General features: G+C 41.7%; 4 protein-coding genes across 4 annotated transcripts; 3 read left to right on the plus strand and 1 right to left on the minus strand.

The window, feature by feature from the left end:
• Positions 1 to 8,911: 8,911 nt before the first annotated feature.
• LOC130744281 (uncharacterized) lies at positions 8,912 to 20,174 on the plus strand. Its single transcript, XM_057596470.1, has 2 exons — positions 8,912 to 9,173; positions 19,981 to 20,174. The coding sequence occupies exons 1-2, from the start codon at positions 8,912 to 8,914 to the stop codon at positions 20,172 to 20,174; spliced, it is 456 nt and encodes a 151-aa protein (XP_057452453.1).
• An 11,782-nt stretch (positions 20,175 to 31,956) lies between these two features.
• On the plus strand, positions 31,957 to 34,751 carry LOC130743248 (uncharacterized). The gene is made up of 2 exons (XM_057595414.1): positions 31,957 to 32,299; positions 34,212 to 34,751. The coding sequence occupies exons 1-2, from the start codon at positions 32,062 to 32,064 to the stop codon at positions 34,523 to 34,525; spliced, it is 552 nt and encodes a 183-aa protein (XP_057451397.1). The 5' UTR covers positions 31,957 to 32,061; the 3' UTR covers positions 34,526 to 34,751.
• Positions 34,752 to 41,529: 6,778 nt separating this feature from the next.
• On the minus strand, positions 41,530 to 42,540 carry LOC130744283 (uncharacterized). The gene has a single exon (XM_057596471.1). The coding sequence runs from the start codon at positions 42,538 to 42,540 to the stop codon at positions 41,530 to 41,532; it is 1,011 nt and encodes a 336-aa protein (XP_057452454.1).
• A 7,757-nt stretch (positions 42,541 to 50,297) lies between these two features.
• LOC130743250 (uncharacterized) lies at positions 50,298 to 60,335 on the plus strand. Its single transcript, XM_057595415.1, has 8 exons — positions 50,298 to 50,946; positions 58,335 to 58,380; positions 58,776 to 58,825; positions 58,937 to 58,978; positions 59,183 to 59,296; positions 59,671 to 59,749; positions 59,847 to 59,918; positions 60,011 to 60,335. The coding sequence occupies exons 1-8, from the start codon at positions 50,372 to 50,374 to the stop codon at positions 60,056 to 60,058; spliced, it is 1,026 nt and encodes a 341-aa protein (XP_057451398.1). The 5' UTR covers positions 50,298 to 50,371; the 3' UTR covers positions 60,059 to 60,335.
• The last annotated feature ends 7,141 nt before the right edge of the window (positions 60,336 to 67,476 follow it).

Consider the following 67,476-nt stretch of genomic DNA (forward strand, 5'->3'; position numbering starts at 1 on the left):
GTAAGATATGAAGTTCAGGGTCTTATCAAAGGGAGGTTCAGAGAATCTGAACAGCATTGGCTGTCCAAGATGCTGGACAGTGATGCCTTCTTCGTCAGTGTTATAGGGAAAGAGCTTTTTTATGAAAGGCGTCCCTATAATGACCTTCTGACTAAGATTTCTGACTAGCAGGAATGGAGTTTCAATCTCAAGACTACCATTTTTTATAATAGCCGAGGGGATCTTATATTTGATTATTAATCTAGAACCTTCAGCAGCACTGAGTTTCTCAGTTGTTTTTTCAAAATATCTGGTGGGAATGAGTCCCTCAGAAATACAACTGGAATCAGCCCCAGTGTCAAAGAGAGCTGGAGTTTCCAAGATAAAATCTCCTATAAGGATTTTGATGTGGATATAGAATTTCTGGATGGTGACCTAGTTAATAATTTCCAAAAAGTCACCGCAATTGTCGTTGGGAGCAGGATTGGAATCAGGCGAAGAAGAAGAACTATCTCCTTCATAATTTCTAGTCAGTCTATCTAAGATGAACTGCTGACTATTTTGGATTTGTTTGAGGCCCTTAACCTCAGTTTTAAGGGTACTGATTTCAGATTGAAGGTCTTGAATAGTGACAGGCTTGACCGTTGATTTTTCAAGACGCTTGAAGGTTTCTCTAAGATTGAATTTATTGGTAGTAATGGGACTTTTGGGCAGAGTTTGGATAGCGAGTTTAGAGAGATAAACCTTAGAGAGAGAACCTCTTGTAAGTTCTCCTTCAGTTTTTCTTTCTTCAATCTTTCAATTCTGTAAAAGTTTTCCCTCAGTTTTAATCTATCTATGTAATATTTTGTTCAAGTTTTAATTTTCTGTTTATGGAAGGCTGAGCCTCCTGTTTTAATTCCTGTCTTTTAATTTCTGCTATTTATTTTCTGCAAGAAGCCCCTGCAAGGTGGCGTCCTACTTCTCTTAATCCTCATCTCATCCCCCTCCTTCTGCTTCCGAACCCCTCTTGGTATCAGGGGAAATAAATCTTGTTCAGATCTGACAAATTTTATCTATAATATGGCCAAAAAAGACAAACAGCCCAAAAACCGCGGGGCTTATAGTCAAATACCTTCGCTATAGATAAAAACAGTAAATCGGAACAAACTAATAAGAATCGCTTAAAAATAGTCAAAGTGTACTATGAGTACACTTTGGGACTTAAGTACTGTTTGTTGGACGAGTTCAAGAAATCTATAGAATCGCTTAAAATAGCTTGCCATCTAGCAAAAATTTGTTTTGAAGCTAAATTTTTAACATCCTTTTGTAATATATCCTTGGCAGATTTACAATCTACGCATACTAGAAACTTTTGATTCATCAAATCCGATTCGAATTTTGAGATGCATAAAACGATTGCTAAAACTTCTTTTTTGACAGTAGAATAATTCTGCTGAGCAGGATTCCAGTGTTTTGAAGTAAAAGTAATAATTTGTTCTTTGTCTAAACTTCTTTGTTTCAAGATGCCTCCAAAGCCAATATCAGAAGCATCAGCTTCAACAATTTTAAAAGCTTGGGGATTGGGTAAATAAAGACAAGGAAGACTTTTGACTTGAGCCTTTATTTGTTTGACAACATTGGTATGGATATCTGACCATGGAGGAGGATCCTTCTTGAGTCTATCATGAAGGGGCTTTATGAGGTTGCTAATCTGTGGACAGAAATCAGCAACGTAATTGAGGCAACCCAAAAACCTTTGTAATTGAGTTTTATCAATAATTTGATCAGGGAATTTTTCTGTAAATTCGATGGCACGATTGATAGGAATTATAGTTCCTTGGTGGATATTGTGTCCAAGGAATCTGATTCTGGTTTGGAAGAGACTAATTTTTGATCTGGAAACAACAAAACCATTTTTCTTAATAGTGGAAATGAAAATGCTGATATGCTTGAAATGTTGATCAATGGATTGGGAGAAGACCAGAACATCATCAATGTAGACAATTGTAAATTTTGAATAGGGATTAAAAATATCATTCATGATCTTCTGAAATTCAGAAGGGGCATTTTTTAATCCGAACGGCATAACAATCCACTCATATTGTCCAAACGGGACAGTAAAAGCGGTTTTATACCTATCTTCTTCTCTGATTTGAATTTGCCAAAATCCGGTTTTATACCTATCTTCTTCTCTAATTTGAATTTGCCAAAATCCGGATTTCATGTCAAATTTGCAAGAAGATCTTTTTTGTTAGGGATAGAGTACCTATTCCAACAGAGGGCTTGATTAAGAGGTTTGTAATTAATTACAAGTCTGGGAGTTCCTCTTTCTCTTTCAGCTTGCTTGTTAACATAAAAGGCTGAACAAGACCATGGACTCTTACTTTTACGGATTAATTTTTTGCTTAAAAGATCATTGATCTCCTTTTGACAAAATTGAAGAAGTTCTTCGTTCATTTGGATTGGCCTAGCCTTGGTGGGAATTTGTCTATCATTGAAATCTTTTTCATAAGGGAGATCAACCATATGGCGTTTTCTCTCCCAAAAAGCGCTTGGTAAATCCGAACAAATGGAAGATTGGATTTCTTTAAGAAGGTTTTCAATCCTAGCTTGGATCGAAGAATGTTGTAATTGGGCTTCAACGTTCTTGAACGAAATCTCATCTTTGAGAAAATTAATCTGTCTTTCTTTATATGAGATGACATTTAAATTCTTGATAATTGGAGGTTTGGAGAATTTGAAAGTAATAGGTTGTCCTAGATGTTGGACAGTAATGCCATCTTCGGCTGTCATATAAGGGAAGAGTTTTTTTATGAAGGGTGTTCCAATAATTACCCATCTACTCAGATTTTTGACAAGCAAGAAAGATGTTTCTATTTCAAGGTTTTCATTTTGAATGATAGCCGAAGAGATTTTATATTTGATAATAAGCTTAGAACCTTCAGCAGCACTGAGTTTTTCAGTAGTTTTTTCAAAATATTTAGTAGGAACAAGTCCCTCTAAAATGCAGTTGGAATCAGCCCCAATGTCAAAAAAAGCTGAAGTTTTAAAGCTAAAATCTCCTATGATGATTTTGACATCAATATAGAATTTTTGAATTGTAACAGTATTAATTATTTGCAGGAAATCTTCAATATTATTTTCAGGAGAATTGCTATCATCATCTTTAGGTAATGATGTTGAAGGTTTGAGGGTCAAAGAATCATCTTCATACGATTTTTCTTCAATCCAACTATCTAAGATGAGTTGTTGGCTAGCCTGTTGTTGCTTTAGGTTTCTGACTTCAAATTTTAAGTTGTTGACCTCAGATTGGAGATCTTGGATGGTAACAGGCTTAATACTGGATCTCTCAAGCCTCTTAAAAGTTTCTCTAAGATTAAGCTTGTTGGTGGTGAAAGGACCCTTAGGAGGTTTGCCTTCTAAGGTGGATTTGAGTTTCTTAAGATATTTCCCTTTTCTCTTCTTGGTCAGGAATGACATTAATTGCCTTAAAAAGCAAATCTTGATTATTGGTTAGGACATTAATAGAAGAGGAAGATTGAGACCAATCGTCATCCTGGATGTGATTAAGGTCCTCAGATTTGTCTGAATTAGGAGAATGTGATTCTTCCTCATCAGATGATTGGAAAAGGATATTGTTGAGCTTGTCTTCTAATTCAGGGTCAAGTTTGAGCTCAGAAATCTTTCCTTTGAGCCTACAATACTTACTATAATGGTCAGGCTTGCCACAGTTATAGCAGGTAATGGTTTTATTGCGAGAATTTTTATTATTCTCATAAGGCTTCTCAATAGGTTGAGTATTTTTAGGTTTAGGCTTCCTATTGTTGTAGGTTTGTCTAGGTCTTCTTCTATGCTGAGGCTTGGGAAGGTCATGCCTAGGTTTAGGTTTGGGTTTACTTTCACAACGAATTCCAAATTGTTCACAAAAGGTTCCTAAGTCCCTTATATTTTGGGCTTTTTCTTTTGAGAGTTGTTGTTGGATTTTGTCATCTTGGCAAATCTTAAGAGCAACCTTTTGGATTATAGCGATAAGTTGACCATAACTTAAGGTTTGGTAAGGGATTTCTTCGCCAGGATGTTGACTCCTAAGTTTTTCCCTAACCTTGTCGCCTAAGGATTTGGGAAGACCTATAAGGAACTTTTCTTTCCAGAAGGCATGCTGACTGTCTTCTCTAGTGTAAACCCTAGTTAGGAAGGTATCTTTATACCATCTAAAGTCTCCTAGAGATTTGCACTTAAGGTTGGATAATAAGTCGTCGGACCTATCTTTGATTAAGGAAGGGTCTCCTATGAAGTGTTGGGCTATAGTGAAGATGAGAGTATTGACAGCATCAGAGGTATATTCTCCACTTTCTCCTCTGATGGGGTTATTCTCATCATCATCTTTGAAGGCTGTCAGGACCTGGAGTCTTTCATTATCAGTGAGATAGTTATCCCACCATCCTTTGAGTTGACCGCAGGATCCTGCTACGAGGATTTCTACAATTAGGGTTTCTGGACAGTTGTTTGAAGTAGAATATGCTGTAGTGACCATTGTCATAATTTGGAGGATTTTGGTGATCCCATATTCATTTTCACCGTCTATGTTCCATTCATAGATATTGTTGGCACTAAATCTCTTGAAATTAGAAGAATCCTTTTCTTCTAATAATAAGTCAGGAGCAATGGCCCTATTGTAATAGAGTTTGGTTCCTTTTCTCCAATTGTTTCCTGGATTGTGTATGACTAGGCTGATTTTAGGTAAATCCTCAACAGATTCTGTTGAATTCACTTCTTCAATGTTGTTTACGGATGGTTCTGGTGGTGTATCTTGGACAACAATATTGAGAAGTTTGAGTTGTTCGACTACCTTACGAAGGAACTTGCTATCTGCATCTTTTTCGGCTTGGGTATTTTGGAGATTTAGTTTAGAACCTTTTGTTATTTGGTAAGGTTTAAACAAGGGTTTCTCTTTGCGGATTTCTTTTTGAATCACTGAAGTAGATGGAGTTTCCATCTTAACCTTTCCTTTGTTCACAAGTTGAAAATAGGCTTCATCACCTAATGCTTGTAGGTATTTGTTTGTGTAGTTAGCTTGTTCCATGATATCTTTGATATCCTTCCATGTGACTCCACTTTCCTCATTCTTTGTTTTGAAAGGGGATGCTAGGACAGAAACATTTTGGGCATTTTTAAGCTTAAAGGGTTCCTTGGGAGGTATATCTGATTGTATTGTGTTTTCATCGCTTAGTTGCCAGGTTATAACATCAACTTGATAAGGGTCAATCCCTTTTTTGATGGTATAAGCATGGAACCAGTTGAAGAAAGGGATATTTTGTTGGACGAGTTCAAGAAATCTATAGAATCGCTCTTGGATATCCTTTTTATTTTGACCTTGGTAATTTTTGAAGAACCATTCTCTTTGAGGAGTCCATTCCTCATAATAGAAATCTTTTCTAAGAGATTCTTTATCAATAGTGAACTCTATAGTGATTGCTCCGATGAAATTTGGGGTTTCAATGGAGGAGTAAGTTGGAGATAGAGTAGATCTCTGGTCATCATTATCCATTTGGTAGGTTGTTTTTACAGAAGTTGTAGTCTCAAAACCAATAAGGTGGATTGTAGATCCATCATGGGAGGGTTCAGGTTGAGCTCTATACTCGGGTTGATTCCTACTGATGGAATTGGTTCGAGAGGAACATCTTGAGCTTAAACTTATTGTGGTACAACAACACACTTTTTGTCATTAGAGGGGAATTTCTCCACTCAAAAGCTATATGTTGGCCTCATTCTCCTTTGGTTCAACTGTACTTATTTCGTTACAATTCTCCAATTGTACTAAGTTTTAGTTGAGCTCTACGAACTCATATCACATACAATGGATTAATAACATCAATTTTAAATTTATGTCCTCTCAAAAGCTATATGTTTGCCTCTTTATCCTTTTGTCCTACCATAAACCCTAAACCCTATATACCCACATTTAGTGGAGCTCTACGAACTTGCATCACATTCAATGGAGGAATATCATGAGCTTAAACTTTGTGTGGTACAACAAGACACTTTTTGTCATTAGAGAGGAATTTCTCCACTCAAAAGCAATATGTTGGCCTCATTCTCCTTTGGTTCTACTGTACTTATTTCGTTACAATTCTCCATTTGTAGTAAGTTTTAGTTGAGCTCTACGAACTCATATCACTTACAATGGATTAATAACATCGATTTTCAATTTATGTCCTCTCAAAAGCTTTACGTTGGCCTCTTTATCCTTTTGTCCTACACTAAAACCTAAAACCTAAACCCAAAACACCCACATTTAGTTGACCTCTACGAACTTGCATCACATTCGATGGAGGAATATCTTGAGCTTAAACTTATTATGGTACAACAAGACACTTTTTGTCATTAGAGAGGCGTTTCTCCACATAAAAGCTATATGTTGGCCTCATTCTCCTTTGGTTCTACTGTACTTATTGCGTTACAATTCTCCAATTGTAGTAAGTTTCAGTTGAGCTCTATGAACGCGAGGGAGATTTTGTGGATCATTGCGGCTCCACGTGATTTGGTTGACTGCGGCCACCTTGAGACTTGTGTTTGTGGATTATTGCGAATCCACGTGATTGTACATCTGCGAATGTATGTGACTGGCCAAGGTGTTTTGGTGGGTTGTGCGATGTGAGGTTTTGTTAGCCTAACCGACTAACTGATACTTAAATTCCTTAAAGGATAATAAATTCATAAAGAACTTCATTTCTTGCTTATGTGGTTTTATGCTGACCTGACCCTTGCAATGTTTGCTATGTGTTTGTTTGGGGGGGGGGGTAGATGGTGCTGACCAAGACCACGGTTCATGCCCACTCCTGGGTGATGAGACTGAATGATCAAGATAACGATCGAGTCTGGACGTCCGACGCGTCCGGAGTTCGCAAGATTTACGTCGGCAATGTGGCACTTATAGGACGAGACAAGCAAGGCAACATTGTGGAGGAGCAGTTGATACGCGGAGGGATAATTGAGTTACCCTATCCACCGGCAAGGTTCCACTGTCCGAAGGACGAAGAGTCTAGGGTTTCATCGGAGGAGACAAATCCTTCTGAGGAGACAACTGCTGAGTCTCGACCAGTGCTTGCAAGGCCTAATCTTCCAGAGAACATTCGAGCTGAAGCTCCAAGAGTTGGTGACAGAGCGGTGGGGACTTCACGAGTGCATGAGGTACCAGCCTGGTGGGGGCGCATTGGTGACTTTCCAGCCCCGCCACTAGAGTCACTTCCAGATCCTGATGCCGGCGCTCCGTCAAAGAAAAGACAATGTGGATGGCTCGAAGGCTCTGAAGGTGACCCGGTTGTGCCTAAGGAATGCTGAGCTTGTATTTTGGGGGACCCTGAGAGTAGTTACATCGGTTTTTGAATTATCTTAGTTTGTTGAATTATTAAACATGGTTTAGCTTCTATTTCAAAGTATTTGGATGATCAACAATTAAATATGGTTTTTCACACACGGGTATGGCCACAACGTTTTATTACAGTACATTTTGTTACCACGGTTACTTGTAAGTTTTGTTTCCGCAAGTTTTATTATGGTAATTGGTTTATTATGTCAGCTAAGAATTTCATAGTCAATGACGGTTTGTCACTAAGTAAAGAATAATAAATGAATCGACATAAATTCTTTACGAAAACTACGTTATTAGGTTACTGTGTGACACTCAAGAAATCGAGGCGTTACAGGCACTACTTCCAGACACTTTCTGTCACTTTTCCCGTCACTGGAGGTTACTCGTGACGTGGCTTGCTACTTACAGCGGGGGCTGTAAATATAACTGTACATTAGTTATGTTTATCTTTTATGGGTTGAGTCTTTATTTCGACAAGTCTTTTATTTAAAAACAAAACGAAAAAAAAAATATTCACGTTTTTCCGCTTTATTTGATTTTTGGTTACTAAAGTGACACCACCGAAATCGTTTATGTTTATCGTTTAGCTTGTCGAGTCTTTCGGGAGTCTTCGAGGAATAGGTCTTCTGTGCAAGGTTGTGCGACTCTACAAAGAGTAAAAATTGATTGTCTACCGAGAGATTTTTTGCTTGAATTGATTGAAGTTACTGCTTAATCATATTGTATAGCTAGATGATATCGTATGATGTGTACTAACTGTTTGTTTGACTTAACAAAACATGGTGAACTCTAACCAACTAGCTGAGATGATGGTCACTATGGCCCAAGCTGTGACTGCACAGGCTAATGACAATGTTATGAGGCGTGCTGCTGATGAAGCACGTGATCAATACCAGCGTCAAAGGGAAGTAACTCTGGACCAAAACAAGGGATTGAATGACTTTAGGAGACAAGATCCTCCTAAGTTCACTGGTGGAACTGGCCCTGATAAAGCGGATCTTTGGATCCAAGAGATTGAGAAGATTTTCGGTGTGCTGCAGACTGCTTAAGGTTCCAAGGTGGGCATGGCTACTTGGTGATGCTGAGTACTGGTGGAGAGGCACCAGGGGAATTATGGAAGCCAATAATGAGCAGATTAACTGGAACTCCTTTCGAACTGCATTTCTTGAAAAGAATTTTCCAACTAGTGCTCGGGATGAGCGGGAGGCAAAGTTTCTGACACTCCGTCAGGGGAGCATGTCTATACCTGACTATGCTTCTAAGCTGGAGTCTCTGGCCAAACACTTCCAATTCTTCAACAACCTTGTTGATGAGCGCTACATGTGTAAGCGTTTTGTCAATGGACTAAGGGCTGATATTGAGGATTCCGTGAGGCCACTAGGAATCATGCGTTTTCAATCGCTGGTTGAGAAGGCCACGGAAGTTAAGCTGATGAAGAACAAGAGGTTGAATCGTGCTGGAACTGGAGGACCAGTGAGATCAGGTTCTCAGAACTACCAAGGTAGAGGTAAATTTCAGAACAAGAAGTCGTATCAACGTCCTATGGGGAAGGGGTTTACCCTAGGATCTTACAGATCTATGACTGGTACTGTTGGGGGTTCTGGAAATCAGACTTTGAACAGGGATGTGACTTGCTTCAAATGTGGAAAATCGGAGCACTATGCTAATGTTTGCATAGACCCGAGGCCCAAGTGCTTCAACTGCAACAGGGTGGGACACACTACCAGTCAGTGTAAGATACCCAAGACTGAACCGTCTGTTAACACTGCTCGAGGAAAGCGCCCTGCTGCTAAAGCAAGAGTTTACCCCATGGATGGTGAGGAAGCTGAAGGATTTGATGGTCTGATCAGGGGAGATTGCGAGATTGACGGTAACCTCCTAACTGTACTTTTCGATTATGGTGCAACACATTCGTTTATCTCTAAGGATTGCGTGACCAGACTGAAACTACTTCTTACTGCTTTGAACTTTGATCTTATTGTTACCACCCCTGCTAAAACCCTTCTTGCTAATGCTGCATGCATGTACTGTCCGGTGACATATAGAGATAGAGCCTTTCATGCTAACCTAGTATGTATAACTCTCAAGAACTTAGATGTTATCCTATGAATGGATTAGCTATACCATTATCATTGTCTTTTGGACTGTAACCGAAATAGAGTGGTATTTCCTGACTCGGATCTTTTCGAGTACCTATCCGCCAATCACATTAGTGTCTCTTTGAACGAAGGATCTCAAGAGTATTCACTGTTTCTAAACATAGAGGGTAAAGAGAACCCGGATGTGAACAGTATTCCAGTTGTGCGGAACTTCACTGATGTTTTTCTTGGAGATGTACCTGGATTGCCGCCTGTACGCGACATCGAGTTTGCTATAGACATCGTACCGGGAACAGAGGGCTGATTTTGATCACACCATATCGGATGGCACCTGCGGAGTTAGTGGAATTTGAATCTTAGATAGAGGATCTTTTGTCGAAAGGATTTATTCGACCAAGCGTTTTGCCTTGGGGAGCGCCAGTTTTGTTGGTAAAGAAGAAGGATGGGAGATCTAGACTGTGTGTCGATTACCGACAACTCAACAAAGCAACCGTTAAGAATAGGTATCTGTTACCTAGAATTGATGATTTGATGGATCAGCTTCGAGGAGCTGCGGTGTTCTTAAAGATAGACCTGAAGTCGGGCTATCATCAGATCAGAGTGAAGACTGAGGATATTCAGAAGACTGCATTCAAAACTCGCTATGGACACTATGAGTATCTAGTGATGCCATTTGGAGTGACAAACGCACCTGCTACTTTCATGGATTACATGAACAGGACCTTTCATACGTTCTTAGATCGATTCGTCGTGGTGTTCATCGACGACATCCTGATTTACTCAAAGGATGCTAAGGAACATGAGGAGCACCTGCGTCAAGTTTTGCAAGTGCTGAGGGAGAAGGAGTTGCATGCCAACCCTTCCAAGTGTGAGTTTTGGCTTGAAGAAGTCAAATTCTTAGGCCATGTGATCTCTAAAGAAGGTATAGTTGTGGACCTAGCAAAGGTAGAGACCGTGTTAGCATGGGAACAACCAAGGACTGTGACTGAGATCAGAAGTTTTGTCGGTTTGGCGGGATATTATCGTCGTTTCATCGAGAACTTCACCAAGATTGTTGGGACTTTGACTCAACTTACGAGGAAGGATCAACTGTTTGCATGGACCGAAGCGTGTGAAACAAGTTTTCAGACGATGAAGAAATGTTTGACAACGTCACCGGTACTCGTTCTGCCACAACCAGAGGAACTGTATGAGGTTACTCTGATGCTTCGCATCAAGGTTTAGGATGTGTGCTGATGCAACATCGGAAAGTAGTAGCCTATGCTTCAAGAAAATTGAAGATTCATGAGAAAAACTATCCGACTCATGACTTGGAGCTAGCTGCCATTGTGTTTTCGCTGAAAATATGGAGACATTACTTATATGGATTGGCTTTCACCATATCATAAGAGTTTGAAGTACTTGTTTGATCATAAAGAGCTGAACATGAGACAACGACGATGGATGGAATTCATCAAGGACTATGAGTTTACCTTGCAGTATCATCTTGGAAAAGTTAATGTTGTTGATGATGCCTGGAGTAGGAAGATGCATATCTCGTCAATGATGGTTAAAGAGCTTCAACTACTGGAACAATTTTGAGATTTGAGTTTGGATGTGAGATCGTCCGAGGGAAAGTTGAAGCTCGATATGATCAGGATCGCCAATAGATTGATGGAAGAGATCAAAGATCAACAATTGTAAGATGCGTTTCTACTGGGGGAAATGGAATTTGTAATCCACGACAAGGACCCAGAATTCAAGGTAGGAAGTGACAATATCCTGCGATGTAAGGATAGAGTTTGCGTACCTAACAACCCTGATTTGAGGAGATTGATTATGGACGAAGGCCACAAGAGCAAGCTGAGTATTCATCCTGGAATGAAAAAGATGTACCAAGACTTGAAGATAAATTTTTGGTGGCCAGGAATGAAGAGACAAGTGGTTGAGTATGTAGTTGCGTGTTTGACATGTCAAAAAGCTAAAGTGGAACATCAGAAACCTTCAGGCATGTACAGAGTTTGGATGTGCCATAATGGAAATGCGATAGCATATCGATGGACTTTGAGGAGGCTTTGCCAAGAACTCATAAGGGATATGATTCGATTTGGGTAATTGTAGACCGATTGACTAGGTCGGCGTACTTTATACCTGTGAGAACTACCTACAACATGGACAAACTGTCAGAGATCTATATAGATGAGATTGTACGCCTTCATGGGGTACCGACTAGTATTGTTTCCGATCGAGACCCAAAATTTACTTCCCATTTTTGGGGAACTCTTCAGGAGTCATTGGGAACAAGGCTCAGATTAAGTTTTGCGTGTCATCCACAGACTGATGGACAGACTGAGAGAACTATTCAATCATTGGAAGATCTACTGCGAGCATGTGTGTTGGACAACAAAGGGAGTCGGGATGATCTACTGCCATTGACTGAGTTCACTTACAATAACAGTTTTCATACGAGCATTGGAATAGCACCGTATAAAGCTTTGTATGGTCGCAAATGTAGAACACCTTTGTGTTGGTATCTGGACTGGGCGAGCCCCTAGAGGGGCAACGCCCAGCGTGTAGCCCGCCCCGAGGCGGGGGCCTGGCCTTAAGTTGGGCCTCAGCCTCGGAGGCCCAATTGGTAGTGCCCAAGCTCTATAAATAGGAGGTAGTTACCAATTTTAGGGGACTTTTGCTCACTTTATGAAATAACACATGAAATTCAGCATTCTCATTCTCTCTTTAGCACATTCTTCCACTCTCTAGGTACTATCCCTTCCTTCAATGTTCATTCCCAGAACATTTGGCGCCGTCTGTGGGGAAGATAAACTTTCTACTCCCATTCACGTGGATTGATTGTGCAAGAAGCTATCTCTGATTACGATTAGGCAATTCTCTAGTTTACCGATTCTGATTCTGTGACCGGCATTCGTTTTTCGATCGAGTTTGCGTCATTCCTGGTTTAGATGGAGACTCGATGCAGGAAGCAACATCATTCACCAGTGCGACAGCGAATTTCGCCGCCTCGGCGGCCTCATCGAGTTGTCCTGGATTCTCCGATACGAACAGCGGAGTACAGGCTACACGCACTTCTGTGCCGCCTTCTCCTCCTCCATCACCACCACCTCCTTCATCGCCTTCGCAGATCGGATCTCTGGAGCGCTCACCAGAGAATTCACCTGCCCCGGAGCAACAACCGGCGGTGACATAGGAGCAATGGCGCCATATGATGCGCAGCATTGGCAACATCCAGCAGCGGAATGAGCATCTACAAGCTCAGTTGGATTTCTACCGCCGCGAGCAACAAGACGATGGAAGCAGAGAAGCGGATTCCGTAGCTGAGTTCCGTCCGTTCTCGGAGGATGTTGAGAGTGTGGCAATTCCAGATAATATGAAAACGTTAGTTCTGGATTCTTACAGTGGAGATTCTGATCCAAAGGATCATCTTCTGTACTTCAACACGAAGATGGTGATAATTGCGGCATCAGATGCGGTGAAGTGCAGGATGTTTCCATCGACGTTCAAATCGACGGCGATGGCATGGTTCACAACTTTGCCGCGCGGATCGATTTCGAATTTCCGAGACTTCTCATCCAAGTTTCTAGTGTAATTCTCGGCGAATAAGAATCAGCCGGTGACGATCAATGACCTATACAATATTCGCCAACAAGAAGGAGAGTCACTGAAGGAGTACATGGCAAGGTACAGCGCTGCATCGGTCAAGGTAGAGGACGAGGAGCCTCGAGCCTGTGCTCTAACATTCAAAAATGGTTTGTTACCGGGAGGGTTGAACAACAAGTTGACACGCAAGCCGGCACGTTCGATGGAAGAGATGCGTGCTCGCGCCAGCACTTATATTCTTGACGAGGAGGACGGTGCTTTCAAAAGAAAGCGCGCGAAACTGGAAAAAGGCGACACGTCACCCAAGCGCGCGAAAAAAGATAAGAATGGCGAAGATAAGGGGGATGGCAAGCAGCAAAGACAAGATAAATGGAGGGCGGTATTGAAGCCGACCAAGGAGCAGTTGTATCCACGGCGTGATGATTATGAACAACGCCGGCCATGGAAATCTAAGTCTCATCGCCAGCGGGAGGAGGCTGACATGGTGATGAACACAGATTTAACGGATATACTCCGCGAGGCGAGGGGCACAAATCTAGTGGATGAGCCAGAGGCCCCGAAGTATCAACCACGGGACGCCAATCCCAAGAAGTGGTGTGAATACCATCGGTCCGCCGGGCACGACACGGATGACTGCTGGACTTTGCAGCGGGAAATTGATAAGTTGATTCGGGCGGGATATCAAGGAAATCGCCAAGGCCAGTGGCGCAACAACGGCGATCACAACAAAACGCATAAGCGAGAGGAGGAGCGAACGGATACTAAGGGCAAGAAGAAGCAAGAATCAGCGGCTATCGCCACAAAAGGGGCTGATGACACGTTCGCTCAACACTCAGGACCGCCCGTAGGGACCATAAACACCATCACTGGAGGATTTGGCGGTGGTGGCGACACCCATGCGGCGCGGAAACGCCATATTCGTGCAGTTAATTCAGTTCATGAAGTCGCTTTCGGATTCGTGCACCCGGACATAACAATCTCGATGGCAGACTTTGAGGGGATAAAACCTCACAAGGATGACCCGATCGTAGTGCAATTAAGGTTGAATAGTTTCAACGTTAGAAGGGTACTCCTGGATCCGGGTAGTTCGGCTGATATTATCTATGGGGACGCATTTGACAAGTTGGGACTGACTGACAATGATCTGACTCCATATGCGGGAACCTTGGTAGGTTTTGCGGGTGAGCAAGTAATGGTGCGAGGATTCATTGATCTAGACACAATATTTGGGGAAGACGAGTGTGTCAGGGTTTTGAAGGTAAGGTATCTGGTTCTCTAGGTGGTGGCATCTTACAATGTCATCATTGGGCGAAATACATTGAATCGCCTCTGTGCTTTGATTTCAACAGCCCACTTGGCAGTCAAGTATCCACTAAGCAATGGAAAGGTTGGCAAGCTGAGGGTTGACCAGAAGATGGCGAGGGAATGTTATAATAATTGCCTCAGCTTGTATGGCAAGAAGAGTGCGTTGGTCGGACACAGATGTTATGAAATTGAAACTTCGGATGAAGATCTTGACCCACGTGGCGAGGGGCGAGTGAACAGACCCACGCCAATTGAGGAGACAAAGGCGCTAAGGTTTGGCGATCGCACTCTGAAGATTGGGACCAGATTGACAGACGAGCAGGAGACGCGACTGACAAAGCTGCTAGGTGAGAACTTAGATTTGTTTGCTTAGAGCTGCAAGGACATGCCCGGAATTGATCCAAACTTCATCTGCCATCGTTTAGCATTGAATCCAAGCGTCAAGCCAGTTTCACAACTCAGGCGGCGCTTGGGTGGAGACAAGGGAAAAGCGGTTCAACAGGAAGTTGACAAGTTGCTGGCGACAGAATTCATCAGGGAAGTGAAGTATCCGACATGGTTGGCGAACGCCGTGATGGTGAAGAAGGCGAATGGGAAATGGCGAATGTGCGTAGACTACACAGACTTAAACAAGGCATGCCCAAAGGATTCGTATCCCCTTCCCAGCATTGATGGTCTCGTTGATGGTGCCTCGGGCAACGAACTGCTTAGCTTGATGGATGCTTATTCTGGTTATCATCAAATCCGCATGCACCCGGCAGACGAAGACAAAACGGCTTTCATGACCGCCAGAGTCAACTATTGTTATCGCACTATGCCGTTTGGATTAAAGAATGCTGGGGCGACCTACCAAAGATTGATGGATAGGGTTTTTGCTGGACAGGTGGGAAGAAACATGGAAGTTTACGTTGACGATATGATCGTTAAATCAGTACGTGGTTTGGACCATCATCAAGATCTGGAAGAAGCATTTGGCGAGATAAGGAAGCACAATATGCGCTTCAACCCGGAGAAATGCTCTTTTGGTGTTCAGGGCGGCAAGTTTTTAGGATTCATGATCACATCCAGAGGAATAGAAATAAACCCAGATAAATGCAAGGCGATTCAGCAGATGAAAAGCCCCTCTAATGTGAAAGAAGTCTAACGTCTAACAGGGCGAATAGCAGCTTTATCTCGATTTCTTCCTAAGTCTGGTGATAGATCTTTCCCTTTTTTCAAGTGTCTTCGAAAAAATGTTGCATTTGAGTGGACGGCGGAGTGTGAAGAAGCTTTTGTTCGCCTCAAGGAACTCCTGTCGTCACCGCCAATCTTGTCAAAACCAATACAGGGACATCCACTGCACTTGTATTTTGCTGTAAGTGATAGTGCTCTGAGTTCTGTGATACTGCAGGAAATAGATGGCGAGCATCGAATTGTTTATTTTGTAAGCCACACACTCCAGGGTGCAGAGGTCAGATACCAGAAAATTGAGAAGGCGGCGCTGGCGGTCCTTGTCACCGCCCGGCGGTTGAGACCTTATTTTCAGAGTTTTCCAGTGAAGGTGCGGACGGATTTGCCTCTGAGACAAGTGTTACAAAAACCGGATTTGTCAAGTAGATTGGTCGCCTGGTCGGTTGAATTATCTGAATATGGGTTACAATATGATAAGCGAGGCACAGTTGGCGCACAGTCACTGGCTGATTTTGTGGTGGAGTTGACCCCAGATCGGTTTGAAAAAGTGGACACTCAGTGGACTCTCTTTGTGGATGGATCCTCCAATAACAGTGGCAGTGGCGCGGGAGTAACGTTGGAAGGACCAGGAGATCTAGTATTGGAGCAATCGCTGAAATTCGAGTTCAAGGCAACAAACAACCAAGCAGAATATGAAGCTCTCATCGCCGGATTGAAGTTGGCACGTGAAGTAAAGATCGGAAGTTTGTTGATAATAACGGACTCGCAGTTGGTAGAGAATCAAGTGAAGGGAACTTTCCAGGTCAAGGATCCCAATCTGATCAAGTACCTTGAGCGAGTGCGATATTTGATGACACTTTTTCAAGAAGTTGTAGTAGAGTATGTTCCTCGGGCAGAAAACCAGCGGGCCGCCGCGTTGGCCAAATTGGCGAGCACACGGAAGCCCGGCAACAACAAAAGTGTGATTCAGGAAACACTGGCGTACCCCAGCATTGAAGGCGAGCTCATGGCATGTGTGAACAGAGGGGCGACATGGATGGGACCCATATTATCTATCTTGGCGGGGGACCCGGCGGAAGTGGAGCAATGCACGAAGGAACAACGGCGAGAGGCGAGCCACTATACTCTCATTGACGGACACTTGTATCGCCGTGGTTTTTCGACGCCATTGTTAAAATGCGTACCGCCAGAAAAATACGAAGCGATAATGTCTGAGGTGCATGAAGGAGTGTGTGCAAGCCACACTGGGGGGAGATCTTTGGCCTGCAAGGTGTTAAGGGCGGGATTCTACTGGCCCACCCTCAGGAAAGATTGTATGGACTTTGTGAAGCGGTGTAAAAAATGTCAAGTGTTTGCGGATTTGTCTAAGGCACCGCCAAAAGAGCTGGTAACGATGAGCGCCCCATGGCCTTTCGCCATGTGGGGTGTGGACTTGGTAGGACCTTTTCCGACCGCCAGGTCGCAAATGAAGTTTATATTGGTAGCGGTGGACTACTTCACTAAATGGATTGAAGCCGAGCCCCTGGCCAAAATAACCTCTGCAAAGATAGTCAACTTTTACTGGAGGCGTATCGTTTGTAGGTTCGGGATCCCAAGGGCGATCGTATCCGACAACGGGACCCAGTTTTCAAGCAACCAAACAAGGGAATTTTGCAAGGAAATGGGCATACAGATGAGATTCGCCTTTGTGGAGCATCCGCAAACGAACGGGCAAGTAGAATCTGCGAACAGGGTAATTCTGCGTGGACTAAGGCGACGGCTTGAGGAAGCTAAGGGAGCCAGGCTGGATGAACTCCCAGTGGTACTATGGTCGTACAACACCACTGTGCAATCTACTACAAGAGAAACCCCCTTTAGGATGACCTATGGGGTAGATGCCATGTTGCCGGTGGAGATTGACAATTTCACATGGCGGACTCAGCCGGATTTTGAAGGGGAGAATCAAGCCAATATGGCGATGGAGTTGGATCTTTTGTCCGAAACGCGTGACGAGGCGCACATTCGAGAAACGGCGATGAAGCAGCGCGTGGCCGCCAAGTACAATAGTAGGGTTCGCGTTCGAGATATGCAAGTTGGCGATCTGGTCTTAAAGTGGCGGTCAGGAGCCCCGGGAAACAAGCTGACTCTGAACTGGGAAGGGCCTTACCTCATTGTCAAAGTTCTTGGTACAGGGCCTATCACTTGGAGGAGCTTGATGGAAGGCGACTACCCAGGTCGTTCAACGGTTTGAGTCTGCGCTATTATTACAGTTGATCGTGAGCGAGAAAGCTGGAAAGGCGAGAAGTTCCAAGGAAGAACTTCTGATGGGCAAAGTGAATTCGCCAAAGATAGATATTTTCAATTTCTCTAAAAGTACCTCAAAACTCTCCATTGTAACAAAAGCGTGCTCTTTTTCTCCGAAAGGAGTTTTTTAACGAGACGCTCCATCAATAAAACGAAAGTTCATGAAATTCACATCCAAAAATTCCAGGGATTCCCTGACGATCGGAATTGCCGATCGATATAAAGAATTACGGCGATCACTTGGTGGGACAAGCTTGATCCCCAAAGGGGCTTGCTGGAACCCTGAAGGTGGCGGCGATTCCACAAAGGGCCTTTGACGCCTGGGAATCTCCCCCCGGAAAGTCTGACGTGATCGCCGGTCCCGTAAACGACGTGCTGGGTAAGTCTCGCCAGAATACGACGAGCACCGTAAACTAGGCAAAAGACTTGGGACCCCCAAATGGCCATTGGGACCCAAGCATTGTAAGCCCCGAGCGGGCAAAGCCCCGGGCGAAGCCCTCAAGAATGGAGGCCGTTTATTCCTTTGTGGAAAACGTCTAAAGTCTTGGCGGTGAAATACCAAGCAACAAGCCCTAGTTAAAATTAATGCACGAAGTCGTTAGGCGTAATTCAATGACATGACGCGTGAAAAAATAGCGCAAGATATAAGGTCGGCGAATGAATAAGGTGGAAGGCGAGTGCTTGGTCACTCAGGATGTTGAGTATTTTATTACTCCGGCGTGTTGGGGCGTTAAACTATGAAATTCATTCTTAAATTTTTTTAAACAATAAGAATGCGCGACCAAAAAATGTACGGCGAAAGCAATCCAACAAAATTTACAAAGTATTCAAAGGCGATATAAAAACTATGGCGAAAGGTTGCTTATATATAGGAATGACGGAAAAGTGCATTACAAGAGGGCGGTAAAGGCTAAATAAAATTAAAATTACACTATTCATTATTTCTTTCTTCTTCTCCTGTTTCTTCTTCTTCTTCTTCAGTTGCCGTCCAGAGGTGTTGGTCAATCAGAGGAGGATCATCAAGACCAACCAGTCCTTCAGCGGTGATCTCTTTCATTACTCCCATAGCGCTAAAATCAAGGTTCGGGAACAAATGTGGGGCCTGGTCTTTGGCAAGGTAGAAGCCGCGCTCGCGATTTTCATAGGCAATGTCAGCGGCTTGTTCCCTCGCCTCAGTGGCTTTGGCTTTCTCCATCGCCAGCTCGTCCTCTAGCCCTTTGATCTTCGCAAGATGGGAAGTAATCTCGGCATCTTTCGTGGCGAGGGCTTCCCCATGAGCTTCGTCCGCCTTCTTGATCTCTTCGAACGTGGCTCGCATCACCGCCTCCATGTCAGACTTCGCCGAAGCCAAGGACTCAGCGGACTTTTTCTCCTGCTCCGCCAGCGCCTTTTTCACTGACTCCAGCTCAGCGCGCAATGCTTCGAGCTCTGACTCCTTAGCAACCAGCGCCTCGCCCCTGGCGATCAAGTCCTTCTCAACTTGGTCTTTTTCCTTTTTGCAAGCTTGGAGACTTGCATCGAGATCATCCGCTTCTTCCTTCATCAGCGCCAGCTGATCCTCCAGTTCGCCGATTTTAATTCCCGCCGTGCCAATCAACTTGTCGGCCTGGACTTTTTCTTTGCCCACTTGATCTAGCAGTTTGTCGAAGCGTTTCTTCCAAGCGGCGGCGTCCTCCTGGTGCTTGGTGTTCTCAGTCCTCAACCGTTCGGTTTCAGCAGCGGCGGCGTTGAAATTGTCAAACGCATGGGCAAAAATACACCCAGCGCGTAGAAGACAAGCAAGGGTTTCCTCCTTGGTTTCATTAATACCCCGGCTCAAAACTTCTTTCTCTATGGCGTCACGGTTGAGGCCGGTAAGCAAGAATTCTGAAGGTTCAATGGCGTTGGGAAGCATGTTGTAGTAGCTGGAGGAGCCGCCCTCTTTACCAGGAGCTTGCTCGATCTAGGTCGCTTCAAAGGTAGCGGCGGCATCAGGAGAAGGTCTCTCTTCGCGGCGAGGCGGGGAAGACGCAGAGCGCCCATCATCTGTTGGGGGCGGGCTAGGAGGTGCGTCTTGGCGAGGGGGGGACCTGGGGGTTTCATTTTATTTTTCTTTCTCCCCAGCAGGAGCATCGGACGACGCGACAACTTTTGTGGCATTGACGGCGACAAGTTTCTCAACAGCTGAGGGTTGAGAAATGTTGGTGGTTGTGTCAGCGGCTGGTGACTGGTCAACAGAGGTTGTTGTGACACCGGCGGAGGCGGCTGTGGCGCCTACAGTAGTGAACTTGGCGGCGGCTGCGGTGGCCGCGTCCGCGGTAGCGGAATTGGGAGCTGGGACGGTGGTGGACTCGGTGGCCGTGGCGACAGTGGCTTTAGCAACTTTTTTGCCTTTGGTGCAGCGGCAGTAGTGGGCTGAGCGCCGGGGTTGGAGGAGCCGGCGACAGAGGAGACTTTGACCAATTTCCTCCTTTTGGGGGCTTGGGCGCCCTCAGCTTGGTTCTCAGCACCGCCCCGCTTTTTCCCATCGCCCCCGTTGTTGAACTTTGGAGAAAAACGGGCCATTCTCCTCTCGCGAGCTTTCAAGAGCTCGTCGTTGGTGAAATTCATATCTTATGCAACAATAAATAAGAAAAAAGGGGGGTCAGTAGCAACGTAAGGGATAGGAAGGAAAATAGAAATGATAAAAGTAAACTATAAGTGACCTAGATATTTGGGTGTCCTTGAGAGGCGAGCACCCTCAAGGACTGTTGAGCAGTCAAGAACAGGAAGTGGGGCGAGGAGATTCAAAAGGGCTTTGTCGTTGGCAGACAAAGATTCTTCTGAAGGATCGGTAATCCCATTAGGCTTCTCCGTCCAGTAAAGGGGAAAAAGGGTATTCCCGTCCCTAAGGGTGAAGGCCTCTGGATAGGCGGGGTGAACCGCCACGCGGAGGTATCTTCGGGCAAAAGAGGACTTGGCGTTACTTTTATGAGGATTCAAGCATTTACGGCCAGCCCGGGCCTTTAAAGAAATCCACCCTTTATTTTTGATGGACTTGGGATCAACATCGTAGAGGTAAAAGAAGCCGGTGGGAGATGGGGCGGTGCCAACAGCGGCGAACAAGATCTCAAAGCACCGGATGAAGGCCCAGGCATTGGGGTGAAGTTGGCAAGGAGCTGCGTTGATATCGCGGAGAACGGTCTGAATGAAGGGCGAAAAAGGAAGTCTGACTCCAAGCTCGCCGAACATATACTCATAGGCAAAAAAGAAATGAGATCCCTTTACATCGCCGTCGGCCCTGTGAAGCCAGGGGCGGTCTTCAGCACTGCAGGGCCAAATCCGGAGTTTGGCGTTTATTTCGTCATCATCAGACAAACCGCCAAGGCTACTTACGAATTCCACGATAGTCTCCCTATCCTGGAAAACAGAAGGTTGGTCAATGGCCTCGTGTGAGGGCGCTATTTGGACTGGAAGGGGCAGGGTTGTGAAAGTCTTTAATCGGTATTGAGGGATCTCCGGGACCTCTAAACGGAGGCCGCCGGCTGCGGTAGAGTCAGGATCACTCCCAGAAGAAGAGGAGGTGTGATTAGGGGAGTTAGGGTTTGAAGCCATCTTCTATAATCAAATGAGGAAAAGGGGGAAAAAGATGAGTAGAGATATGATGCAGAGATAAGGGAAGGAGGACTCACCGGAGAAGGATGTGAAGAGTGGGTAGCGGAAAGGGTGATAGGCAACGGCACCGGAGCGGAAGTTGGAAGAAGGAGCTTGGTAGGCAATAAGGGAGGTAAAAAGCGGTCTCGGAAAAGGATGATTGTAGGGAAAAAGGGTTTTTATAGGCAGGGGAGAAGTTGGAAAGGTGACGCGTGTTGGACACGTGTGGAAGATTGGAAGTCATGATGGTTTTTTGGGGAAGTGGAACGCGTGTGATGGGGTTTACTGCGCACGATGGGACAGTTATGAAAAGTGAAGTGACGGTTCCGGAGAAAGAGGAAAACTGATGTAACTGACGCGTCACGTGGAGCAGTTAGGGATTTGAAAGGTTTTTGAAATAAGAGGAAGCGCGAAAGGCCTCGCCACCATAGAAACCAAACGCCATCGCCTGACAAGTAATACCAGCATTAAAGTTTAGTCACTCGCCAGGGACATTGCCAGCCAACACTTGGGTGATCAGTACATGATCAATGCTTGCCACCTTTCTCGCCGGCGAACGATCGCTCACCTACTCCAACCAATCGCCAGTACGGAGCGATCGTTCTCGCCGCTTGTGGACTTGTGGACTTGCCGGTTTGGGTTGTTCGTCAAGACCAAAAATACTTGTTTCCTTTTGCTTACGCCATGTTGGCGACATAGTTTACTTCTTTTTTCTCAAGCCATGTTGGCAGCTTAGATCCCAGTGTAGGATACATGTAAAGGCATTTAAAAGACACACTTAGCTCTCATACTTCGAGCTCGGTGTCTTGTGGACTAGTGGACTGGGCGAGCCCCTAGAGGGGCAACGCCCAGCGTGTAGCCCGCCCCGAGGCGGGGGCCTGGCCTTAAGTTGGGCCTCAGCCTCGGAGGCCCAATTGGCCCAATAGGTAGTGCCCAAGCTCTATAAATAGGAGGTAGTTACCAATTGTAGGGGACTTTTGCTCACTTTATGAAATAACACATGAAATTCAGCATTCTCATTCTCTCTTTAGCACATTCTTCCACTCTCTAGGTACTATCCCTTCCTTCAATGTTCATTCCTAGAACAGTATCAAGATGGAGATAATTTGTTAGTTGGACCAGAACTTCTACAACAGACAACTGAGAAGATCAAACAGATCAGAGAGAAGATGAAGACTTCTCAGAGTAGACAGAAGAGCTACGCCGATCAAAGGCGCATAACCCTAGAATTTGAAAAAGGAGACCATGTTTTCCTGCGAGTTACACATACTACAGGACTTGGTTGAGCGATTAAGTCAAGGAAGCTCACGCCAAAGTTTATAGGACCTTATCAGATAACTCGTCGTGTAGGATCAGTTGCTTTTCAGATTGCTCTACCACTATTTCTATCCAACATTGACGATGTATTCCACGTGCCACAACTGAGAAAGTATATTGCGGATCTGACGCATGTTATCGAACTTGATGACATTGAGCTGAAGGATGACCTGTCTTTCGAGACGCCGCCAATTAGCATTGGTGACACAAGGGTGAAACAGTTGAGGGGAAAATAGATTGTGTTGGTGAAAGTCATTTGGAACAAGGACACAGGCGATGCTACATAGGAGCTTAAGAAAAAGATCAAGGAACAGTATCCGGAACTTTTTACTGAACCCTAAGTTTCGAGGTCAAAACTTTCTTTTTGGAGGGTAGTAAAGTGAGACCCAAGTTTTTAAGCTTAGAATAAATTACAAAAATTCTTATTCACGAGTTGGTTTCGATGTAACGTGAAGGAAACCTGAACAAGTGTTCATCGAATGGAATAGATCTATGAAGGAGAAAGTTCAGGAAAAGGCTAAGGATAGTATTAAAGTCGATATAAGTTATAGTGCGAGTCTCATTCGCTTATGCCTAGGGCGAGAGCTTTAGTAAACGAGTAATTTACTCTTAAAGCACTATAGAAACTAAGTCCAAAAATCTTCAGAGAAATATAACAATTTCTCTTATTCTTTTCCATGACAAGTGTTTCGACACGAAACCCTGGAATGTACGAACGTCGGATTCCAATTCTCGAAAGTTTGCCGAAACTGAATCGCTAACAGCTCAAGAACCTTAAAATAAACTGTCAATGAAGACTTTTTCTATTCGGAGCTTCAAACGAAGATTCCACTCGTGTGTACCGATTTCTTTCGATGTTTCTAATCTTTCTTCAGAAGGAAGTTTTCATATCCGACATCATCTGCAAAAAGTAGTTTTTCGGGTTAAAACAATTCATACCGACATTGGATCGTTTGCTTTAATTCCAAGAAACCTGTTTCGAGTTCTGGAATTCTGTCGCCAGAATCTATCTTACAATTCACAGAGGTAAGCGTAGGAAAGATCGGAATCGCGAAATAATCATTTTCCCGCATTTTCCCTCGCCTATAAATAGGTGAGACATCAAAATTTCAAACCCACACACCCCTTGAACCCGCGAGCTTGGAGAGGAGAAAGAGAGGAGAGCTTTTCTCCGATTCTCGTCTGATCTTTGCCCCGTTCGTTGCTACGCGTAGGCCTCGAGGTACTGATGCAATTTCTTACCTCTGATCGTAAATTCTGTCGTTTTTCTCTAAGTCTTTTTGTGCTCAAAGTTTTGAGATTTTTGTAAAACTCTCCAAATAACTCGATTTCTTTGTCAAAACCTCGTCTCTACTAACCCAAGAGCATGTCTATCCGATTACATTTCGCCGAATCTCGCCGAATCGTCGTAGAGCTTCAATTATGCTCAAACTTTTGCTATTGAGTTCACAGACAAATTTCCAGATCAAATCATAGACTCAAAGGTTCTTGGGATGTCTAAATTATGTTGCTGATTTCTGTCCTCAACTCAGTACTATAATCAAACCCCTTCATGATAGACTCAAGAAGGATCCCCCACCTTGGTCTGATATTCATACCAACGTGGTCAAGCAGATCAAACTACGAATCAAAAATCTCCCTTGTCTTTATCTCCCTAATCCTCAAGCTTTTAAAATTGTTGAAACTGATGCTTCAGATATTGGTTTCGGCGGTGTTTTGAAACAAAAAATCTTTGACAAAGAACAAATTATAGCTTTTACTTCAAAACATTGGAACCCTGCTCAGCAGAATTATTCTACTGTTAAGAAAGAAGTTTTAGCTATTGTTTTATCTATTTCAAAATTCCAATCTGATTTAATCAATCAAAAATTCTTGGTCCGGGTGGACTGCAAATCTGCTAAAGATATTTTACAAAAAGATGTCAAAAATCTAGCTTCTAAACATATCTTCGCCAGATGGCAAGCTATTTTAAGCGTTTTTGACTTTGAGATAGAATACATAAAAGGTTCTACAAATTCTCTCCCTGATTTTCTTACTCGTGAGTATTTGCAGGGAAGAACCTAGAATGGCCTCCAGAGGCTCTTCCTCGTCCAGGGGAAGAGGCAAGAGCTCGAATAAAAACAAAGGTATCGTAATCTCTGACTCCTTAATCTTATCTGGGCCCACTGCCCATCAATCTGGACCCACTGTCCAAAAATCTGAGCCTACTGCTCAAATCCAATCTCCTCAACCAAAGCAAACCAAAGCAGATTATGCTTTACCCATTCAAACACTTCTTGCCCTCAAACAGGCAGGCTTAGACGAAATACCTCAAAGCCTTGTCAAACTCCCAAAAAAGACCTGGGCCAGCATCACTGATGAAGATGATGACCAAGATCTCCAATCTCTCCAAACCATCATTGATAAAACCAAAAACTTAGCAACTCATTACGGGAAAAAACCTGTTGTTGCTCAACCCAGTCAGCCTAACCAAAATTCCGGTTATCTGACCAAATCAATCTCCAGATTTCAAACTCTCATTGAACCAGAATGGTGGGACAACTCTGGAGGAGTTAACCTTGCCAACAAAATTGGTAGTAAACTCTTCCCTAGCCATCTTGACCCTATTCATCCAAATAAAACCCAAAGATTCTACGAGTTCATACTTGTAGACACAAACAGTGTAGAAATCAAACATTTTAGGGATAAAACTGATAACTCCCTAATTACTCATTCTACACTCCAAATTCTCCGTGTCCTTCGTCCCACTGACCTTGGACCCAATCCAAACAGCTACAAAAAGTTCTCTCACAACTTTGACCCAGTAGGTTTCAACTATTGGGACTACATTAGAGCCTGGGATAATACAATCCTTGGTTTACAAAATCAAAATTTCAAACATTCTTGGCTCATTTACTTTAAATGGTCCAACAAATATTCTTTTCCAAATTGGTTTCACTCCTGGTGGAATTTCTTTGGACCAACAATTGAAATCTTTCCCTCCGATGTTCTTGAGGGTTACAATCACTTCTTAAAACATTGGAACAAAGAATTAAACAATTATCCTGATTGTTTAAATTTTTATACAATCTTTTCCCTCTCATGGGTTTTCACTTGGCGTTATGGTCTCAAGACAAAAGCCCAACCAATTCTCTTTAAACAAGCTTTAATCAAATGGTGGAAGATCTTTGATGCTTCTAAAGCTTACAAAGAGAATGTAAATCAGTGGTTTAAGTCCAACCAGAAATGCCTCAAGCATGCCAGTCTGCAATCCAGTCTCTTGCTCAATCAAAAGGCCCACATCACAGCGGCCCTTGCAGGAGCCTCAACAGAGGAAGACTTGCTGAAAAACCTCCAAACAGCCCTTCAATTATTGAAAGAGCTGAAGGAGCAGGCCTCGTCCTCAAAGGCCCCACAGCAGAAAATCTCCTCACAATCTTCTTTCGGGTCAGATTTTGTCCTGGAAACACCAGAATCAAGTGAAGATGACCTCTGCTAAAGCTTTGTCGTCTTTTAATCATTATGTTTTGTAATAATTCAATCCCAATTATTGTAATTCACTGTAGCAACAGTAGACTTTTTACTGTAGCAAATAGTACCCGTCAAATAGTATCGGCCACCGGAACTATTCAACCGGAACTATTTAAACAGTGTCCAATTTTTCCCTTTAAATAGGCTTCTTCTCTGAACTATGCCTTCAGAGTTTAGATACACCAAGATAGAAAAACCCTTTGAGAGCTGAGCGATTGTAAGCTACTTCTCTCTCCGTTTTTCTTTCTTTCAATCTGTTTTAAGTTTCTGTTTCAGTTTTTCAGTTTTTCAATCTTATGTAATATTAATCTTATCTTATTCAGTTATATGGAAGGCTGAGCCTCCTTTTATCTATTTACTTTCTGCAATCTATTTACTTTCTGCAAATTTATTTCTGTCATAAGCCCCTGCAAGGTGGCGTCCTACTTCTCTTAATCCTCTTCTTCCCACTCTTCTTCTGCTTCCGAACCCCTCTTGGTATCAGTCATGTTCTATATATAGCCCATGTTATAACCATAAGTGTCACCAGCACCTTTGAGTGACAGAAGTATGCCCGAAGGCAAAGTGTACGCAATTAGTGATCAAGTGTGAAAGTTATAATTACAATCCTCCAAGTGTGGGAGAGTCAGCCCAAAACAACCACCTCAAGACCTCCTATCGTCCGACTACTCCCTGTGATTCCCATACAGAGAACCACACAAAAAGCAAAATGTCGGGAACCTACCCTGTCCCGAAATATACAAATGACGAATCAAAGCTACGACTATATACACCTAAACTCAGTCACGCGAAGAAGCGGGTCTCCCAACCCTCCTCCTCCTCCTCACTAATGTAGTCATCCTCGGCGTCGGAATCCACATTGATCACGTCGACATCCAAATCCAGAACCTCCCTCCTCATAGTCTTACGCACCACCCTAGTCAAGCCGGACTCCGAGTCAACCACGTCGGTGGCAATGTCCTCCTCCATCACGTGGACCAAAGGTTGCACGCGATATTCACAAGAAGAAGTGGACGCACCCAAACGAGTGGAAGGTGTGGCGACTGGCTGACTGGCTCCTTCTTTGGCTCCATGAGCTTCGAAGAAAACGCAATGTTTGTAGGGTCAATGGTAGCAGCATCAATCTCAGACAGATCCCCATAGCCAGGTCCAAAGAAAACCATCGGTGGCAAGTCAAAGGCCAGTGTATACTTCCGTAGTACTCCCTTCGTCAGGTCTCCATGCTCGTCAATCTCATCCTCCATCAGTCTCCCCTTGTAGGTCGCGCCATGGTTGGCGGGGTCCAACGCCCATGCGGCAGGGTCGATCCTGTCAATCATCTTGTATCGGTTCCCCCCGAAGGGCGAACCATGGAGAACCACTCTCCCAGAGACATCTGACAGTTTGTCGACCGCCCAAACACAAAAAATACACACAAGGCAAGGCGCGAGGACAGAATAGTGTAGATAATACATACAACAGATGAAGCATAATGGAATAGATATATAGGTTCGATAAGTCTTATCATGGCATATAATATCATATCCTTAGGTTGTCATAACAACATACATTAATCATTAATTCATCAAATAACAAAACGATGTACATCAACCTTAAATCATCAAATCACCAAGTGCATGGTATGAAATGCAATGTCATGCTAAAAGAATGTTGCGGACAGGTTGGGCATCATCGAGTCAGTCCTAACACAGGCCCTTGTGTTTAACCATTACGCTCGGGTGTCACTTACAACCTAAATGTAGTCAGATCGGCCTTAACCCGTAGGTTAGCTACAAAGTTTGCTACTTAAGAAACACTCTTGGTATTCTTATGAGGAAACCTGATCTTTCGATCATTGTGGTTCCACCGAGGTCCGGTGTCCCGCCGCATCAACCTCAAACATGAATGAATGATGCAATATGGTTAGCCAAACATCATATCGTCCTCACAAACGCAAGTGTCTAGCTAAGAATATTGTCTCTAAAATACCCTAAGGTAATTGTCGAATTATCGACCTCAAATTCCCATATCAAAGAGTGCAAACACCCTTGATGACTACGCGATTCATCTGACTCATCTTTTAGATGGTCGAACTGCTCTGCGAGCAAAAGAGTACAGCGTACTTAGAAAATTATTAGTTTCCCAGACTTATCCCTTAGGTAGCCTAAACATTAAACTGCCCGTTTGGAAAAAGATGCTAAAGCACACAGGGTTTCCCCAAAACTAGGATCATCGACACTTCTCATATTCCCAAAACTCATATTCGAGCCTTAAGCATTCTTCAATAGATTATTAATATTTTAAAGTGTTCTAATGTTGTTTAGCGTATTATGAATTTCATTTGTAAAACAATTTTTATTCCTTTTTGTCTATAACTCTATAAGTTCTAAGATTTCATCAATCCCCAGTAATTCCCTGAGAAGGTCTCGATCTCCTAAAACGACAAGGACTCGAACCTCGTTCGGCATGTTAATCATTCCCTTAACATGGCATAACCTCATGTTTCCCCACACTCCGACGATTCCACAAAATATATATATATATATATATATATATATATATATATATATAGTAATTGCACAATTCAATTAGTACAATCCATCAAAGCATATTCACAGATATCAACACATCCTATGATTCGCCACTTAGCACATATAAAGCATGTGATTCAGTCAACATCAATCATAGCAACAATAAAAATCATAACACATATGTCGGCCGAAGCCCCAGAAAACAGAGACACAAGTCTCAAGGTTTAACAACGGCCGAAGCCTCAGAAAACATTTTCCAATTCAGCTCAATCAACATCATCACAATCAAATAAACAAGGGTTCTTCACTCGCTTCCTCAGCAGCTCCCAAGGTTTCCAAAACCAAACCTTTGAGAAAACATAACATTATACAGTCAAATACAGTCGAAACAATCTAAACAATATTAACTAAAGTCAGACGAAACTTTAAAAGCTTCAGAGTATGATAATCTAAGACGAAAGGACGAGTTTTCGTGAAAAATAATTTTTCTCCTCCCCCTTGAGGTGCTCTCGGCCAAAGCTAAGATTTTAGCGTTTTAGCGCATTTTCTTCGATCTAATTTAATTCCTAGGTAATCTAAGGTCATAACTAGGGTAAAACAATGCTTGGAAAAATTATTGGAATTGAAATGAAAATAGGGGTATTTGGGTCAAGATTTTAGGCTCAAAAACTCAAAGTTAAAATTTTGAAAAAGAAATTTGATAGGGTCGTAGAGAATGCCGTTTATAGCAACTAATTCTAAAGGCACTAGGTTAAGTCGTTGAAGTTTTGGTTCAAAAAGAAAACCTATGGAGAAAAATGGGTATTTCCACAGTTTTTCAAATCTACGGTGACTCAGAGAAAATCCGTGCGCACCGACGGTGAATATGGAATGCAGGAAAGGCATAGAAGATGTTTGAAAGAAGAAATCGAATTAAAAAGATGTTTTTGCAAAACGCTCAAAACTTTGGCCACAAAAGACATAGTGAAAAGCATTAGAAAGTAGAAACAAAGGCAAGAAGTAGAAAGGTCACCTCGGTGGCAATCCAATGCAACCGGAATCAGGACGATCGGGCAAGAACTGATAAATTTCTCTCATCCTCTCCTTCTCTCTCTAGTTCGTGGGTTTGGGTGGCATTATGAGTAGTTTTGTGATTTTTTTTCCTTTTATAGCGGAGGGAAAATGAGGAAAAAGAAAGATTTCGCGGGTCCGGTCGTTTTGGTACTTTTGTCTGATGATTTTAGGTGAGTATTTGGCGACAGAATGCCAAACTCAAAATGAGATTCTTTTAATTGAAGAAAACGATTCAAACGCAGTATGGATCCGTTTAAACTGAAAAACTACTTTTGCAGCTGATGTCGGATGAAGAAACTTCCTTCTGAATAAAGATCGCAATCGTTGGAAGAAATGAGGTTTCGCGGATGGAAACTTCGTTAAAAGCTCCGAATAGAAAATCTCTTCATTCAGGGTCTTAATTAAAGTCCCCGAGAAGATAAAACCTAGCTTCGACGGACTTCCGGGAAGCCAAACCTATCGTGTGTACAATCTAGAGTTCCGTAGCGAAACATTGGTCACGGGAAAAATACCCGAAGGTTCTTATTTTGCTAACGATTTTGAATTTCGCTTAAACAGTGCTCTAGGAGCGGAAATAACCTTTTTTGGACAGTCTCGACCTAAGCCGGGTGTAGAAATGGCTTGAGCTATAACTTAAACTGACTATAGTACCATCCTTAGTCATTTCCTGAACTTTCTCCTTCATTAAGTCATCCGAATCTGCAAACATTTTGTTCAGTTTCGTTTCACGTTACACCGAAACCTAGGCGTGAATAGGAAATTAATTTATTTAATCTATTACTAAAAACTAGGGTCTTACAGAAATTGTAAGGAGTATATCGAATCTATGAAGTTGTTGCATTTTGGATTTAGTTGTCGAACTAAACACTATTTTATTGTATTCTTATGTTATGGACATTCGTTGTTACCTCCGAGGACTTGCCTTGTCAAGGTTGGATGTATGGGTTGTATGGGCAGGTGTTTGCATGTCCTGTATTGGAAAATGTTTTGCAAAGAAAGAAAAGAAATATACCCAGTTTTGTGAACCCTTTGTAGAAATCATTTCATATTTTCATGAGCAGGTTACTATTTGTGACACCTGAAAGTTGGGGCGTTACAACTTTTGCCCTCCAAACTAATATCAAAGGGAGGCACCAAACTGTGGTACGCGGAATTGGGCGTGTAATGCCCATCTGGTGCGTGAATCCACTATAAATCGTCTAAAGTGGAGGTCGCCGATGGTGCTTGAACAACAATTATCTCCTTAACAATCTGAGGAGGCAGAATAGTACTGTACAAACATCCCAGGTTCCATGCTCTATCGGCACATAACTCTGAATCAATCAAATTAATATCTAAGATGTGAACGAAAGGCACCTTATTACAAATATTTCTTGTGCCAAGCCAATTATGTTACCATACAAACGAAGTCCCATTACCAAGCAAAGGCTTGAATCCACTACTGACATGGTCTTTAGGTCTTATAATACTCCTCAAATGTACAAATCACCCACCTTATATTTACCATAAAGGATTATCTCATTTTTCAAGTACCGTTGGGAGAGATCTTGGACTCAAGGTTCATTACCATCATGCAAAACATTATCCACTAGCTTCCCAAGCATGTCCACGTTATTCAACCTAGCGCTTCGAAGGTCCAATCCCCCATGCTCCTTGGGTTGGGTAACCTCATTTCATGCCACCAAATTCCATCCACGAGTTCGACCTCCTTTCGCCCAAATACAACTACAAACCCTTCTGTCCACAAAGTCACAAACATATTGGGGTAACTAAAGCGTCTGCATAGAGTAAATAGGGATGGAAGTTAAAACTAATTTTGCTAAACATGGTCTACCCGCTCTATTCAACATGCAGATTTTCCAAGAGGCTAGCCGAGCATTGATCTTATCAAGAATAGGTAGAAAGTGTTCCTTGGTGACTCTCCCTTTCATAAGAGGAATCCCAAGATACTTCCCAAGATATCTAGCTCGTTGTATACCCAAAATAGTGGACAACTCATGTTGGATTGAACAACTGTATTAGAACAGAACATCCTTAACTTATCCAAATTCACACGCATCACAGAAGCCTCATGGAACTCTATACTTAATGAACTTAATTATCTGTTGTTTATTATCTTTTTAAGTCCTAACAAAAGAATAAAAATATTTAAAAAAAATACCAGAAAAAATTTCCCCCAATTGTCTCACATTTTCATTCATCACACGCAACGCAACACTTTGTCATTTTCACATTCCTCTTCACTCTCCCTCCAGAGCTGCGATCCTCTGCATCCATGGCCACCGTGCAACTCCAATCCCTCTCCCTCCTTCCCTCCTCTACACTCCCTTCCGTCACCGTCTCTTCACCGATCTCCGCCTCCTCCTCCCTCTCCGGCCGCAGAAGCTCTGCCAGGTTGCTGCACTACACCAGCCTCAAGCTCCGATCCGTCGCCGGAACTCGTCTTACCGCATCAAAATTCGCGCCTCGCCGAGGACGCGTCGTGTGCGAGGCACAAAATACTGCTGTTGAAGGTAAGGTATCAATTTCGTTGCGGAGAGAACAAAATTGCTCTTTTTAGTTATTGAAAAAAGAAAAACAATTAGGTCGAAACCAAAAAAAAAAACCCAACTTGCTCGTGTTGCCGTATCTGGTTCAAAAATATGAACTTTTTGTTTTTTTTTTATGGGTTCTATGTGGGTTTTGTGATCTATTGCGTTTTTTCTTAAAACCCTTTGTTGAAATTTTTCATACACTATGTCTGTGTTGAAGTGTAGCTTGAAGAAGGAGACAGCTAAAGTAGTTTGAGGAAGTTCTAGTAATTTAACTACATATGTTGTTAACTTGGTTTATATGATTCTTCTTGAATAATATCTCTATTGGTAACATGACTACTTTTGCAATGTTAGTGTTCATGCTTGTTGACGTATTTATAGCAAACAATCATACAACATAATAGTTCAATAATGAAAGTCACCAAGGTGGAAGCATAATACAGGGACATAGATGGATCAGCTGCTCTTTCGTTGGAATCAATTCTGATATTGAGAAGCTGCACACTTAACTTCTACCCAGAATTAATGTCACTCAAACATGCACTTAGATATCTTATGCATACTGTCCTTGTATGTGGATACAATCCATCAATTATGGACTGTATAGCAGAATTTACTGCTTTAACCGTTGGGTTCCTTTGTTGCAATATCAGTAATGTCTTCTTTGGTGGTATTATTTCGAAGGGATGGGTTGATTTTGGTCAGATTCATGTATGCAAATTAGAACCCGTGCTCAAGAACCGGGCAAAGTTAAATAGACCTGGGAAATAAATCATGTGTATTTTGAGGAGCAGGTTCAAGTCATATTTGTGGTCGGGCCTAACTTGGCTTGATGTTTTTTTTTTCTAAAACAAAGAATATTATGGATAAAATGCATAAACGCATGAGAACAACCCTCTCATGCCAAAGGAAAGAACCAATAAGTAAATCACCCCCTAAAAGGCTCAGCGGACTAGATAATGTTATCTATGATTTCAAACAAAAAAATTTAATTAGCAGTCATTGATCTATTTATGGTGAATCCTGACAGGCCAACACCATAATTTTTGCTGTTACAAGCAGACGATGAAAGTTAATAAGGAACATGATGGCTAAAATCTCCCATTTGCGGTAAATGCAAGGAAAGGAGCTACATCTGAACCTCAGAATTGGACCCATCTGACATTCAAATTTTGCCATATAAAGTGTGATCATCCTCATTATAAAGATGTTTCGTTTCATCAGTTTTGCCATAAACTGATAAAGTTCAAATGTACAAATATATAATCCAAATAGTTATGTCAGAATATTTTGAATGTAAGCTATTAAAACTGGGGGATGCTATAAAATGTGAGTTTTGAAAAAAAAGAAACATTATAAGATAATATGGGCATGTCTGCAATTAAATTTGGATTGAGGCATTCTGCCATTGTAGACTTGTTGTAGTGACAAATTGTGCTACCTCCTACTGATCTATATCAATCTGATAACTTCCAAACATTCAGGATTGATGGACAGGTGGAGAAACCAATACTATAGTTTTTTGTTAGTATGATGCAATTGCTGGCTTTTGAACAATATCCTGTTGTGTGTTTCCTTTACATATTTCAATGAGCTTATGCTTTTGAGCTATGTGGGTGTTTCGAAATAGTTGAACGCCCTCAAACATGCATCTGCAGCAAATAAACGTGGTGTGTTGTCATTGGCAAATTGGTTCAGACGTGTTCCCTCCATTACCAATTTCCTCCCCAAGCTACTGGAATATATTTTTAAATTCTTAGTTTTGTATTTTATATTTGCTTGTTTGTGCTTCATTTATCTGGTCATTGTAATCAAAGTGATGCATGTGGATCCTAATTATCTTATTCTCAACTGTATTTGAATGTTTTGTATGTATCATTGAATATTGCAGTGACTTCTATTACTGATGCTAATTGGCAATCACTAGTCATTGAATCTGATACTGCTGTATTAGTTGAATTCTGGGCTCCATGGTGCGGTCCCTGCCGGATGATCCACCCAGTAATTGATGAATTGGCAAAGGAATACGCTGGTAAGCTCAAGTGTTACAAACTCAACACTGATGAGAGCCCTTCAACTGCTACCCGGTATGGGATTCGAAGTATCCCTACTGTCATTATCTTCAAGGATGGTGAGAAGAAAGATGCAGTTATCGGTGCTGTGCCTAAAACAACATTGATCTCAAGCATAGAAAAATTCTTGTGAGGTGGTAAAAGCAAAGAAGGCTTCATATTTATTAGCTTCCTGCCATTAAGCCTAAGTTTGGATTGTTTGCTTTCCTAAATAATCAATTATGGTCGGCCCTGTATAGTTATGGGATGTTATCATGTTTTCTGTTCTTTTAGATAAATATGGTTACCAATATGCTGTGTAAATTTGCCTTCATAGGACGTTGGAATCCATTTACATCTTTAGCATCCTTTTCCTTTCACTCTTAAGGTTATTCATTTGTATCACGATTTGACAGTTTTGGTCCCTCATAGAATTTATTAGCCTACAATGTCCCTTACATTTATTAATTGTTGCAGTTTTGGTTTTACGTCAACTTCCATCCAATTTTTGACGGTGTTTTATTAAAAAATCAATTAAAAAAAACTAGAAACCATAAAATTGTTAATTAGAAAACATAAAAATGTTCAAGTCATATTTTTAACTTATTTTTGAATTAAAATTATCGTTAAATATTGGATGAAAGTTGTTAAAAAATCAAAACTGCAACAGTTAGTAAACGTGAGGGACAATGTAGGCTGATAAATTCTTTGAGGGATCAGAAGTGTCAAATCATGATAAGTGAAGGAAGAAAATGCTATTAAGCCAAAACAAAATAGACAAATGCACCAAAATTGTGGAGTCTCATGGATGTAAGATGGTTTGTTCCTTAACTGCCTCTCGAAGTCTCTATTTTGTCAGTTTGTGGTTTTGAGAATTGTCTTTTACATCTTCAAATATTTTGTTTCCCATTTACTTGTCCGCACGGTTTGTTCATTATTAAGTTGCACGTGTACTCGTGGGGTGATACAGAGAAAGGGCATTGCAATTCGGTATGAATAGGAAATGTGCCAATTTGTACGAATACAGAAATAAACATCTAAACCAACTTTTTTTTTTTTCAAAACATCTAACAAACTTTTTTTAAAGTTTCCGGTATAAAATTAACCTGAAGCTGGCATGGAAGCCAAAATATTTGTCACTATAAGAGGTTCGGTTTGAGAAGGCACCTCCTTGATCTATACCATATTGGCGAAGATGAGGTTCCTTAGCCATAAAATTAGCAACCGCATTGTCATTACGGCGAACAAATACAAGAGAAGCAAGATCAAAAGTATTACATAAAGAAAGACACTCTCTAACAACAGAAACTAAATAAGAACGTCCATCCAGTGACTTCTTCTGAACTTTAATTAGAGTAGCACAAGAAATGGAGGGTGTGAATTGTGCCAACCAAAAACTGTTTTCCAAACGATATAAAGATTTACCATCTTCGTTGGTATCGTTTGGTGCAACGGAAATGTGTAAGCAGGAAAGTAGACAATGTACACCAGTGGACTGGGCGAGCCCCCAGGAGGGTCACGCCCAGGGGTGCTCGTCCCTTGGCGGTCGCCTAGATCTTAGGTTGGGCCTTCCCCACAAGGCCCAACCAGCCCATTAGAGTTAGTTACGCATCCAGGCCCAGCCCTTAGCTTATAAATAGGGAGCGGTTACCACATGTGACAGGCTCTTGGCTCATTTAAGAAATACACACTTGATATTCAGTTATTTTCTCTTTTTAGATTCTCTCTCTCAGAGCAATCCTCACACTCTAGGGGCTATACCCTATCTCTATGTTCTTGGCTGGAACATTTGGTGCCGTCTGTGGGGATCGAACCCACGACCACGTGGTGAAACATGATAGATCAAAGAGAAGGAGCTACGCTCACCAACTGCCCGACGAAATCTTTGAACGATTTCTAGGTTCCAGCTTCGTATATGAGGGCGCAAAGATTGATTCAAACTTCTGTTTTCGCTTGCAATTTCTCTTCTACTGGTTTATTCTTTCTATACTCAACTTCCATCTGTTTCATTTAATTTTCTCTTATCTGGTTTTTCGTTCTCTATACTGGTTTGGTGAAAAATCTGATAAACACTTGACTTAGGTAAACTTATTTAAATATAGCTAGCCAAGTGGCTTGCTGCAAGTTTTCTTTAAAATATTTGGTTCCAATATCTAGTCCCAGCTTGCTTCTTAAATTGAAACACTGTCTCTACGTAATCTGCATGTGACTTGCCTGCTTTTCACCAGTTTTGCAGCAGATAATACTCTCAGGTCCTTGTCTTTGTCTGGTGATGTGTTCAAATATTTAATAACAAATGATAAATAAGTTGTTGTGGTTCCCTCTGGCTTAATTTCATGGATTGTGGCAGATTCCTAATATGCTTTCCTGGTTTAATTAACAAGTTTTATATCAATTCTTCTTGTTGCATAAGGAAAAATTAGAGAACTGTTGGTCTTTTTTGATCGGGTACAAATAAATTTTGATCATGTTATTTGTGTTTTAATGCATGACTTGTTTTATCTGTATTGCTTGGTGCCTTGGTCTTGGTTCTCCAACAACTGCATTATATCTTTGCTGATCATGCTTTGTGCTTTACATGAAATTGTTCCTGTTCATGATGCCTTTTGAGTTTTCACATTTTCAATAAGATTTCCTTTAGCACCATGGATGACTGCAATGTTTATGAAGTTATTTCAAGAGTCAAATTAATTTACTCCATTGTCAACCTTCTGATCCTGAGTGCAATATTTATCTGTGGTCAGATTAGACTAATTTGGCATTGTTAGAAAGTGATATTGATAATATCTGTTGATTATATTAGAGTATCTCTCTTGTTTTACTAGTGGTACTGCACTAGACCCGATTATCTGATATAATCGTCATATGTGGGTTCGCGCATATACTTGAAAACTCAGCATTTCATACATGGGAGCAGAATTCATGTTAGAAAATATACTTGAGACCTAATTCAGAGTTCATGTTTTAAATGGTGATCAAACTGTCTATAACAAAAATTTCTTTGCCTGTAAAATGCATCATTTTCTATAATTGAGATCAACAATGCATGTGAAAACAGGTAGGGGTTCTTCCTGATTTGTGTTTCTTTGAAGGGCAGTGGTGAATAAGCATTTGGGTCTGGATTTGCAAGATATGTAAATAGTTTTACTTAGGCTTTACTGTCTTTTTAGTGCCAATTAGCTAACTTCTTGTATGTGCTGAATTACATGTATTTTGGGTGCTCTTGAGGAGCATGGGATCGTGAATGTGACATTAAAGAAGGAGGGGAAGTGAACTTGCTATGCAAGATAATTCAATGACATGTACAGTGGATTGGATTAAGGGAAGATCCAAGGGGCGCAAAAGTGATTTAAGCTCATTACGTGGAGATGTGAGGGATAAATTAAGATAAGTTGCTTGAACTGATTTTGCTCTACATATTCTGACTGCAGTATTAATCTGAACCTAGTATGTGTAATCCATGGTGTTGACTAAATGGGCGAAAGATGTGAAGATTTTATAGTACTGTGAGACCCTAATCTTACTATTGTATCACTCATGTGAGTTAATGAATAAATGTGAAGTTTTTGGTGAAGTTTGAGTTACTTGCGAATCTGTCGGTGACCTTGTGTGAATTTTTGAGAGGTCTTAACGACCTAATCTTGAGAAGCTTTCTTCATAAGAGTTGTAGATCTCTCAGTCAGCTAAATTCTCTCGTTGGTTTCATGTCATTCCGACATCTGTAGCCCGATATATTCACGTTTTAGTGAGCAGAGGTCTGGCTGTACAGTTCTTGCGTTTTTGCTAGAAGAAGGGGACTTTGTTTTGTCTTAATCCTTTTAATTAAGTGATTAATTATTTAATTGATTGTTTAATTAAATCAGAGTTTGTGGGCTTAGGAAAAAATGAAAGGAATCACCTTTTGGGCTTAGGGGTGTCACGGGCTTGAGAGAGGGAGAAATTAGGGTTTGAAACCCTAATAACCCTTGTGGCCGCCGGCCACATATGTTAATTGGGGGGGGGGGGGTTTAATTGTTTTTAAAATCTGATTATGGTTAATTAATGAGTAATTAGTTAGATTGACTAAATGGTATTGGGCTTGGGCTAGCAAGTGAGGGAAAAGGAAAAACAAAAAAAAAACCCTAGCCCATGTTGTTGGTGTGGCCGTCGAGTGTAAGGGAGAAACGGGGAGGGGAATCTTCTTTTCACACAACTTGATCATCAGAGATAGAAAAGAGAGAGAAGAGAGAGGAGTCGCCGCCCCTTGCCACCTAGCGTCGGCCACCGTGCGCGCGAGAGAGAGATCGTGCGAGAGAGAGAGAGAGAGAGAGAGAGAGAGAGAGAGAGAGAGAGAGAGAGAGAGAGAGGAATGTGAGGGAGAGAGTGATCGAGTGGGAGAGCAAGAAGAGGGACTTGGACAGAAGCTTGTTAGGCTTTCTTTTGCATCAAGAACCTTTCTTTTCATCAAGTTTCATCAAGGTAAGGGCTGGTTTAGGAAAAAGGGTAGATGCTTAGGGTTTTGCCATGAAAAATGCTTGAGAAAAGTTGTGTTCTTGCATGTTTTTGCATGAGTTTTGTGGAGGTGTTTGTTGCTGTACCTTTTTGCCATGCAAACCATGAGGAGTAATCCTTATTTGATGTATCTCATATGACTTTATGATCATGAGTAACAATCTCATGTTTAGTTGCTAATTTGGTCTCGATTTTCACATGTTTTTATTATGAAGGTTGATGATTGTTTAGATCTGATTTTCTGGGTGAATATGGTTGAAGTTGGGGCTGGACTTATGCTTGTGATGTTGAAGGGAAAGAAAGAAAAAAAATACAAACCTAGGGCTCTTTTTCGGTTCGGCCGAACCCTGTTTCAAGGGGTTCGGAGCGTTTCTTTCTTTCATTTCATGCACAAGTTCGTCCGATGTCTTGTCGATAAATTTGCTATGATAGATGTGTTGATATGCATGAGAACATGATCATGAGTATTGATGCAATATGAATAATGCCCGACTGAGATATTGTTACAAGGGTCGCTCATCCAGCTGTAATTCCCATTGGTGTTGTGAATATTTATTGTCGTTTATGTTTCATTGTTCGACGTTAAAATTTGTTAAGACTCTAGGTTGACTAATTAGAGCCATGAACATAGAGAATTGAGAACTAAATCGCTTGCAAGTAAAATGTGAATTAAATGGAACATAGGTCTAGTTAAGACTCTGGACCATGAGGACGATGGTGCCGTTAGAGACAAACGGTTACTTGCACGCGAGGGAGTTGGATTGACTTTATGTCGTCCTGAGAATCAAGGGTTGTACTGTGTGTCCCCTTGGGATCGACTGCGCGTCTCCCCGAGAACTGAGGGTTGTACTGAGTGTCCCCTCGAGAATTGTGCATCTGCGGATGTTCGAGATTGGCCAAGGTGTTGTGGTGGTTGTGTGAATGGTGAGGATCGTTAGTCTAACCAAATACTTAGGTGGCTAACTGTTATACAAAATCCTATCAAAGTAAAGAGATATTATGTGAAGTAAATCGTTATATATTTGTGTTTGGTTTGTAACCTGACCCTTGCTTGTTTGTTTTGTGTTGCTGCTTTTGGGGGGGAGGGGGGTAGATGGTTCTGACGAAGACCACAACGTCGATCCACTCCTGGAAACTGATGTTGTATGATGAGGAGAAAGATTCGGCTTGGGCGACCGACACGTCCGGAGTCCGACGAGTCTATGTCGGCGATGCAAAGCTTATAGGTTTGGATGTGCATGGAGACTTCGTGGAGATGCAACGCATGACGGGAGGAGTCATCACGATGCCTTATCCACCTCCACGTTTCTTTTACCCGAAGGACGAAGGCTCTCAAGTGGCACCAGTGGAGAGTGATCCTTTTGAAGAAGCAACGGTCGAGTCCCATCGACCGGTAGAGCAGATTATAGTTCCAACACAAGCTCGAGCTGAGGAACCAAAGCATGATGACAAGGAAGAGCTGAATGGGGGAGTACCTGTAGCACCGGCTTGGTGGGGTGACATGGAGGCTTGTTGTGTATTCGGCCAGTTTGAGGCCCCGCCACTTGAGTCTCTACCGCCAGTCGTGCCACTTTTCAAGAAGTGTCGCCAGGTCAGAGATTGCTTCGAGAAGGAGATCATTGAGGTTTCCAGTGAAGATGGGGGTAGGGATCAAGAGTTTTTCTATTTTGGGGACTTGAGAGCTATGCATCGAACTAAATTATCAAGTTCATGGTGGGAAGCATCATCGTACACTTCATAAGGTTCACCTGTCCTTGGTAAGGCTAGCACGGGTGCGGTCGTCAAGCGCTTCTTCAATTCTTGAAAACTAGCTTCGCACTTCTCTGTCCAAGCGAACGGCTGGTTCTTCCGGGTAAGTTGTGTCAAAGGTCCCGTCAACTTCGAGAAACCTTCGATGAAACGTCGATAATAGCCAGCTAAGCCCACAAAGCTCCTAATGTCGGTAGCGGTCTTTGGCTGCTCCCATGCCTTAATGGCTTCAATCTTACTTGGATCCACAGCTATTCCTTCCTTAGAGATGACATGCCCTAAGAAAGTTACTTCCTCCAACCAAAATTCGCACTTGAACGCGTTTGCATACAACTTCTTCTCTCGCAATACTTGCAATACTCGTCGTAAGTGCTCTGTGCGCTCTTCATGAGTCTTTGAGTAGATCAGAATGTCATCGATGAACACCACCACAAACTGATCCAAGAAGGGTTTGAACACCCGGTTCATGTAGTCCATAAATATCGTAGGGGCATTGGTAACCCCGAAAGGCATCACCACATATTCGAAGTGACCGTAACGCGTTCGAAACGCCGTTTTTCGAATATCTTCTTCTTTTACCCTTATCTGGTGATATCCAGATTTCAAGTCTATCTTGGAAAACACTGCAGCCCCTTGAATTTGGTCCATCAGGTCGTCAATTCGTGGTATTGGGTAACGGTTCTTGATCGTCACTTTGTTCAATTGGCGGTAGTCAACGCAAAGTCTCATCTTTCCATCCTTTTTCTTTACAAATAGCACTTGCGCTCCCCATGGTGCCACACTTGGTCGAATAAATCCTTTAGATGATAGGTCGTCTAACTGCTTCCGTAGCTCTTCCATCTCTACTGGTGCCATCCTATAAGGTGTGATTGTAATGGGGCTAGTGCCAGGCACTAGGTCTATTGCGAACTCTACGTCTCAAACTGGTGGTATTCCTGGTACATCGATTGGAAATACGTCGCCGAACTCCTGAGCTACTAGTATGCCCTGCACACTACTATCTTTCTTTTCCTCGACCATTGTTGAGTTCATCGCAGGTGACTCTTCTTTCGCAGCTTGCGATTTTAGGTATTTGATAGCGTCAGGGTCAGGTATGATTACTGTCTTGTTAGGACAGTCGAGAAGGACATGGTTCTCTACTAACCAATCCATCCCAATGATTACCTCTAGTTGATCGAGGGGTAAGCATAGGAAATTTGCGAAGAACTTCCTACCTTCGTAGGTCATGGAACACCCTAGACAGGCTGTCCTCGTAACCATACTCTTGGTGCCCGGGGTCGACACCACAAGATCAAAAGACAAGTCAGTTGTAGTCAGCTCTAACTTCCTTGCACAGTCCGTAGATATGAAAGAATGGGTAGCACCCGAATCAAATAAGACAAGTAGTGGAGGATTAGCTATGAAACAGGTGCCTTGAATAAGGTTCTTACCACCGACAGCCTCCTGCCCAGACAGTGCATAAACTCTTCCCGTGGCCATAGGGTGCTTTCCCCTGTCAGTGTCGTGTGAAGCCTCTGCCTTAGGTTCCTTGCAATCCCTTGACAGATGTCCAGGCTTATTGCAATTCCAGCAGTTGAAAGCCTTATCGTCGCAGTGGTTGGCTAAATGTCCCAGTTTGTGACACTTGAAGCAGATGACTTCAGGGTGTGGGGTAGGTGCCCCAGTGTTGGTTGTAACTCCACTGTAGCGCTGTCCTGAACTGTGTCCTCTTGCTTGGGGACGTTGGTAGGGTTTCTTGGGGAAGGGCTTCCTTCCCTTATCATCTTTCCTCAGTTGTTGTGGATTAGACCGGATTGGCCCACCACTCACTTGTCGGCTTCCCCGACGGTTCTTCATGGCTTCCACCTCTCTGGCTTTCTCTACTAGCACTTGAAACTGACGAATGCCCAGAGGTCTAACAGCTTCCTCAATGTCGTAGCGTAGCCCCATCATAAAATGGTTGCACAGATAGGGCTCGTCCACCTGCAGCTGAAAGAATCAGAAATGTTTTGACAGTGCCTCCATCTTGGCGGCATATTCTCCAACAAACATGGCTCCTTGGTGGAGCTTCAGGAATTGGGTTTCTTTCTCTTCTCTTGCAGTCTCAGGGAAGTACTTGTCAAGGAATGCCCTCTTGAAGGTATCCCAAGTGACCACCGTGTTGCTTGCTTCCAATATCTGCCTGGCGCTCCTCCACCAGTACTCGGCGTCACCCAGCAGCATGTACGTAGCTAGCACCACCTTAGTGTCATCAGGGGTCTGCAGCACTCTAAAGATTTTCTCAAGTTCCTGGATCCAAAGGTCAGCCTTTTCCGGATCCGACTCACCACTAAACCTTGGCGGGTCCTGGCGTTTGAAATCATTCAACCCCCTGGTTTGAGTCTAAGCTAGCTCCCGAGCTTGTTGCTGAGCCCTCCGAGTATGCTCTTCAGCCTCTCGCTGAGCTTGAGCAGCATTGTTGGCAGCAGTTGCAGCAGCTTGCTGGGCCACCACTTGGGCCAGCTGAGCCATGGCTTGAGCTAACTGAGCATTAGATGGGTCTTGTCGTGGAGGCATCTTCAACCTGCACGTGAACATCATCTAAGCCACAGTTTATAGACAATTCAAACAAGAGTTTCAAAGCCTAAGGACTCAAAGGGTTGAGCATCACGGCAATGACGCTCCAGACAATCTCATAAGTCAAGCAAACATCTTAACAAGCAAGTTCTACCCAACTCTCTCGGACTCAACTCTTAGGGACCACTAACCCAAAGCTCTGGTTTTCACAACCAAAGCTCTGATACCACAATGTAACGCCCCGATTTCTCGAGGGTCACTTTAGTAACCTTTTTCAAAAACATGTGTAAATTTTTGTCGAAATAAAACCTTTTAATGACAGTAAATAAAAGATAGAATGAATGCTAAATAAACTTCATTTTATTTAATAGACCAAGGCTTTTTATTTCATCAAGACTCAATAAAGGAAACAAGTGCTTTCAACCTTACTTAAGCTCATCCACATACACGATGGCTTTAAGAAGGTATCGAGCCCTAAAACAACACTCGACCTCACCCCCCAGTACAGACGCATAACACTCTCCCAACCCGACTCAGACGATGCCTCTGGCCCTGAAATCTTCATCCACGGCCTCCCTGATCAATGTCCGAAGCCTCTGCTCCTGGAGCTCGATCACCCTGCCGAACATCTCCTCCATACGAGCCTCCGGGATGGGAGGGTCAGGTACAGGCGATGCCGGGGAGTAATCTCAAGAATCAGGCCCAGGTGGGGCGGTGTGAACACGGCCGGTGGTGATGAGCCCTCCGAAGGGTCCGTCTCCATAGTGGACTCCTCGTCGTCCGGTGGTGCGAACCGCGCGGGAGGATAGGGCATCTGAATCTCGCCATTGAAGCCTGTTGTCACCTTCCGATGTGTGTCGTCCGGGTTGTAGGTCGATAGAAACATAAACCCTTTATACACATACCGATCCAGGGAGTGGTCTATCTCCCAGGCGGTGTCTTCATCCATGCTATGCAGAGTGAGGCCCATTCTCTAGCGATCCATCTAGGCGTTAAGCGCCCCAAACAGCAAACAAACAAACAAGCAAGGGTCAACTTCTAGAAAGCAATCACTCAAGTCAAGTATTGTGTTTGTCTAACATTCATAGATAAGCTCTAGGCTAACATTTTCACATAAGGGGAACTATCATGTCTCTAAGTCATAGTTATTCGATGTGGGGTAAGTATGCATGCAGACGCTTTGGATATCCTTAAGCCGATCCCTCTTGGAAAGGCTGGACGAACACGACTCCGTGATCGGGGATGGACCTCTCCAACACACTGCTGCCCAACAGCTTGAAGATCGGGGGTTGGATTTCTCCAACATCGCCGTATCTTGCTCGTCCTTATACAGGGCCTCCCCTGAATGTCACCATCGACTAGCCCAATCCAGGTCACTAGCCGTGGCCAACCAAGCCCAATCCAGGTCACTTGGTCCACAATGCATGCCATGCAAGTCAGTCATCATCACTAGGCCCTAAGCCTATCACGTTCATCTCTTATGAACAACATATCATCGCATAATAACTTGCATGCATAACAATAATTATAGCTAACACCCTAGTCATATAGGCATGTTCATAATAACACTAGCTAGCATTTATTGCATCATCATCATATAGCATATCTAGTACATACATCATTACATCATCAATAGTCCTAGCAGCATGCTTGCTAACAATCACAATCACAAACAATTTATCTAGGCCGAGGCCGAAGTGCCCTTACCTTAGTCACAGCAGAACACGTCCTAGGACTTTGGATTTGGCGGGATCGCGCTCGCTCCGAACTTCCTAGTCATGTGGACAGAGTAACGGTACGAATTAGTAGTTGTTTAGCGATAATATATCCCTTCCCAGTCGTTTCCAAAAAATACTATCTTAAAAACCTTGAAAAATCAAAATTTTCTCTTTCATAAGATCAAAACCTCTTTTCTAAAATAATTGTTTGAAGATCATAAGAACGTTATAAGAACATCATGAATTTCTTAAGAAAACCCCCAAAATCATAAACATTCCTAAGCAACTCGATCAAGATCATTCTCTTCTGGTTTTTTGCAGATCAGCTTAAGCTGCAACCACAAAGCATATTGAGAATGGCCTTGCTCAAGGCTTAGAAAATAAAGCAATAAAAATAAAATAAATACAAGAGAGGGAGGAGAAGCTCACAGCTAGGGAGAGAAGAGAGCAAATGAGCTTGATGTGAAGAAAATGAGAGGGAGGAGCTCTCTATTTATAGTGAGAGGTGAGAGCAAATAATTAATTGCTTTTCTTCCTCTCCAAGTGAGGCCCATGGTCGCACCCCCCTTCAGCCCATTCTAGGGTTTTCAAAGTTTCCAAACTCCCCATTTTTAGCCCTCAAATTTAGGTTTATTTCCTAATTAAACCTTTAAGAAATTAGCATTTAAATCCCTAACTAATTAAAATAATCAAATCTGAATCACCAAGGTTTTAAATCAGATGTGGAGAGATCCTTGGAAGTTTTAAAAATTTAGAAATCAATCCCCCATTAATAGAAAGTCAAAGAATCAAAAATCCCTAATATCTCTCCATCATAAAACCTAACTAGAAAAGGAATTTTTTGCAAAAGTCTTCTCTTTCCTTCCTCCACAAGTCTTGGCCGACCACACACTCTCCATGCTCAGATTTTCACCAAAAATTTTTAAAATAATAATAAAAACCCCAAAATAATTAATGCATTAAATGCACCATTTCCCTCCTAAATGCACCCAAAACTTCAATTTTAAAATAAAAAATCCATATCAATAATTTTGGCTCCAAAAATTCGTACACCAACTCCATAATGTTTCAAAAATATTTTCAGAATTAGATTTGATATTAAACCATAGGTTAAAATTATTTAAATGCATTTTATTTAAATAAAACCCCATTTTAAAACCAAGGAATATTCTCTCCTAGAATATTCTCAAAATCATGCCCAGCACCTCCCCATAAGGTGAGGCCCACGAAATCGTCATCGTCGACTCGATTCGCCAACTCATCGCTGCTGTCGGGTCGATTTTGACCTAAAAGTCGCCGTCGCCGAACCCTAGCAATATTACAGTCAAAATGCTCGTATCGTCGCGCTCATCAACGTCTAGAGGTTTCTAGGACTTAATATTGCTTCTAACAATTAATCACCTTTTTAAAAGGCATAAAATCACATCTAGCACAAGCAATTCACAGAATATTATTTAATATTATTATTAAAATAGTATGCCCTAAAACCGGGTCTTACATAGGGTGTTAAATAGTGGGCTGCACCTCATCAATCGTTTTCAGTAGCTATATATTTAGGTCCATTATTTCCTTGAATTCATATCATTAATTTGGAGTAATGATATATACACACCTCATTTTTTAAACACTCTATTTTCACCTCTTTTTATTTCTATCTCTCTTATCTTATCATCTATCACATCTCATATTTTATCTCTCTTACTTTTTCTTTTCTTCCTATCTCTCTCACAATTCCACCTCTCCACCTCAAAAGAGAGGTGTGGATGAAACATTACTCATTAATTTGTTTCATTCTTTCTTGTTGTTTAATTATTTTTAAATATTTTAATCAATCAACAAATTAATACCTCTTCTCTCATCAACCATCTACTTCATGCAGAAGAAGTTGTAGTCCAAACTGAGGCATGGAAGATGTGAGAATTTGGCTGCTACATACAGTGGTCTGTGTTTCACCACCGGCAGCTACGACGACCACTACAAGAACAAAGAGCACTGGATTAATGGAAGGTGCAAGGACGATTTCCGTTGTTGGTGCACTAGAAACTATTAAATGGAACATATATTTCCTGCAATATGCATCAATATGCAGTAGCTAACTAGCATATGTAAAATAAGAAGAAATAAAACTAGCACTGCATGCATGTATTAAAGTTGGGCTCTTAACTATGTATAATGTTATGCATAACATGTTAATTATGCATTCTATAGTTAAGGAATAAAGTGATGTTTGCAAAATATGAATCAATAGTTTTTTGTGCTTTCTAATTTTCCTTGTATTATGATAGTACGATCACTTTACTTAGTTGTCGCACAATCAATTTATGCTTCTTGAAGTAGTAGCAATCGTTCAAAATGTAATTATTAGCGACATTCATATAGATCGATAATGATATTCTCCATTTAGCTCGATGTAATTGACTCTACATAATCTGACGATATTATTTATATTTGATATTATATTTGTGTCGGCATAGCCAAGGTATGTAGGGACAATAAGTTTTGTAATTCATATTAGCGTTAGCCATTGACTGACGATAACTAACACTACAAGCTAAATTACCTACAACGTCAAAATTGTCGTTAAGTTCCATTTTATTTACCCACAATTTAGGTTATGACGAACAAAAAATCCCGTTAGTGGGAAAAGTATCTGACAGTGTAGACTTTCGGTAATATGGTGACAACTTGTTCAATTTTGCGGGTCAAAATTCCGCCATTTTAATGACAGTAAAAACCATCAGTAAATTGGTAGTAACAAATCATTTTGGCAAGAGTAGTTGTCGCCCCATTTCTAATAGCTTTTGTTGTTGGTAATGTGAAATCTCACCCTAAATAGAGATCGGAAATTCCATTTACTGACGCCCATGACAATCAACAATAGGCTTTTGTCGTTAGTACTGTGGTGCCATGAATTTCCGATAATATTATTTTTATTTGATACTATATTTGTGTCGGCGTAGCCAAGCTATGAAGGGACCATAAATTTTGTAATTCATGTTAGCGTTAGCCATTGACCGACGTTAACTAACACTACAAGATTTAGCTAAATTACCTACAGAATCAAAATCGTCGGTAAAGCTCCATTTTATTTATCAACAATTTAGATTATGAGGAACAAAAAAAAACCGTTAGTGGGAAAAGTATCTGACAGTTTAGACAATCGGTAATATGGCGACTACTTGTTCAATTTTGCGGGTCAAAATTCTGCCATTTTAATGACGGTAAAATCCATCAGTAAGTTGGTAGTAACAAATCATTTTGGCAAGAGTAGTTGTCGCCACATTACTGATAGCTTCTGTTGTCGGTATGTGATATCTCACCCTAAATAGAGATCGAAAATTCCATTTACTAACGCCCATGACAATCAACAATAGGCTTTGGCCGTTAGTACTGTGGTGCCAACAGTTTCAGTAGCCTTCACATACCCATGGCCACTCTTGTTAAATTCGTACCTCTTCTTATTTACATGTAATTATTGATATTGTTATTGTTTTGTGTAGGCTTTCCACTACAAGAAATTGTCATTTTACCATCAAAATTTAGCATTGGCCACGAAACTGATGTTTAATTTGGAGCGTCACCGTCAGTTTGACTGATGCAAAGCTGACGCTATTTGTAAAATATGGATTTTGTAACTAAAAAAGTAGTGTCGAATAAATCAACGCTACATAGCATCCGTCAGACCCACTCTACTAGCATTAGAGGCTAACTCTAAGTCAATTTTTGTCATTTGAATCTTAGCGGGGTATCTCTAGGCCTTTACAATGATAGTCTTGACTGTACTCTTGTTAAACGGTCTATCTACTAACACACTTTCTCGATTATTGTCCTTTTTCCTAACTCTAAACTGGTCGCTTCCTCCACTTGTCGATCTAGGTTGACTCCTTCAAGGGAAACTTTTGTTTGTTGTTGCTCGATGCTAAATGATGCAAATGCCGTAGCTCTGTTTGCACGGGATTCCTCCATTGTAATTGTTTCGTTCGGCTCTATTCTGGGAACAACAACATCTAAAGGGGTGCCAGCGAGATTGGACACATGGTGTCCCTCCTCATTCAGAGGGAAGATCGTATGAAGGTCACTTGAACCTAAGTCAACCTCCATTTAGCGTCCAAGAGAAGTGGAAACCAGGGGATTTAGTGACAAGATAAGCAACCCAAGTTTAGGGCACAAGTCTGCAAGTGAACTCCACTCCAACAGAGGATAATCCAACAAAACTCTAGAAAAACCCTTCTTAAAGAAACCCTAATAGGAAAAGCCTAGGAGAGAAAACACTAAAAGAGAAAAAATTGCCTGGCAAAACCTTTTTTTACCTACACTCGAGCCATATTTTAAAATAGTCCAAATGATCCTAAAATTCTTGAGTAAATACTCACTTTGGTCCTTGAAAATGTCAAGCGCTGTCACGTTCATCCCCAAACTAAAAAAAATTCAGCCCGCGGTCCCTGAAAGTGGCTAATGTCGTTCATTTTAGTCCTTTTGTAAAAAAATGGAGACAGTCGTTAATGGAATCTCTTTTTTTTTTTGCATAGCTAGATTGCCTTGAGGGAGTAAAAATAAGTCATTTACCAGTTGAGCTAAACAATTTAATAGTTATAATATGAACTCAATTTTATTTATTTAATGTTCTAGTTTAAACATTATCTTCCTAGAAAACCCATAACTCAAACCCATGACAAATCCAGCACCACAACCCACCTCTCCTTCTTCTTCCTCCTCTAGCACCAACAAAATCCAGCCCCACCACCATCCACCCTTTTGCCAAGTGCTGCTCTAATGAGCGATTTGTTTTAAATAAGTGCCGCGACTCTGAACACAGGAGTGAAGGAATTGCCAAGTGCTTCGCCAGTGCAGATGGCTAGTACATGTGATCCAAAGAAACTGTTTGATGTTAAGTCATCGATGCTGTTGGGGACAAATACTTATGTTGAATGCATTGATCTTGGTCTTCATATTCACCATATTGACAAAAGCTCAAACTTCATATTCAGACAAACTAATGCTCATAATTGAACTTCCTTCCTACCATGGTGCAGACTTAAGGAAAAGGAGGCTAACATGCAAAGAAAATATCAAACTTTAGTAGCTATAACTATAAATAAATCCTAGATTCGAAGTTAATTGTTTGATTAAGTGCCACTTTCAGGGACAGCTAGGCAAAAAAAAAATGCAATTCCGTTAACGTCCGTCTCTATTTTTTAACAGAAGGACTAAAATGAACGACGTTAGTCACTTTCAAGGACATCAGACTAAATGTTGTTAGTTTATGAACGAATGTGACAGCGCCAGACTCTTTTAAAGACTAAAGTTAGTATTTACCCAAAATTCTTTCAAAAACCTTCCTTAAAACTCATTTTTACTAAAATTCGTAAGCCCATAAAGATATTGGGCTTTAGCCCAGGCCTCATCTAATAAAAAACCCTGTAAATAGCTCCTTAGATTCCGAGTTCACGACTCAACTCGCTTCTTCGACTCGACTCACTTACACAGTAACCCGGAGCCAAGCGGAAATGTCAGACCGAAACGGAAACGGTGCTCTGCCGAATAAGGCTGCAGCGAGCTTGGAGAAACCCGAAGGTGATGATGCTCCGTCCAGAATAGATTCCAGGAAAGCCCGAGAAAATTCCGACGTAGACTCGGAAACCGAGAGAAAGCACAGCAATTCGAGGAGGATGAAAGCGCGAGAAAGCTCAGACTACTTTGAAGATGAGAAACCACGCAGCAGGAAGAGGAAATCATCGCGGAGGCGCTACAGCAGCGATTGGGATGATTCGGAGTTAGGTTCAGATTCGGAGGACGATGAGTCCGAGCGGTCTAGTTCGGATTCTGAATCGGAATCTGAGAGCGAGGAAGAAATGAGAGAGAGGAAGACGAAGGAGAGGAGGAGGAAGAGAGAGAAGGAGGAAGAAAGGAAGAAGAGGCGGAGGGAGAAGGAGAAGAAGAGGCGGAAGAAGGAGAAAGAAGAGGAGAGAAGGAAGAAAGAGAAACGGAAGGAGAAGAGGAAAGAGAAGAAGGAGAGAGGGAAGAAAGGAGCAGTCACAAATTCATGGGGAAAGTATGGTGTTATTAGAGAAACTGATATGTGGTAAGTAAGAAACTTATGCGCTTTTTTTTTTTTAAATATTTGTATATTTATAGTTGCTTGTTGATTATACTGTGACAAATGAATGTGTTTCATGATTGAATTGATGTTCCATTGTTTGTGATCACTTAACAATGTTATAGGATTAATTTAGATTTTGAATTGTTACTTTGGTTTTTTTGCACGAGAGTTATATGTAATTGCTTGAGGGTAGGATTGTTGTGTGGGTTAGCGGACTTATGATTGAAGATTGTTGTGTGAAAGATGATAAATTTTAGCATCAACTGGCTTTCAAATCGGTCATTGTACTCTTAACAAATTGTATTTGAACCATTTCCCTCATAATTTAGTTTTTGATCAATCTCAATGGCGTATATAGCTGACCTCGTTTAGTGGGATAAGGCTTTTGTTGCTGTAGGTGCACCATTTAAGACTTGAGAAGAGTTTGATAACAAATGGTAATGGCGTTGCGACCCATCACAACAGCATGGTGGCTATAATAAAAATGTATATATGTACAAAAAGTTGACCTTAGAAACTGCAGAATATACAATAAAGATTTTTACAAATATCCTATGACAAGAACAAGAAACTAGAAACATTGCAATAAACAAAAAGTATCATTATTAGAAGCCCTTGACCTCCTGAACCAAGAGTACAGAGTCTCCGAAAATGAAAGAAACTGGACATAAAAATGAAGGAAATAAAGAGAAACAGGCACAGCAACTGAACAGAGCAGGATATACAAAGCAGGGATTAAGACCTAAAAAATAAGAAAATGTAGAAAATTAAAGGAGGGTAATAATGGGTTGTTCATCGGAGAAGAAAGGAGATGTGGGAGCAGCTAAGAAGTTCAGTTTGAGCCTTTGAGGTAAGAGTAGAGACATGTAACTGAGAGCCAAAGCAAATACCCTACGAGATTCAAAGCAGAGATGTGCGGATCTGAGTTAGGGTTTGATGGTTCATTAGAATTTTTTTGAGGTCATTAGGGTTTGAAACAGGTCCTTGTTACCCATCTGTTTTTCCTTAATTTATTTCTACTATTTTCTCCATGATGGTGGCCGCCTGTTGATAGCCGCCACACCATGACCATCAAATGGCATTTTGTCAACAATCCACCTTGCCATACTCCAATACTCCATTGTCACTATTTAACAAAACTGCCAATATAACAGGATTCCTAGTTATCTTAAGAATAAAATCAGGAAGAGGAGTAGAAAGAATTAAGATAACTCATCAACAAATGTCCAGCATTACTTAAAAAGTCTCTCCTTTAATTTGACATTATCCTGGGGAGAATGATTGATATGCTTACAAGAAATATTAAACTCAAATTTTAACTAAACTTTGCAACTTCTTTCTGAAAATATAGAATCTTTTGAAGAAAAGAGGCAATGTCTATTGTGAACCTTTGTCTTTCATTGACGAGGATTTGTGATAGTAGATTATACATTACTCTCTTTATTTTTAAAACGTTGGAATTTGTTGGCAAATGCCATCATGCCTGTATGCCACTACTTCTGGAATCTTGGGAGATGCACGTAGTTGTTGGCAGAAGCATGGTAAGTGGTAACCAGCTGTTTTTAATTATTTATTGAACTTAGGAAAAAGCATCAGAAATTATTCTCAACTGGGGTTGTGTTGAAAGGGTAAAAAGATAGCAATTTGCAGTTACTATTGATTTGTAGTTTATCACAGTTGTTGTCAATTAATGGACTTTTCAATAAGATTTACAACAACAGTGACTACAGATATTATGGTGCATTTTGCTTTTGGCGTTTTATTGTAAGAGGCTTGGCTCTCAAGTTCACCAAAGGTTATGAGTTGTCAAAAAATCTTTAAAAAGTAAAAGTGAAAATGCTAGGAACGTTGGCCCATTAGCAGACCCACAAGAGATTCTAGTCCATCATGAGGTGGCAGGTCCAAGGGTATGGAGAGTTTACTCTAGAAGGGGTAAGAAAGGGATTACGGGGTAACTATCTAACTGAATAGTGAGAGAAGATGATTGTATTAGTTCCGGAATATAAGGAGAGTGTAGGAGAGGTTGAGATGCATCTTTTGGATATTTGCACTTGTGATATGGAAAGGAAGCAACATTACTTCCTTTAGGAGCTTAGCTCTGGGCAGATTCAGATTGCCATTCCCTTTCTGTAAATTCTTCATAGTTAAATAAACAATCATTGTTACTTCTGTGTTCAATTCTCTGTTTTCTGTGATTCATTGTTGGGGATTCCTAACAAATTGGTCCGACCTGCCGGATCCAATCGACGGAACCAGTGAATGCCAACCAAGAAAACCAAGCAAACGGTGACTCACATGGAGGCGAAAATTGACGCTTTAGAGAACGAGCTCGCAGAGATGCGATCCTCCCTGGCTGCTGTTACGACGGAGGTCAAGGACCTGCCGACATCGCTAGTAGCGATGATGGAGAAATCCATGGGCAAGACCCATCAGACAGAGGAAGCGAGTGTCAACCGTGATCAAGGAGGTGCTTCTGGCATCAAAACGGGAACACAAATGCAGACTCTGGATCTGAGCCCAGGAGGAGACAAGGAGCGTCGTACTCACCAGTTGCACGAGGATGCCTTGACGGAATTCCGTCAATCAGTGAAGAAGGTGGAATTACCACTCTTTGACAGCAAGGACCCTGCAAGGTGGATATCGCGAGCTGAGGTGTACTTCAGTGTTCAGGAAACATCACAGGAGGTCAAGGTCAGCCTGGCTCAGCTGAGCATGGAGGGGCCAACGATCCACTTTTACAACGCTCTCCTTGAATCGGAGGAACCACTCACATGGGAGCGATTGAGAGCTGCTCTGCTGGAGCGTTACGGTGGACATGGTGAAGGGGATGTGTATGAGCAGTTGATGGGGCTCTGCCAACGCGGTACCGTTGACGATTACATTACGGAATTTGAGTATCTTACAGCTCAGATTCCTAAGCTTCCAGATAAGCAGTTTCAAGGGTATTTCTTACATGGCTTGAAAGAAGAAATTCGTGGAAAGGTTCGAAGTTTAGCAGCAATGGGTGATGTGAGAAGATCCAAGTTGTTGGTGGTAACACGAGCGGTGGAGAAGGAGATTAAGGGAGATAATGGGTCGGGTTATGCCCGGAGCTCTCGGTTTGAGGAACGGGTTTGAAGACTGGGTCAAGCAGCATGGGTCGACCCGGCGGAACGGATTGGGTATGGGTAAAAGGGGCCAAGGAACCCGGGCCCGCGAACAAACCTATTTTTAATGGCCCAAAGGTAGAAAACAAATATCCTAATGAGGCCAGACGTGTTGGCCCACGTGATAGGGGCTTTTCACACCTCACCTATCCACAACTCATGGAGCGTGCGGAGGGCCATATCACCCGATACACCAATGTCCTGATAAGCAGCTGAGGGTGTTAATCGTTGAGGAAGAAGATGAAGACCTAGAAGAAGGAAACATCTTGGCGGTAGAAGTAGAGGGACAGGACGAGGAGGTCCTGTGAGAGATGAGCATGATGAGCTTCAGCAACATCACGCGAAATCCTCAAGAGCAGCCTCAGACTATGAAGTTGCAGGGCACCATCCATGGTGTACCCGTGTTGGTGCTGGTAGATAGCGGCGCAACACACAATTTCATTGATCAACGGCTAGTGCAGCGCCTAGGATGGGAGATCGATGATACCCCGCGCATGACCATTAAGCTCGGTGATGGGTACCAAACCCATGCCAGGGGAAGGTGTAGGCACATCAGTCTGGAAACTGGGGATTACATGCTTAATTGTGCACCACATCTCTTCGATTTAGGTGCCCCTGATATGGTTCTGGGCATTGAGTGGCTCAAGACCTTGGGAGACACCATGGTGAACTAGCAGAAACAGACCATACAATTCTGGGAAGGGAAAAAATGGGTGAAGCTACAGAGGCTGACTGCAGGCAATGATTCCATGGTAGCGTTACAGCCCATGACTGCAGGCTAGAGGACAAGAGGCTGGAATTTTGTGGTCTATGGATCGTGGTAGTCCACAACCCATGACTGAGGAGGGACTCACGGCAGAACAACAAGGGCAATTGCAGGATTTATTGAGCAAATACAACGTGGTTTTTGAAGAGAAAGAGGGACTTCCACCGTGTAGAGGGAGAGAGCACTGTATAAACATCAAGGAAGGCCAAGGACCTGTAAATGTGCGTCCCTACCGATATCCTCATCTCCACAAGAATGAGATTGAGAAGCAAGTCAGGGAAATGCTCGCAGCGGGAATCATTCGTCAGAGCCACAGTGCGTACCCAAGCCCCGTGATCTTGGTGAAGAAGAAAGATCACACATGGAGAATGTGTGTTGATTTACGGGCTTTGAACAAGGTTACCATCCCCGACAAGTTTCTCATTCCCGTCATAGAAGAGCTATTGGATGAATTACATGGAGCTAGGTATTTCTCTAAGTTGGATTTGAAATCCGGGTACCATCAAGTGCTTGTTCGAGCTGCAGATGTGCACAAGACTTCTTTCCGCACACACGAAGGACATTATGAGTTCATGGTCATGCCGTTTGGACTCATGAATGCTCCCTCAACATTCCAAGGCCTTATGAATGATGTGTTCAGACCCATGCTACGGAAGGTAGTTCTGGTTTTCTTTGACGACATTCTTGTGTATAGCAAGACTTGGGAATCTCATCTTTCACACTTAGAGGCAGTGCTGCAAGTTCTCCAACAGCAAAGGCTAACGACAAACCAAAAGAAGTGTCACTTTGCACGACGAACCGTGGAATACCTTGGGCACTTGATATCGGAACAAGGTGTTGCGGTTGATTCAAGTAAGATCACTAGTGTGGTTAATTGGCCTACTCCTAAGAACGTCAAAGGCGTTAGAGGCTTCTTGGGCTTGACAGGGTACTACAGAAAATTCATCCAGGATTATGGCAAGCTAGCCAAGCCTCTCACAGAGCTTACGAAAAAAGCTTTTCAATGGGGACCCGCAACACAACAATCCTTTGATATCTTGAAAAAGAAGCTCACAACAGCGCCAGTCTTGGCTCTTCCAAATTTTGACAAAGAGTTTCTCTTAGAGTGTGATGCATCCGGGAATGGAATTGGGGCCATTCTAATGCAAGGAAGGAATCCGATAGCTTACTTCAGCAAGGCCTTGGGGGTTCGTAACTTAACAAAGTCAGCCTACGAGAAGGAGTTGATGGCAGTGGCATTGGCCATTCAACATTGGCGGCCTTATTTGTTGGGGTGAAAACTCCTTGTTTCCACCGACCAAAAGAGTCTCAAGGAGTTATTACACCAGAAAATAGTGACAGGGGGACAGCAAAATTGGGCTGCCAAACTATTAGGCTACAATTTTGAGATTGTTTACAAGCCTGGTAAGATGAATCAAGGTGCTGATGCGGTGTCTCGAGTCAGTGAAATAGAGGAGCTCAGAACTATGGGTTCTTATCCTTGCTGGGAAGAACAAGCACTAGTGGCTGAGGAAGTTGGTGCTGATCCAAGGCTCCAAGCGGTGATTGAAGCTCTAGAACAGGACCCGCATACTTACCCTGATTTCAGTTTGCAACAGGGAATCTTACTTTACAAGAACAGGCTAGTCCTCTCACATACTTCTTCTCTAATCCCTCGCATGTTACAAGAATTTCATACCACTCCCCAGGGAGGGCATTCGGGTTTCCTACGTACTTACCGACGTCTTGCTGCTAACCTTTATTGGGTAGGAATGAAGAACGCGGTACAAGAGTTCGTAAGGCGCTGTGATACTTGCCAGCGCCAAAAGTACCTGGCTTCTTCTCCCGCGGGTCTTCTGCAACCCCTTCCTATTCCAGACCAAGTGTGGGAGGATTTTCACTTGACTTCATCACAGGCCTACCTAAGTCAAAGGGGTATGAGGCCATATTGGTCGTGGTGGACCGTTTGTCCAAGTACAGTCATTTCATTCCGTTGAAGCATCCATACTCGGCGAGGAGCATTGCTGAGATTTTTGCAAAAGAGATAATCCGCTTAGATGGCATTCCATCAACCATTGTGAGTGATAGAGACCCGGTATTTATGAGCCATTTCTGGAAAGAGATTTTCAGACTTCAAGGAACTCAACTCAAGATGAGTTCCGCTTATCATCCGGAGTCTGATGGGCAAACGGAAGTGGTGAACCGTTGCCTTGAAACGTATTTTCGTTGCTTCTCTGAGGATCAGCCCAAGACTTGGGTTCTGTGGCTACATTGGGCTGAGTATTGGTTTAATACGACTTATCACTCTGCTGCAAATCAAACACCGTTTGAGGTGGTGTATGGCCGTAAACCACCCGTGATAACAAGATGGGGGCTCGGTGAGACGCGTGTAGAAGCTGTGCAGCGGGAACTTCTGGATCGGGACGAAGTGCTACGGCAATTGAGAAGCCAGTTACTGCGTGCCCAGGAAAGAATGTAAGCACAAGCAAATACGAAGAGGGTGGACAAGTCATTTGAAATTGGCGAATGGGTATTTGTCAAATTACGAGCTCACCGCCAACAATCGGTGGTCACCCGTGTGCACGCCAAGCTCGCAGCACGCTACTATGGGCCCTATCCCATTCTTGCTCGCGTGGGAGCAGTGGCTTACCGGTTGAAGCTTCCTGAAGGATCCTGAGTCCACCCAGTCTTCCATGCCTCTTTGCTTAAAAAAGCCATTGGAAACTATGAGGTTGTGGAAGAGCTGCCTGATCAACTAGAAGGAGAAGGGTCTGAGATGATTGTACCCATCAATGTGTTGGCTACACGCACAATCAAGGTTCAAGGGGAAGACTTACAACAGCTATTGGTTCAGTGGCAGGGCAAGACCTCTGAGGAAGCTACTTGGGAGGATTTTCTGACAATTAAAAGTCAGTTTCCTTCTTTCAACCTTGAGGACAAGGTTGCAGTTCCAGAAGGGGGTATTGCTAGGAACGGTGGCCCATTAGCAGACCCACAAGAGATTCTAGTCCATCATGAGGTGGCAGGTCCAAGGGTATGGAGAGTTTACTCTAGAAGGGGTAAGAAAGGGATTACGGGGTAACTATCTAACTGAATAGTGAGAGAAGATGATTGTATTAGTTCCGGAATATAAGGAGAGTGTAGGAGAGGTTGAGAGGCATCTTTTGGATATTTGCACTTGTGATATGGAAAGGAAGCAATGATGCTTCCTTTAGGAGCTTAGCTCTGGGCAGATTCGGATTGCCATTCCCTTTCTGTAAATTCTTCATAGTTAAATAAACAATCATTGTTACTTCTGTGTTCAATTCTCTGTTTTCTGTGATTCATTGTTGGGGATTCCTAACAGAAAAGGTCGTGTTGGATTATATGCCTGCATTTTTAATCGAGTCTGAATTTAAGAACAAGCAAATTTAGCCTTTATATCATGTCAACTAAGGGCCTTGTCATCCCTTCTGTGAGTGATGTTATGAATATTACAGGACCAAACGACCAGAATTCACTGCTTGGTTGTCAGAAGTAAAGCAGGTGATTATTTTAGTCTACGTTCTCTACTATACAACTTCACACATATATGATATTTCCTCTTCCTCTTCCTTTGTGTTAAATTGTTCATTCTTTCAAAACATTATGCTGGCGTCTTCTTTACACCATCTGTGTAAATGTTTTTCATGTATTCTTCACTCAAACTATTGATCTTGTTTCAAGTGTAATGCTGACAATGAGAAACCGTACTTTTCATAATAAATTAGATTATTATATTTCTTTCTTGCCTATTGGACTTGGCCAGTTGGACAACATTTTTTCCTCCTTTAGGAAGTGTAGCAATGTTTTTCCCTTTTGACTACCGGTGTCCTTAATTTACATAAATGTCATAGTTAATTGGAGTAAATCCTCATAGTAATTTTTGTGGTATTGTACAGGTGAATCTGGAGCATCTGGCTAATTGGGAAGAAAAACAGATGTTCAAAGCGTAAGTACCATTTGGCTTATTGACTCACTGATCATTCACATATTAATTGTTACATTTAATACTTTGTTGAGTTAATTGTAAGTTAATTTGTGTCTAATTTATGATATGCAGATTCATGGAGGATCACAACACAGCCACATTCCCTTCCAAAAAGTAAGCTCCTGTGAATAATTTTAAATAAGAAATACCATGTACCTGTTATTTATAATCTGGGAATACTTTTGTCCTCTGATTTATCTGTGCCATGCTCATCGATGCAAAAGCCTTGTTTTGCAATTATGACATGAATTTAAGATCTTGAATGAATCATTTTGTATATTTATTTGGTTGACAAATGGCTTAATGTTTTTGTGGCAGGTACTACAACCTTGATGCTTACTATAGGCGTCAAATGGAAAAAGAGTTGAAAAAGGGTTTTAAGAAGGTCCCGGCAAAAGAACGTACTGTTTTCAATGATGAAGAGCAGCGCAGGTATAATCTTGTACATTGTGCTTTTAGCGACATTTTTTTAAGAAGCCACCATGAAAGTTCTGCTGATTTTGATCTATTTTCTTAAGAAGCAACCATGTTTACTACCTTTTTGTTTATTTTTTACGTTACACTTACAAGTCTTACAATAACTACATGTTTCTTTTCATTCGTTGTCCAGTTCTATTATTTTGCAAAATTCTACCTATTTTAAATTCTTGAACTCTCATTACAATTGTGTCACAGAACATGATCCATGCAGAGTGTACTTTATATATCTTCACACCAAAATCTTAACATACTTTATATATCTTCATACTCATAGTAAGCATTGTCACTGTTGACCCTCGCTCGTCCATTTTTCTTTGCACTTGTAGGCTAGAATTGTTGCAAGCACGTGAGAAGCATAAGGAAGAGCAAGTGAGATCTTTGAAGCACTCTATGGAAAGTGGAATGGTTAGTATTTACCAGATTGCTGTTATGGCCATTTGACTTGTAGTCATTTTGTTAATGTCTCGGTTCTTTTGTCACATTTTTGTGCAATAATTTACAGGCACAGGCAATGAAAGAGCAAGCTCAACTCAGGGAGGAGATGGCTTACCAGTACAAGCTAGGAAACTTCGAGGTGAGAATTACAAATTAAACTCTGATTGGATGTCAGGTTTTTGATTTAAACTCAAACTCAAACTCAGTTTGCTGTAATTTTTATTGCTATAGGCTGCCGCTGCCATCCAGAGAAGGTTGGACCCTGATCCTGCCATGTAGTCGTCAGACATAACTTACCGTGAATTGTAGAGTTAAGTGATTTGGTCATGATATCATGTCACCATGGCTAATTCATTATATGCCAACTATGTATCTTTTGGCTTTATATAAGCATACTCAACGAACGGGTCTTATACTCTTATTTGTTCCATAGATCTGTAAAATATTCACTGTTACTTACTCTTCTGCTACAACATCCTAGTATTGTAAATCCTAGAGGTGTTGCTTTTGCATAAGATGAAAAGTTTTGCCTGTGTTTGATCATGCAATTTCAGAACTGTTGAGACTAAGCCATGACATGCCATCAAAAGTGCCCTCACCCATCACTCTGTCAGACTGAAATCAACTATTGCATGTAGACAGTGTTAGTGGAAACTATTTTGTTATATTTTTAGATAATCCTCTGTCTAAAATTTTAATGTTCTTAGGGCTTGGAGCTTTTCTTTGGTTTCGACTGTGTAATGAGCAAACAAGATGGAAGTAATTTGTCCGTCACTGTTGAGTGGACATACTTTAATTAAAGCGAACATAGTCTTAGCAGAATTATGCTTCAATTGAATTAAGCCTGTATCTTTTATTAAATGCTAATGATATGATATATATAATATATTCTCTTGACAGAAACATGGGAGCTTTCAATTTTAATGTGTCTTGAGTCCATTTCTGCGTATAAACTTTCATTGCGAAGCTGTATTTCATCAACGTATTAAGCACTTCAGAATTGTCAAACGTTCTCACCTACCTCAACTCCCTTAGACTTTTTTGCCTCTAACAGAAGAATAGTTCTTTTTTTTTCAGGCAAACAAGTTATGATCGTCTTTATCATCGGGCCTGTATGGGAATGAATGATCACTGCACTAAAACATTAAAAACTGGCACAATTGGTAAGTAATTCTTATCAACACCCCTCTCATCTAGTTCCACCCCTCCTAAAAATGCGAAAATACCAAAATATCCCTTTCAAAAAAAAACTTCCCATAACCTCCCAAAACCCCCACCCCCACATTTCAAATCCATAATCCCTCACCCCTACCCACACATTTCATATTTCAAATCCCTAATCCCTCCCCCTTCTTCCTCCTTTTCCTTTCCCTTTCACCAACACTTCCAACGTTCACCCTCGACGCCACTGCCTCTGCCACCGCCACCTCCACCGCCACTGCCACCTACTCTTGACGTCGGCGCACCCAGGGCCTTCACCCGCCGCGCCAACTGTCATGCATTTTTTCTCCCTCGATTTCACAATCAGTTTTTCCTTTTCTGAAGTTCAGGTTTTTTTTTGCATTTTAAACGCACCTTAAAATGTGAAGGCCTACACACTTTCAGGTGCGTTTCCTACGCAATTTTAGGTGTGTAGACATTGTAATTTACTGTATAGTGTTATTCTGCACGCACTTGCGTGGCCTACACACTTGAAATTGCGATGTTAACGCAGTTTAAAGTGCGTGTGCACACTGAGCAAATATGGAATACATCTTGTGTTTCATACAAATGCCGAGGACAATGGACTTGAATGTGGGGCGTAAGGTAGGTGATGAGGATCAATCAGATGTTGTTTCCCCCACACATATTCGTCCCACGAGGTCGGCTCGCAAAGGGTGATAAGAGGAAGCAAACCATGCACGTGGGGTGCTGATTAGGGAGCCTGATAACCCGAGTGTTTAAGTTATTTTTCTAGTTTATTTTTATGCATTTTAATATATTATTTTGGGTATTTTAGTCATTTTAGGTCACTTTAGGATTATTTCATGCATTTTATTATTTTTATGTGTTTTTAGTATTTTTCTATATTTTTAATGATTTTTATTTGAATTTTATTAGGATTTTCGGAATAATAAAGGGAGTTGTTTTGGCGCTGATGGTTCATGAAACTTACGGTGCATCAGCAAGAAATCAATGGCTTCTGTTTCGTCCATGCCACATGGCTGAATCACACTGGAGGTCCACCATAAAAGCTGTGACCCGCGAAGCAAGGTCTACGAACTTACATCACATTCGGTGGAGGAATATCATGAGCTTAAACTTATTGTGGTACAACAAGGCACTTTTTGTCATTAGAAAAGAATTTCCCCTCTCAAAAGCTAAATGTTGGGTTCATTCTCCTTTGGTTCTACTGTACTTATTTCGTTACAATTCTCCATTTTTAGTAAGTTTAAGTTGAGCTCTACGAACTCAAATCACATTCAACGAGTTAATAACATCGATTTTAAATTTATGTCCTCTCAAAAGCTATATGTTGGCCTCTTTATCCTTTTGCCCTACCCTAAACCCTAAACCCTAAACACCCACATTTAGTTGAATTCTACGAACTTGCATCACATTCGGTGGAGGAATATCATGAGCTTAAACTTATTGTTGTACAACAAGACACTTTTTGTTAGTAGAGAGGAATTTCTCGACTCAAAAGCTATATTTTGGGCTCATTCTCCTTTGGTTCTACAGTACTTATTTCGCTACAATTTACCATTTGTAGTAATTTTAGTTGAGCTCTACGAACTCATATGACATACAATGGATTAATAACATCAATTTTAAATTTATGTCCTCTCAAAAGCTATACGTTGGCCTCTTTATCTTTTTGTCCAATTCTAAACCCTAAACCCAAAACCAAAACCACCCACATTTAGTTGAGCTCTACGAACTTGGATCACATTCGGCGGAGAAATATCATGAGCTTAAACTTATTGTGGTACAACAAGACACTTTTTGTCATTTGAGAGGAATTTCTCCACTCAAAAGCTATATGTTGGGCTAATTCTCCTTTGGTTCTACTGTACTTATTTCGTTACAATTTTCTATTTGTAGAAATTTTAGTTGAGGTCTACGAACTCATATGACATACAATGGATTAATAACATCGATTTTAAATTTATGTCCTCTCAAAAGCTATACGTTGGCCTCTTTATCCTTTTGTCCTATTCTAAACCCTAAACCCGAAACCTTAAACACCCACATTTAGTTGAGCTTTACGAACTTGCATCACATTCGGTGGAGGAATATCATGAGCTTAAACTTATTGTGGTACAAAAAGGCACTTTTTGTCACTAGAGGGGAATTTCTCCTCTCAAAAGCTATAAGTTGGGCTCATTCTCCTTTGGTTCTACTGTACTTGTTTCGTTACAATTCTCCATTTTTATTAAGTTTTAGTTGAGCTGTACGAACTCATATCACATTCAATGGGTTAATAACATCGATTTTGAATTTATGTGCCCTCAAAAGCTATATGTTGGCCTCTTTATCATTTAGTCCTACCCTAAACCCTAAACCTTAATAATCCCTTAACCCTAAACACCCACATTTAGTTGAGCTCTACGAACTTGTATCACATTCGGTGGTGGAATATCATGAGCTTAAACTTATTGTGGTACAACAAGGCACTTTTAGTCATTTGAGAGGAATTTCTCCACTCAAAAGCTATATGTTGGGCTCATACTGCTGTTGTTCTACAGTACTTATTTCGTCCCAATTCGCCATTTTTAATAATTTTAGTTGAGTTCTACGAACTCATATGACATACAATGGATTAATAACATCGATTTTAAATTTATATCCTCTCAAAAGCTATACGTTGGCCTCTTTATCCTTTTGTCCTATTCTAAACCCTAAACCCTAAACCTTAAACACCCACATTTAGTTGAGCTCTACGAACTTGCATCACATTCGGTGGAGGAATATTATGAGCTTAAAGTTATTGTGGTACAAAAAGGCACTTTTAGTCATTAGAGAGGAATTTCTCCACTCAAAAGCTATATGCTGGCCTCATTCTCCTTTGGTTCTACTATTCTTATTTCGTTACATTTCTCCATTTGTAGTAAGTTTTAGTTGAGCTCTACTAACTCATATCACATACAATGGATTAATAACATCGGTTTTAACTTTATGTCCTCTCAAAAGCTATATAACCGCCTCTTTATATTTTTGTCCAACCTAAAACCCTAAACCCTAAACCCTAAACACTAAACAATCACATTTAGTTGAGCTCTACGAACTTGCATCACATTCGGTGGAGGAATAACATGAGCTTAAACTTATCGTGGTACAACAAGACACTTTTTGTCCTTAGAGAGGAATTTCTCCACTCAAAAGCTAAATGTTGGGCTCATTCTCCTTTGGTTCTACTGTACTTATTTCGTTACAATTTTCTATTTGTAGTAATTTTAGTTGAGCTCTACGAACTCATATGACATACAATGGATTAATAACATCGATTTTAAATTTATGTCCTCTCAAAAGCTATACATTGGCCTCTTTATCCTTTTGTCCTATTCTAAACCGTAAACCCGAAACATTAAACACCCACATTTAGTTGAGCTTTACGAACTTGCATCACATTCGGTGGAGGAATATCATGAGCTTAAACTTATTGTGGTACAACAAGGCACTTTTTGTCACTAGAGGGGAATTTCTCCTCTCAAAAGCTATAAGTTGGGCTCATTCTCCTTTGGTTCTACTGTACTTGTTATGTTACAATTCTCCATTTTTAGTAAGTTTTAGTTGAGCTGTACGAACTCATATCACATTCAATGGGTTAATAACATCGATTTTGAATTTATGTGCTCTCAAAAGCTATATGTTGGCCTCTTTATCCTTTAGTCCTACCCTAAACCCTAAACCCTAATCCCTTAACCCTAAACACCCACGTTTAGTTGAGCTCTACGAACTTGCATCACATTCGGTGGTGGAATATCATGAGCTTAAACTTATTGTGGTACAACAAGGCACTTTTAGTCATTTGAGAGGAATTTCTCCACTCAAAAGCTATATGTTGGGCTCATACTTCTTTTGTTCTACAGTACTTATTTCGTCCCAATTCGCCATTTGTAATAATTTTAGTTGAGTTCTACGAACTCATATGACATACAATGGATTAATAACACCGATTTTAAATTTATGTCCTCTCAAAAGCTATACGTTGGCCTCTTTATCCTTTTGTCCTATTCTAAACCCTAAACCCTAAACCCTAAACACCCACATTTAGTTGAGCTCTACGAAATTGCATCACATTCGGTGGAGGAATATTATGAGCTTAAAGTTATTGTGGTATAAAAAGGCACTTTTAGTCATTAGAGAGGAATTTCTCCACTCAAAGGCTATATGCTGGCCTCATTCTCCTTTGGTTTTACTGTTCTTATTTCATTACATTTCTCCATTTGTAGTAAGTTTTAGTTGAGCTCTACTAACTCATATCACATACAATGGATTAATAACATCGGTTTGAACTTTATGTCCTCTCAAAAGCTATATAACCGCCTCTTTATATTTTTGTCCAACCTAAAACCCTAAACCCTAAACCCTAAACACCCACATTTAGTTGAGCTCTACGAACTTGCATCACATTCGGTGGAGGAATAACATGAGCTTAAACTTATCGTGGTACAACAAGACACTTTTTGTCATTAGAGAGGAATTTCTCCACTCAAAAGCAAAATGTTGGGCTCATTCTCCTTTGGTTCTACAGTACTTATTTCGTTACAATTCACCATTTGTAGTAATTTTAGTTGAGCTCTACGAACTCATATGACATATAATGGATTAATAACATCAATTTTAAATTTATGTCCTCTCAAAAGCTATACGTTGGCCTCTTTATCCTTTTGTCCTATTCTAAACCCTAAACCCTAAACCCTAAACACCCACATTTAGTTGAGCACTACGAACTTGCATCACATTCGGTGGAGGAATATCATGAGCTTAAACTTATTGTGTTATAACAAGACACTTTTTGTAATTAGGGAGGAATTTCTCCACTCAAAAGCTATATGTTGGGCTCATTCTCCTTTGGTTCTACTGTACTTATTTCGTTACAATTCTCCATTTGTAGTAAGTTTTAGTTGACCTCTACGAACTCATATGACATACAATGGATTAATAACATCGATTTTAAATTTATCTCCTCTCAAAAGCTATTCGTTGGCCTCTTTATCCTTTTGTCCTATTCTAAACCCAAAACCCGAAACACCCACATTTAGTTGAGCTCTATGAACTTGCATCACATTCAGTGGAGGAATATCATGAGCTTAAACTTATTGTGGTACAACAAGGCACTTTTAATCATTAGAGAGGAATTTCTCCTCTCAAAAGCTATATGTTGGGCTCATTCTCCTTTGGTTCTACTGTACTTATTTCGTTACAATTCTCCATTTTTAGTAAGTTTTAGTTGAGCTCTACGAACTCATATCACATTCAATTGGTTAATAACATCGATTTTAAATTTATGTCTTGTCAAAATCTATATGTTGGCCTCTTTATCCTTTTGTCCTACCCTAAACCCTAAACCCTAAACACCCACATTTAGTTGAGTTCTACGCACTTGCATCACATTCGGTGGAGGAATATCTTGGATGAAGGGCACAAGAGCAGGTTGAGCATTCATCCGGGAATGAAAAAGATGTATCAGGACTTGAAGCTTCATTTTTGGTGGCCTGGAATGAAAAAACAAGTAGCTGAGTACGTGTCGACATGTTTGACATGTCAGAAGGCGATGGTGGAACATCAGAAGCCAGCAAGAAAGCTACAATCGTTGGATGTTTCGGAGTGGAAATGGGACAACGTTTCTATGGATTTCGTGACGGATTTACCCCTAACACGAAGGAGATTCGATGCGATTTGGGTTGTAGTCGATCGATTGACGAAAACTGCCCACTTCGTGCTAATCAATCTGAACTACAAGGTGGAGAAACTAGCAGAGATCTACATCGCGGAGATTGTTCGTCTGCATGGTGTATCGTCTAGCATCGTGTCGGACAGAGAGGTTTACTTCACGCCTATGGGGAGCTCTACAGCAAGCGTTGGAAACAAAGTTGAGGTTGAGTTCCGCTTATCATCCACAGACGGATGGGAAAACCGAGAGGACTATTCAATCCTTGGAGGATTTGCTTAGGGCTTGTGTACTAGATCATCAGGGAAGCTGGGACGAGTTGTTGCTATTGATTGAGTTCACCTACAACAACAGTTTTCATGCAAGCATAGGGATGACACCTTACGAAGCTTTGTATGGTCGGAGGTGTCGTACGCCCTTGTGCTAGCATCAAGACGGGGAGAACTTGGTGATTGGACCTGAGCTGGTTCAGCAAAACACAGAAGAAGTGAAGCGAATCCCGGAGAAGATGAGGATCTCGCAAAGTCATCAAAAGAGTTATTCTGACAACAGGAGAAAAGAGCTGGAATTTCAAGCTGGAGATCATGTCTTCTTGCGGGTTACCCCGATGACAGGTGTCGGAAGGGCGATCAAGTCCAAGAAGCTTACTCCAAAGTTCATTGGACCGTACCAGATTACGGAACGTGTTGGGCCAGTGGCATATAGGATTGCGTTGCCGCCTTTCCTATCCAATATTCATGATGTACTTCATGTGTCGCAGTTGCGAAAGTACATGGCTGATGATTCTCATGTTCTTAAACTTGACGATATTCAGCTAAAG

The sequence above is a fragment of the Lotus japonicus genome, chromosome 3, assembly GCF_012489685.1.
Source record: "Lotus japonicus ecotype B-129 chromosome 3, LjGifu_v1.2".
In the NCBI taxonomy this organism is placed as follows: Eukaryota; Viridiplantae; Streptophyta; class Magnoliopsida; order Fabales; family Fabaceae; genus Lotus; species Lotus japonicus.

Bases quoted from the DNA above. Each gene is read 5' to 3' on its own strand.
- LOC130744281 (XM_057596470.1), top strand. From the start codon at position 8,912: ATGACTGGTACTGTTGGGGGTTCTGGAAATCAGACTTTGAACAGGGAT. The intron at 9,174-19,980 runs GTCTGATCAGGG...TGGTTGTGTCAG, and splicing joins GGAAGCTGAAGGATTTGATG to CGGCTGGTGACTGGTCAACA.
- LOC130743248 (XM_057595414.1), top strand. From the start codon at position 32,062: ATGGCCACCGTGCAACTCCAATCCCTCTCCCTCCTTCCCTCCTCTACA. The intron at 32,300-34,211 runs GTAAGGTATCAA...TGAATATTGCAG, and splicing joins ACAAAATACTGCTGTTGAAG to TGACTTCTATTACTGATGCT.
- LOC130744283 (XM_057596471.1), bottom strand. From the start codon at position 42,540: ATGGGGCTACGCTACGACATTGAGGAAGCTGTTAGACCTCTGGGCATT.
- LOC130743250 (XM_057595415.1), top strand. From the start codon at position 50,372: ATGTCAGACCGAAACGGAAACGGTGCTCTGCCGAATAAGGCTGCAGCG. The intron at 58,979-59,182 runs GTAAGCTCCTGT...TTTTTGTGGCAG, and splicing joins GCCACATTCCCTTCCAAAAA to GTACTACAACCTTGATGCTT. The intron at 59,297-59,670 runs GTATAATCTTGT...TTGCACTTGTAG, and splicing joins AATGATGAAGAGCAGCGCAG to GCTAGAATTGTTGCAAGCAC.